Genomic DNA, 72,089 nt, shown 5'->3' on the forward strand with positions numbered 1-72,089 from the left:
AATTGAAGGGGCAATTTTTAAAAGATTTTATTTATTTATTTAATTTATTTATTTATTTTAGAGAGAGTGAGCGAGCACTGGGGGGAGGGGCAGAGAGTCTTAAGTAGACTCTGTGCTGAGCACAGATCCTGACGTGGGGTTTGATCTCACAACCCTGAGATCAGGACCCTGAGATTAGGACCTGAGCCAAAACCAAGAATTCGACACTTAACTGACTTAGCCACCCAGGTGCCCCAATCAAAGAAGCATTTAAGGAACATGTATTATATGCAGAGCATCATGTTAGGTGCCCAAAAAATCCCAAAAACCAAAACCCATGTTTTTGGGGCACCTGGGTAGCGCAGTCGTTAAGTGTCTGCCTTCAGCTCAGGGTGTGATACCGGCATTCTGGGATCAAGCCCCACATCGGGCTCCTCTGCTGGGAGCCTGCTTCTTCCTCTCCTACTCCCCCTGCTTGTGTTCCCTCTCTCGCTGGCTGTCTCTCTGTCAAATAAATAAATAAAATCTTTAAAAAAAAAAACAACCCATGTTTTAAGAAGAAACAGTCAAAGGAAAGTAAAGGGTAGGAAAGATAGATGAGCATGGTGGTCCCCAAATGGCTAACAGAGAGATCCCAGAAAGAGTAATAATCAATCAGCTGGTGGCTCAGGTATGGTGGAGGTGATATGGAGAACAGGTTGGGGTAAATGAAAAGCAGGGGCTGAGAAAAACTTGGAGTAGAAGTTTGGCCTCGAAAGGGAACTGGTAATTACTAATCAAGTACACGATTGGCAACTCCAGCCAAATTGTAGGTAAGTATAAGGCTGAAGTAGGGAGGGGGGTGAAGGGTCTGGAAGCAGCGGATGCTGCAGTCGAAGAATAGGGACAGACAGGATCATTGATAGTGGCACATTCTTTCCGAAGTCAAAACAGAGCTGGATCTGAAATCTGGTCCTGTCACCATCTAGTTGTATGACTTTAGGGAAACCACTTAACTCTTTGGAGCTCTAGTGCTTCCCTTTAAAAATAGCTATCTCCTAGTGTTATTGTAAAAAGTATATGAGATCGGGGCACCTGGGTGGCTCAGTTGGTTAGGAATCCAGCTTGTGATTTTGGCTCAGGTCGTGTGATCTCAGGGTCATGAGATAAGCCAGGAGTCTGCTTGAGATTCTCTCTCCCCCGCCCCTCCCCCTGCTTGCACACCTGCTCTCTCTCAAATAAATAAATAAATCTTTTTTTTTAAAAAAGTATATGAGATAAAGCCTGTAAAAGCAAGTGCCTGACATTCTCTAAGTACTTAATAAATCACCAGTACTATGAACATGAAGTCCAGAAACATGGGTGTGGGGGTACAAAACTGGATCACAACTGGACACCAAGTCACTGTGGTTCTGAGGGAAAGGAGTAAGGAAAAAGAATGAGGAAACCTCAGAGCTCAACTTTCAGTCAGACTCAGAGAAGGCTGGGAGATACTCTCTGATACTTTCTGAAAGATACCATCAGTAATGGGACACCTGGGTGGCTTGGTCAGTTAAGCGTCTGCCTTCAGCTCAGATCATGATCCCAGAGTCCTGGGATTGAGGCTGGCATCAGCATCAGGCTCTCTGCCCTGTGGGGAGCCTGCTTCTCCCCCTCCCTATGCCCCTCCCCCTGCTCATGCTTTCTCTCTCTCTCTCTCAAATAAATTAATAAAATCTTAAAAAAAAAAAGATTTTGGGACGCCTGTGTGGCTCAGTTGGTTACGTGTCTGCCTTCAGCTCAGGTCATGATCCCAGGGGCCTGAGATGGAGTCCCACATGAGGCTCCTTGCTCGTCAGGGAGCCTGCTTCTCCCTCTGTCTGCTGCTCACCTTACTTGTGCACTCTCTCTCTCTGACAAGTAGATAAATAAAATCTCTGAAAAAAACAAAAGATACCATTAGTAATGCTATCAAAGAGGACCCCCTACTCTTAGAGCAGTAGAATAGCATTTCAATTTTAACATACTTATTACGAAGCCAATATATATATGATCTATATATTAAAAATCTGCATAGAGGGGCGCCTGGGTGGCACAGCGGTTGGGCGTCTGCCTTCGGCTCAGGGCGTGATCCCGGCATTACGGGATCGAGCCCCACATCAGGCTCCTCTGCTGTGAGCCTGCTTCTTCCTCTCCCACCCTCAGCTTGTGTTCCCTCTCTCGCTGGCTGTCTCTATCTCTGTCAAATAAATAAATAAAATCTTTAAAAAAAAAAAAAACTTAAAAAAAAAAATAAAAAAAAAAATCTGCATAGAAAATCCAGAAAATACTAAAAGTGAGTTTAAAAAGTTGCATAATTCGATATGTGGGAGATGACCACTACGAAAATGGTAGGGCAATTCCTTTGTTTTGTTTTCTATATACATGTGCATATGGGGATAACAAATTGAATCCTACTTTTTTTCACTTTACATTATATCATAGTTTTTCTCCATACTTCATCTTATGGGTATACCATACTGCATTTATCAAATAGCTTACTATTGAACATTTTAGTGTTTCTAATTCTCTCTAATATAAGTACTCGAGTGATATTAATAACTTTGCATCATTTAAAACAGTGGCACGGTACTCTGTTGTGTTACTAAGCCTAATTTACTTACCATTGAATCCTCTCCTACTTGACATTTTAATTTTTTTCTTTCTTTTTGATATTTGTTACTGAAACAATATCATAATGAACACACCTGTACATATTTGTGTGTATTTTGAGATAAATTCCTTTTTAAAAAAACTTTAAAATAAACCCAAACCCTTGACATAGCCAGACAAATTCACCTCTAAAAGTTTGTGTCGATTTTCACCCAGCAGCAGAAACTGACAGTGCCCATTTCAACACATGCTCATCAATAATGAACAATGATTGTTTTAATAGATTTATTGCCAACTTGCTGGTCAAACCAATGGTTTTTGCTTTTTTTTCTTTGTTGTTTTATTAACAAGAGGTTGCATACATAAATTTTTATTGGCCATTTGTTTTTCATAGAATACTTCTTAAAACCCTTTTTGAGACAACATATGACAATCACAGAAGCCTATTTTTAAGTACCATTACTAGAACCTCAGAAATAATGTTTTTTTTGCAGAGTTTACAAAGGGCTTCGTTCTGTTTCCTTCAACTTTATAGATGGAAACAGAAGCATTTGGCTTCAACTCCCAGTAGCTCTTCATTATTTAAAGGATGAGATGGAAAACTCTAGAGGATATCTGAGACTATGTCAGTAACAGAGCCTTTGTTATCGTCTCCTGAGTGCTATTTCCTCGTCAGACTTCATCGTGGTGCATTGCAGGGCGAGGCTGAATAGACTCCATGTTGTATATTTTTCTGCCATGTATAATTAAGCTCCACCATTCTCTTCAAGTTGGACATAAGACATTGGCAATGGAAGTGTTGACTGGAATTGTCAAACGAGGCAGTGGGTATATTTCTTTTCTCGTGGCTAATGACGATAAGAGTAGGGAATTGCAGAAATTTCTAACAGAAACAATCTTATTTAATCTGATGGAGAAGACCACAAAGATGGCTACATTGAAATCTGATTGCCCAAATTTCTCTGATTCTGGGAACTCGTTCCTCCTCTTCTCACCCCTGAAGTTTATCTAAATGATCACCAACAGGTTGATTCTGCTGTGGACAACCGTCAGAAACTAGGCCACTCTCAACACTTGGGAACTGGAACATTGTCTCACCAGGTGGTTGGACCTGTAGACTACTAAAAATCTGGAACCTCATGGCAGGTAGTTTTTCTGCCATGTGGCTTGGGTAACAGAAAAAGTTGATCAGTGAGTGGAAAGAAGGTAATAGATGAGAAACAGTACAAAATATTTCCTTGGTTCATTAGATACTGCAGGCTCTAGTTCCAGTCCATGGGCATGTGTCCCTGCCTGTATCTTTGTAATAAATTCTCTCAGATTCATTCTAAGTCTATCTTCTTAGTGCCGGCTAGGGTTGGTTTCTACTGCTTGCAGACAAAAGAATTCTAAATGATACAACCACCCAAATCCCTTTTCCTATGACCTTACCTGTATGTAAAGAACATGCTGATTATTTTAAACTGATAAGGAAAGGACATATCTTCTCCCCTACTGCCTTTATCCCATGTGCTGCTTTTCTTTAGCAAAGCAAAATACTTGCAAACCATTTATGATTGTGTTCTTGCAAATGCAATCAACCTCATTGTAAATGTGATCAATTCAATTAGTAAATGTAATCAATCCAGTTGTAGGAAGACATTATTGTGTGATTGCCTTGAATATTCCTCTTACTCAAAAGAATTCTAAGTTATCTAAAGGGCATTCTAATTACTTATTTTTCTAAGCACAGTCTTATATAGTAAAGTAGGCATGTTTTGAGACATACTATTGAAAGACTTTCCTATTCACAAATATTTCCCACTTGGAATGATGAAAACGTTCTGGAATTAGATAGTGGTGATGTTGCAAAACCTGGTAAACATATTTTTAAAAACCACAGAATTGTACACTTTAAATGGCAAATTTTATGGCATGTAAATTATATCAAATAAAAGTAATAAAACTCAAACCAAACAACACCCACAAAAACCTGGCCATAGTAAGCAATACATATTTAAATTAGAATATGATGTAATAAAATTAAATTTATTGATGATATAATATAGAAAAAATAAATCTGTCACCAACAGCCATGACAAAATATCTGTAACTCTTATTACTGGAGAAATTGGTCCTTTAGTTAAAGCATTGCCACTCCTGGAAACTCCCATTAATGAGCAAATAGAATTTTCAAGGTTATATCAAAGCCCACTATTGGCCGTTCACTACTTTGGTTAACTTATCTGGTGAGCAGCAATCACTTATCAGGATGTGAAGAAAGAAAATATGATGGAAAAGTATAGGTTCCTTTCAATGTGGACAGTTGACATGGGAAGGCATGGTATGAGAAACAAGGCAGTGGTCAAAGAATGGACTATGTATCACGCTACGCCTGGACAGCCAGAAGATAGCATTTGAGTTTGGGGTCTATACAGAGTAGTAGGGAGACAGATTGTGGAGTGGGGAGCAAGAAGAGGAAAGAAGAGTGTCAAAAAGAACAAAAGTCCCGGGGGGGGGGGGCAGTCTCAGAAAGTACTTAAGCCACACTTGATCTCCCTTACAATTACCCCAGAGTGGATCCAGCCTATTATCCTCCTTCTAGAATCCCGAGCTTTCCATGGAAATTGAAAAAGACAAATTTTAGACTAAAACTAAATTATTAATGGTCCTTAAAACAAAATGGCCTTTTTATCTGACGACACACTTGTTCTCCTTTGCTTTCTAACTGCTGATCACGCAGCTTACATTTCTCTTTGTTCTCCAAGTGGTTCGTGAATGTCCTGAATTCTTGCCATATTACAGAACGACAGGATGCGGTTTCCTCAATGAAGTGTGATGAGTAAATCCAAGCTACACAGGGAGCCAAGGACTAAGTTTTCACTAAGTCTGTCCCTATTCCAAACAAAGACCCTTAAAAAACACAATGAAAATGAATTCTTTAGAAATAGTATTTACTAATCTTAAAAAAATAATAATGAAAATTGTATCAATGTTCCCATCCAAAATTAAAGTGAACTTACTGGAAGAGGAGTAAGTAATGACTTTGTAACCCAATAAGCACATAGAGAGTTTAGGTAATGTTACTTTCTCATCAAAATGTTTTGCGATGATTTTTACCTAGGCTTTATCTTTTTTTTTTAAGATTTTATTTATTTATCTGAGAGAAAGAGATAATGTGAGAGAGAGGGAGCACAAGCAACGGGAGCTGCAGAGGGAGAAGGAGAAGCAGACTCCCCGCTGAGCAGGGAGCTGGAATCAGAGTTCAGTCCCAGGACCCCGAGATCATGACCTGAGCTGAAGGCAGATGCCTAACCGACTGAGCCACCCAGGTGCCCCTGACCTAGCCTTTACCTTTGCCCATGTAAACAAATGCCTATGAACCATGGATAAGTAAATAGAATTAGCAACTGCTTGAGAGAAGACCAAGAAATGTAGTGGTTATGGTTGGGTAATAGGATAGAATTGTTCTAAACAGCCAAACTTTACTGAGTACTGACTATGTACCAGGATTTGTTCTATGCATTTTATACGTACTAACTCATTTAAAGTTTGTCGCAATCCTATATAGGTAATGTTAGCATCTCCATTTACAAAATGAGGAAATGAGGAAAAACTGAGAGCTTTTTCCCTAAAGTCAAGACCAGTTTGCCCACTGTCACCGCTTTTATTCAACATAGCACTGGAAGTCCTAGCCATAGCAATTAGACAAAAGCAACATAAGTCATCCAGGTTGGTAAGGAAGAAGTCAAACTTTCACTACTTGCAGATGACGTGATACTCTATAGAGAAAATCCCAAAGACTCCACCAAAAGCTGACTGGAACTGATAAATGAATTTAGTAAGGTCACAGGATACAAAACTAATATGCAGAACTCTGCTGCATTTCTGTACACTAATCATGAAGCAACAAATAGAGAAATTAGGAAAACAACCCCATTTATAATCAAATTGTACCCCAAATAATAAGATACCTAGGAATAAACTTAATCAAAAAGGTCAAAGACCTATTCTGAAAACTATAAAACATTGATGAAAGAAATTGAAAGACATTCCATGCTTATGGATCAGAAGAACAAATATTGTTAAAATGTCTATATTATCCAAAGCAATCTACAGATGCAATGCAATCCCTACCAAAATACCAACAGCATTTTTCACAGAGCTAGAACAAATTATCCTACAATTCATATGGAACCACAAAAGACCTCGAATAGCTAAAGCAACTTTTAAAAAAGAAAAGCAAAGTTGGAGACATCACAATTCCAGACTTCAAGTTACATTACAAAGCAGTAGTAATTAAAACAGTATGATCCTGGCACAAAAATAGACACATAGATTAATGGAATGGAATAGAAAACCCAGAAATAAACCCACAATTATATGGTTAATTAATCTTCAACAAAGCAAGAAAGAATATCCAATGGGAAAAAGTCTCTTCAATGAACAGTGCTGGGGAAACTGGACAGCTACATGCAAAAAAGAAACTGAACCACTTTCTTACAACATACACAAAAATAAACTCAAAATGGGTTAAAAATTTAATGTGAGATCTGAAACCATAAAAATCCTGGAAGAGAGCACAGGCAGTAATGTCTCTGACATTGGCCATAGCAACTTTTTTCTAGATAATTCTCTTCAGGCAAGGGAAGCAAAAGCAAAAGTAAACTATTAGGACTATGTCAAAAAAAAAAGCTTCTGCACAGTGAAGGAAACCGTCAACAATACTAAAAGACAACCCATGGAATGGGAGAAGATATTTGCAAATGACATGTCTGATAAAGAGCTAGTATCCAGGGGCGACTGGGTGGCGCAGCCGTTAAGCGTCTGCCTTCAGGTCAGGGCGTGATCCCGGTGCTCTGGGATCGAGCCCCGCATTGGGCTCCTCTGCTGGGAGCCTGCTTCTTCCTCTCCCACTCTCCCTGCTTGTGTCCCCTCTCTCACTGGCTGTCTCTCTGTCAAATAAATAAATGAAATCTTTAAAAAAAAAAAAAAAGAGCTAGTATCCAAAATAGATAAAGAATTTATAGAATTCAGCACCAAAATGAAGCAAATAAAATGGGGAGAAGACATGAACAGACATTTCTCCAAAGAAGACATCCAGGTGCCCAACAGACATCATCACTGATCAACAGGGACATGCAAATCAAAACTACAATTAGATATCACCTCACATCTGTCTAGAATTAGCAACAAAAGAAATAGGTGTTGGCAAGGACGTGGAGAAAAAGGAACCTTCTCACACTGTTGGTGGGAATGCAAGCTGGTGCAGCCACTCTGAAAACAGTGTGGAGTTTCCTCCAAAAGTCAAAAATAGAACTAGCTTACACTCCAGCAATCCCACCACTGGGTACTTATTCAGAGAATACAAAAGCACTAATGGGAAAGGATATATGCACCCCTATGTTTATTTCAACATTATTTACAATAGCCAAACAATGGAAGCAGTCCAAGTGTCCATTGATAGATAAATGGATAAAAAAGAGGTGGTATATATATACAACAGAATGTTATTCATCCATAAGAAAGAATGAAATCTTTTGCAACAACATGAAAAGATCTAGAGAATATCATGCTAAGTGAAATAAGTCAGAGAAAAACAAATACCAAATGATTTCATTAATATATGGACTTTAAGAAACAAAGCAAAGAAACAAAGAAAGGGACAAATGAAAAAACACTCTTAAATATAGAAAACAAACTGGTCATTGTCAGAGGGAAGGTGGGTATAGAGTTGGGTGAAATAAACGAAGGGGATTAGCAGTACATTTATCATAATGAGCACTGACTAATGTATAGAATGGTTGAATTATATTGTGAACTTGAATATTATAATTCTTTTTTTATTTTTTTAGATTTTATTTATTTGTTTGACAGAGAGACAGAGGGCGCACAAGCAGAAGGAGCAGCAGGCAGAGGGAGAAGCAGACTCCCCACTGAGCAGGTAGCCTAACGCGGGACTTGGGACTCGGATGCAGGACTCCATCCCAGGACTCTGGAATCACGACCTGAGCTGAAGGCAGATGCTTAACTGACTGAGCCACTCAGGCGGCCCTGTACACTTGAATCTAATATAACACTGTATGTTAATTTTACTTGAATTAAAAAAACAAGAAAAAAAAGAATGAAATCTTGCCATTTTCAATGACATGAACAGAGCTAGAGAGTACAATGCTAAGCCAAATAAGTCAGTCACAGAAAGACTTTACTCATATGATTTCACTCATATGTGGAATTTAAGAAACAAAACAAACAAGCAAATGGGGAAAAAAGGAGAGAGGGAGAGAGAGGCAATCCAAGAAACAGACTCTCAACTACAGAGAACAAACTGATGGTCACCAGAGGGGAGGTGGGTGGGGGGATGGGGGAAATAGGTGATGGGGGTGCAGGAGGGCACTTGCTGCGATGAGCACTGGGTGTTGCACAGAAGCGTCAAATCACTATATTGTGCACCTGAAACTAACATAACACAGTGTGTTAACTATACGGGAATTAAAATACATTTTTTTATTTTTTAAAGATTTAATTTATTTATTTGACACAGAGAGAGAGACGGCCAGCGAGAGATGGAACACAAGCAGGAGGAGTGGGAGAGGAAGAAGCAGGCTCCCAGCGGAGCAAGGAGCCCAATGCAGGGCTCAATCCCAGGACCCTGGGATCATGACCTGAGCCAAAGGCAGACGCTTAATGACCAAGCCACCCATGCACGCCAAAATACATTTTTTTTAAAAAAATAGGAAACAAAGGTACCAGCCTGGTGGTAACAGGAATAAAATAAATTGCAGGGAGATCCCAAATTTAAAGTAAAAATCAAGAAAGCAAGTGGGTTTGGTTAGTTCTCCCCTCTCCCTAGAAATTCTTCCAATGTTAAAATTCTGGGTGTTGTCTCATTATGTCAATTGAATGCCTTACCCAAATCCCCTAGGATTGTCACGATTCCATATGAAATCTGTGGGTATAGATCTAGAAACTCCCAGACTAAAGTGAAATTTGAAGCTTTGCTCTTGTTACCGAAAAGCCACAGTAAGGTCTTCTGACTTTATTCAGAGTGAGATGGCAAGCCATTTGAGCATTCTGAGCAGAGGAGTGTTATGATTTTATTTTCGTTTTTCACAGATCACTCTGGCTGGATGTGGAGAAAATAGATTGGGATGAGGACAAGGATTAAAACAGAGAAACTAATTAGAAAGCCATTGAAATAGTCCAGGTGAGAAGTAATTATGGTCTAAATTAGGGAGGGGGTGGGGAGGCAGTGGGAAATAGATTTTTAAATATAGTTTAAATGTAAAGCCAATAGGATTTGTTTATGGCTTAATCATGGGCTATCTCCAAGTTTATTGGCCTTAAAAATGGATTGAAAGGAGTCTTTCTGTTCAATAATACGGAGAAATCCAGGGAGAAGGATAGAAAATAAAGAATTCTCTTTTTGGATATTTTAAGCGTAAGATGCCCTTTAGACATTCAACTGACAGTGTTTAATAGGCTTTTAAATACATGAGTCTGTGCTGTAGAAGAGAGGTACCTTTGTTTTTTTCTTTCTCTTCCCACCATGTTCTCAAGCAAAGATCTAACTCATATCAAGCTACAAATTAAGATGGAAATTTTACATGTTCTCCTTTTAGACATAGTTTAATTTCAATAAGGGACAAAATGTTATGCCATTTTCTGGTGGCAAAATTTCAGACATTCATATTACTGCAATCTGGGGCAAATAGAAAGGGCATGTAAGTGCTGCCTGGGCCATACCACAGCAGTAGGGATTTACCATAGTTTATAGCCCTGCTCAGGATAATCTCAGTGTTCAAGAAGCGGACATCCTTACAGAAATGTCAATGAGTATCTTGACATTTCACCACTTTGCAAAAGAAATTTCCTGGATTAAATATGTTCTTAGATTAAACAGATAGGTGGTAAAATTGTGCTTAAAATAAATTCACTTCCTTTTGCTCACCAAATGGTTTTTAAATATGGATGAAGAGGGAGAGGTAGGTAATGTTTTCACAAGCTGAAATTTTGTCAGGAAATACATGAAGACACTAAAATCACAGTACCATATCAGAACCTGTGAAAAAAATACAGTATACATGAAATGTTTTAAAGTCAGACTTCTTTATATGCAAAAAAGACACCCATTTTCTTTAGAAAATACACTTAAAGTTCACTGCATTTCTCAATATCTAAATTTTATTTCTATAATTGGATTTATAGCTGGGGAAAAAAAAGGAACGTTCCCTAAAATAGTCCAACAGAAAACACTGCCAAAAACACTGTTATTTTATTTAATTTATTTATTTTAAAGATTTTATTCATTTGAGAGAGAGAGAAAGAAATAGAGAGCACGAACCTGAGGAGGAGCAGAGAGGGAAAGAATCTCAGGCAGAGAGGCTGAGTGTGGAGCCAGACACAGGGTTCCAGGCCATGACCCCCAAGATCATGACCTGAGCCGAAACCAAGAGTCGAACCCTTAACTGACTGAGCCACCCAGATGCCCCTTATTTTATTTTTATGTTATTGTTTGTTATTTCCAAATGGTCTTCAAAATGAAAACCCTTATCTTATTATATCTTGCACTAAATGTAGAGTGCAGTGGCTAACTAACATATCTAACACATGATATTTTACAAAATAAACATGCGTTGTATTTATCTGGTTGATCTGTACAACCATCTTTTGGAGTAAGTGTTATTAATATCCCCATTTTGCAAGCAAGAAAATCTGAGGCTCAGAAAAGGTTAAATGATATGCCTAAGATTATATAATCAATTGATGGTTTTAAACTAGGCTACAGTTTCGTTCTTCAGATCCCATATCCTGCTGCTGCTTTGCATTTCTCCTCCTCCCGACGTACAACATCCATTCACATTTCATCCATTTTCCTTTTCCTTGAGACTTTTCTATTAATAGAGGCTTTTTCAAGAAAATACACATTGTCCTTGCCAAGATACTTACCCTTGCTCAGAATGGAAGAACAACCAAATGTTTTCTGTGAGCCTGACAGAGGAAGGGAAGCGCTTGTCTGACTATGCCATTTGCCCTCTTTCTCCCTGACATCCTTCTTCTACCGTACAAATTCCATCCAGACCTAGGTTAACGGCTGCTTCAAAGTCCTTTTAATTCCAACATCTGAGTCATCTCATAGTTGACCCCTATGGATCGCCTTTCCCTTGAGAGTGACAGACATTTTTTCTGGTTCTTTGTATGTCAAGTTATTTTAGATTGTATCCTGGAGATTGTTGTAGAGACTCTGGATTTTACTCTATTTCTCTTAACAATGTTGCCAGTTTTGTTGTAGCAGGTAATGAATTTGGTGTGACTCAAACTGCAAACTTTGTCTCACCTGGGGTGGGTGGCAGCCCAAGTTTTAGTTCAGTTCTGTTCTTTTATCTTTAGCTGCACTGTTTGCAATCTGACACCTTGCATAGTTTGAGAGTCAGCCTGAGTCTTGGGCAAAATTTATACACAAAAGTTGGGACTCCCTTCTCTAGATCTTCCCTTTCTGGGATGCCTCCCTCATGCTCTGTGTGCCCCCTATTTGCCCCAAATTTATTCGTCATATCAGAAAGATGGCTAGCTTTCTATTGGTGTTTTAGCTGCTATGTGCCCTGAAATGACTGTGGCCCAAACTCAGGGAAAAGCTGCAAGTAAATAGGAAACTCACACTGACACAGTCTCTTCCTTCAAGTTTCAACTCTTATGCAAAAACCTACTGCTTTTGTCCACTCTTTACAGGTGGTTGTTTTTATATTTTTTCCAGAGTCTGTAATTGTCTGCAGGGGGTTTGATGTGTTGGTTTGCTATGCTATATCAGAAGCATAATTACCCATGTAGATCTTGATTTCAGTTATCTGTTGCACCAACCTAAAATTCGGCGGCTGAAAATAACAGCTATTTGCTCACAATTCTGCAACTTGGGCTGGACTTCACTGGGTGGTTCTTCTCCGTGCAGTGTTGGATGCAGCCATCTGGAGGCTTGAATGGGGCTGAAAATCCAAAATAGCTCCACTCACATGCCTGACACCTCAGATGGAATGGCTAGAACAGCTTGGGGGCTGATCAGATGGCTCTCTTTCTGCTTTCTTTCTAGCAAGATAGCTGGACCTCTTTATGTTGTGGCTTAATGTTTCAACTGGAAGTATTCCAAGAGCAGAAGCCCCAATATACAAATATTTATAAAGCCTCTGTTCGCATCACACTTGTTAATGTACCATTGGCCAAAACAAACCACGTATCTAAGCTGAGAGTCAATGTGGGAAGGGACTACACAAGAATGGTATGGCCCATTGAAGCCACCAATGTAATAGTCTAGTATAATCTCTCAGGCACCTTTCCTACTTTCAAGTTATAGGTTGCCTCCCCCCATTCTTTTTACCTCAAGGATCTTTCTCTATCATTTGTCCCTCCATTTCCCGTATCCTCAACCTCTCTCTATTGATTCTTTCCATCAGTATGTAGATGACCTCCATATCTTTCCCTTAAAATAACACAGAACTTGACTTTAACCTAGTATCCTATGTCTCTATTATGCCTCACAATCAAACTTCTTAAACCAGTTGTCCCATTCAACTTGTTTCCAAGTCTCCGTCTTGTGATTATTGCACATCATAAGTGATATGGCTTCACTCACACAACAACATTGGATTGCTCCGCCAAGGTCATTCACACTTCTGTTGCTAAATAGAATAGATATGGCTTGGTTCTTTGAATTAACTTTCAATAGCATTGAGCCATGTAGACCAATCCCTTCTTGAAACACTCTTAGGTGGACTCAGCTTACTTTATCTTATTCCCTTGACAGAACAGTTCCTTGCTGCTTCATTTATTCCATGTCTGTGTTTTAAGTGTTGTCATTCCAAAGGTTTTATCTTGTGCCCTTTTCTTTTTTCACTCTAAACATTCTTTCTTGCTATCTCATCCTTTTCAGTGCCTTTAGTTACCGTATATATACTGATACCTCCTGAATCTAACTCTTTGGCCCAGATCTCTCTCCCTTAGCTTCAGAAGTATACATCGAATTAACTACTCAACATTTCTGCTTCCTTATCCTGTAGGGAACCCAACATGAAGTCATCCCCACTCTCCTCAAAACTATTTCTTTTCTTGTGATCTCTTTTCATGACCGACACCATCAATGGCTCCAGTCAGATACCTGAGTATCCTTTTACTTCCCTTTTATCCACTCCCACCCCTATCCAGCCAATAGTGCTCCATCCCCAAGTTGATCAACCACCAATGACCTCATTTGAATTTCTGCCAGATTATCTGATTTCACTGAATACTGTCAGGCTTCCTGCCATACCCCATCCACATCCCACTCCCCCATGCACACATATACAAAAGCTGTTTATCACAGAAAATCCAGAATGATCTTTCTATATGAAATTTATTCACTTGTTTTAAATCTTCCAGCGGATCCCCAACACTTGTAGAATAAAACCTCAACTCCTTACTTCGGTGACAAGGTCCTTACTGACCTGGCACCTACTGCTCAAAGCTCCTTTTTTAGCTCTCTTCAACCTTAACTCAAATCTTCCCCCTTCACTCATTTTCCCTCCGCCGCTTTTCCAATGACACACACCCACCCTGGCACTGGAAACTCAACGTGCTATCTCTGAAGTTAGACTAACTGGCTATTCTGTCACTCACTTAGATGTGTGAACTTGAGCAATTCACGTGACCTGTCTGTGCTTCAGTTTCCTATCTGTAACATCAGAATAGGAATAGTATCTCCTTCAAAAAGTTTTTGTGAGAATAAACTGAGGTAATGCATGCAAACTCCTTGGCATGGTGTCCAGCATGGAACAAACACTCAATTAACACTATAGCTTTTATTCTTTCTCTAGCCACACTACTACTTTTAGTTCTTCAAACTGTCCATTCTTTCCCTTCCTCCTGAGCCATTTCTGGGCTGTTCCCTCAGCCTAGAACATTCTCCTTCCCCCCAACAATCTCCTCACAACGTCCCCCTCCACCACTGCATCCTCTAACTACCCTCTGCCTGGCCAGCCCTTACTCATACTTCAAGTGTTAGTTTGGATATCACTTTCCACTAGAAGAGTCCCTTCCAAACCACTTTATTTCTTTCAGTTATGGTATTTTTTTTAAGATTTTATTTATTTATTTTATATAGAGAGACAGCAAGAGAGAGAACACAAACAAAGGGAGTGTGAGAGGGAGAAGCAGGCTTCCTGAGGAGCAGGGAGCCCAATGCGGGGCTTGATCCCAGGACCCTGGGATCATGACCCAAGCCAAAGGCAGATGCTTAACGGCTGAGCCACCCAGATGCCCCATATTTCTTTCTGTTATAGTATTTATCACACTGAATCACCATTTCCTGTTTATTTCTTTGCATATCACTAGACTGGGAATTCTGTATTTCTCTTTCTCACTCTCTTCCTGTAATGGACTGAATCATGTGCCCCCCAAAATACCTATGTTGAAGTCCTTAACCACTGTGCCACCCAGGCGCCCCTTCTATGTTGAAGTCCTAACTCTCAATACCTCAGAATGTAGTTGTATTTGAAGATAAGTTCTTTTAAAAAAAGGTAATTGGGGGTGCCTGGGTGGCTCAGTCAGTCAAGCATCTGCCTTCAGCTCAGGTCATGATCTCAGGGTCCTGGGATGAAGCCCCGTGTCAGGCTCCCTGTTCAGTGGGGAGTCTGTTTCTCCCTCTCCCTCTGCCCCTCCCCCTGCTCGTGTTTTTCTCTCTCTCTATCTCTTTCCCTCAGTCAAATAAATAAAATACTTTTTTTTAAAAAAGGTAATTAACTCAATATAACTGGTGTCCTTATAAGAAGAGAAAATTTGGACACAGAGACGTAAGTGCACAGAAGAAAGATCATATGAGGAGAGGGGAGAAGATGGCCATCTAAGTCATCTACACTAAGGAGAAAGGCCTCAGAGATATCAACCCTGCCAACATCATGGATTTCTCCAGAACTGTGAGACAATAATTTTCTATTGTTTAAACCACCCAATCTGTGGTATTTTGTCAACAAACTAATATGCTTCCTCATGAAGCATCTAGCAACATGCCTTGCAAAAATAAGAGCCCAAAAATTTTTGTTTCATGAAAACAGATCATTCCATTTCCTCTAATCCTATTAGAAAATGCTCCCAGTGTGGAATAGTACTCAGCCATCAAAAAAATGAAATCTTGCCATTTACAACAATGTGGATGGAACTCAGGGGTACTAGACTAAGTGAAATAAGTCAACCTGAGAAAGACAATTATCATATAATTTCACTCCTATGTGGAATTGAAGAAACAAAACAGAGCATCTTGGGGGAAGAGAGGAGAAAACAAAACAAGACAAAATCAGAGAGGGAAACAAACCGTAAGAGACTCTTAACTACAGGAAACAGAGAGTTGCTGGAGGGGAGGGGGTGGGGATGGGGTAATTGGGTGATGGACATTAAAGAGGGCACATGATGCAATGAGCACCGGGGATAATATAAGACTGATGAGTCACTGCCCTCTACCTCTGAAACCAATACATTATATGTTAATTAATGAATTTAAATTAAAATAAAATAAGAAAAAGAAAATGCCCCCAATGAATTGGAGAAACAGTAATGAGCTAAGCCTTCTTTTCTAGACCAAAGATACTACAGAAATGCGAGATTAAACCAAAATCTAAATGTAAACACCAAATTTCAAACACTTGCAAATCACTTCCCTTTTCTTCCCCTTTCAGAAGCAGAAGGTAGGAAATCTCAAAAGTTGTTTATAAACAACTGAGGCAAAAGAGAATATTTACAATACCTACATTCCAAGTAACTTTGCTTTTGATTGAGTTCATCACTGTTATTTAGCTAATAGGGGTGTGTACTTGAAAAAGTCACCAAAAGTGCTAAGGTTGCCTGCAACAGTCACAGATACCCCCAAGTCCTTCAGGTACCCAGAAGTAGCATGAAAATAGTGGGGGAAAAGGAAATATTCTAGTAGATTCTCTTGCTAGGAAATAACTTTCTTTCCCTCCTTAACTTTCTCTTGATGGGCTAAGACAACCCAAAGCAGAGAATCAAATGATCCTCTATCTTTAGTCTGCCCTATGTTAGTATGTAAAGCTTATTTAATCTTTCTCTCAAGCAAAAAATGAGGATTTCTAAAATTTAGAGAGTACATTTGAATATATCTGCTGGAAAATTACAAGAATGAATGGGAGCTCAAAATCGGCAATGAAAGAGGTTTTTTTAAAGATTCTATTTATAAATTTATTCGAGAGAGAGAGAGAGATAGAGGGAGAGAGAGAAAGCAGAGGGAGGGGCAGAGGGAGAGGGAGAGGGCATGTGGAACACAGAGCCCCATGCAAGGCTTGATCTCATGACCCAGAGATCATGACCTGAGCTGAAACCAAGAGTCGGATGCTCAGCCCAGTGAACCACCCAAACGCCCCACAGTGAAACAGTTTTATATTGCTTTGCATTTAGTTTAAAATCCTCAATCATCTAAGATCTCTATAAAGGCAACGTGGAAGAAAATGGTTTTTAAAAAAAAGAATGTGCAACATTGATTTCTAGACAACACAGCAACCTTATTATTTCCTAATATTATAATTTTAAAATAACTTCAGAAAACTGAAAACATTTTCTCTCATTGCTTTCCCTTTGTTGTTGTTGTATGAGTATGTGTCCTGTGTGTGTTGTGAAAACCATGACTTTGGCGTCACATATACTTTAATTTATATTTTGATGTAGCTGTGTGACTTTGGTCAAGTCACCTGGCTTAACTGGGCCTTGGTTTCCTTTTCTGTAAAATGAACATACTTACCTCATAAGGTTATGAGGTTTAATGAGATAACGTTTATAAAATAGCAACATAATACCTTGTATATAGTGACCATTTAATAAATACTAATCTCCTTTCCCTGCTTTCCTTCTTTTTCTTTTCAAGATTTTATTTATTAATTTGACAGAGAAAGAGCACAAGCAGGGGAACGGCAGAGGGAGAGGCAGAGGGAGAAGCAGCCTCCCTGCTGAGCAAGGAGCCCAGTGTGGGGCTCAATCCCAGGACCCTGAGATCACGACCTGAACCAAAGGCAGACGCTTAACCCACTGAGCCACCCAGGTGCCCTCCCTGCTATTCTTCTTGAGAAAGGAGAATAAAGAAACCCAGAATGTCTCTTCCCAAACTCCCAGTCGAAGAAATTCAGTTACGTTCTCTGGCTTCGAGCTCCTGCAGCCTGCACGAAGGAGAGCGCATCAGACGGCAGCAGTTCAATGGAGTGAGAGTCCGGCCTTAGGGATGATGATGGTCACAGTCGAGGTGCGTGAGTCAAGTCTCACACGTTAGAATTCCATCTTCAGATATTCAGGAATGTCAACCTCCCACCACAATGCTTGGCGCATACTAAGTGCTATTCAAATAATACTTTACTCTTTTAGTATCCACTTAAGAGCCTCCTCATACATGTCACTAAAAGGAAATAAATATCTTTTTTTTAAAAGATTATTTATTGGAGAGAGAGAGCGCAGGTGTGAGAGGGACACAAGCAGGGGGAGCAGCAGGCAGAGGGAGAAGCAGACTCCCCGCTGAGCAGGGAGCCCGATGAGGGACTCAATCCTAGGAGCCTGGGGTCACGACCTGAACGGGAGTGAGAACCTTAACCGACTGAGCCACCCAGATGCCCCAAATACCTATCTTTAAGCACTTAGCCAGAAACACTTCAAGTGCTTAGGCAGTCCCATCTGATGAGGGAGGTTACGCCGAGTGCACGGTCTGCACCTTACAAATAGAGGCACAGTGCTGCTCTGTGGGCTGGTTGAGAACTGCACCTCTAAATGTCAGTGTGTTGGAATGCTCACAACCATTTTTTTAGCTATTATGAAGCAAGTCGGCTTCTTGAAGTTTCTGGGTAGTTTGCAGTCCTAAAAACATTGGGATGAACATATCATCCGGCCCAAACCTTATTGCTTGCTTCTACGGAGTAGCCCCAGAGCAGAGTAGGGGATGTGGTGTGGAGCGGAAGAGGAAGGAGGAAGGGGTGCTGAGATGGAGAAGGTTGCATACCACAGAATATATCCCCGGGAGAGCTCTAAGTTTATTTGGAAGAAGTTCTTTGATAAGCTACTTGGAGCGGAGGGTAGGGCATCAAGGTCCTGCTCAGGCAACAAAAGATGTAAGCTAAGTGGATAGGCATGAAGCAAGAAAAAATATTTTTTGCTCCTGAAAAGGAGGAAAAAATAGAAAGGAAGAAATGGACTGAGCCGGTAGGAGAGCAGAAGGCCCTACCTTCCCCAAATCCTCAGAAAATCCTATAGAATCCACAAGCACCTGGTGTAAATGGGTTTCCTGTAATGATCAGTGAAGACAGAAGGGCAAGGAGACCCCAGCTAACATCTGGGTTCCTTTTGAAAGTCGCATCTCTTCCTGACTTTGAAGGGGTGGGTGATGGGAACCAGATAAACCATTTCCTCAGGCTCTCTGACGAGCCCCGCCTTCTCAGTCTCTTGGCCTCTACGTGTAGTAATTACGTTATTGACCAGAAGGCAGGCCCTCGAATTCTAGACAGCGACCGTCCAATGGCAGAGAAAGAGAGTTGTGAGACAGGTGTGAGAATGGCCATCCCATCTCGGGGAGCAATGAAGGATCATTACGCAACTTGCCAAAACAACACTCTGGATTTATCATTGGTGCCATCTGAATTTCTGCCAAGGAAGCGCATCTCATCGGGGTGATAGCGTGAAGAGTTTCTCACCCGCTATGATGCTGCTAAACTTAATCAAAAAGCATTTATTAAATACTTAATTACATGCAGTGCTGTGCTGGATACCCACAGAGAGAACTCTGTGCCCCGGCCCCTCCTCTCCAGCAGTTTACGTATGGAGAATTGCGGGGAACAGGGAAGGAGATGGGAAGGAAGCGAAAATGTCACGAGTTCCTCATACGCGCCAAGTCCCACGTACAGATTCAACACGTGCTTTACTTGTAGATAAGAAAAATGAGGCTCAGAGGCATCCGTTGTAGAGCTGAAATTCAAACGGAGTTTTCAGGCTCTAGGCTCTCTCTCCACACCACATTGTCCGTGGGAGGAGGGCAGGCTGACATGGGAAAGTGTGCTCAGAATAAAACGACTCCTCGGGGCGCCTGGGTGGCTCAGTCCTTAAGCATCTGCCTTCAGCTCAGGTCATGATCCCAGGGTTCTGGGATCGAGCCCCACGTCTGCTCCCTACTAATTGGGTAGCCTGCTTCTCCCTCTCCCACTCCTCCTCTAGCTGTCTCGCTGTCAAATAAATAAAATCTTAAAAAAAAAAAAGACTCCTTAAAACAATAAGATGACTTTTAAGCATTGAGGGGTGTAGAGGAATCTATGTTGCCTGTAATTTGTGATCAAAGAAAATATGCCCTGTAGACACTGTTTCAGGCACTAAAATTTGAGATGAAAACATTTTGTTTGCCATCTCAAGCTTGAGGGGCACTGTAGGGCAGTGGTGTGAGAGATAGCTGCCCCTCTCTCTCCCATCCCTCACCGCCTGCCCCCAGGCTAGTTAGAGCTTCTGACAACACCTTTGGGGTTTAATGCTTATACTCTGGCTGGTGAATCTGCCCCAGATGCAGGGGCATTCTGGGAGTAGAGGTTATGGCAGGATCCACAGCAAACCTGCCCAAACGAGAAATTCACTGCTGTTGGTAGCCCAGCAATGTGCCAGGATGCCCACCCAAGGATCCCGCCACCCACATAGCCCTTTGCTTACCGCCTGGCATCAGTCTGCTGCTCACTGTCAGTGTGTAATATTCAAGTGTATGTTTGGGGGCCCCCTGCTCTGCCTCAGACACCCTACACTATTTACCTACCCGTTTTCCCCACCAGCCCTTTGGGTGTTTCACACAGAGCTTATTATCCGTATCTTGATCTAATTAATGGAGAGCACGGGTGACGCCCGGTTCAATGCCTTCCCATACCTCTTCTCCTCAATGCTATAGGTACCTCTTTCTGTCTTCTACTGGTCGCCTCATGTCTGCTCCTCCTTCCCACATCTCTCCTTCTAGCGCATCCTCCTTGCTCCACTTCTCCACTCCCTACATTCCTTTGGATTCCCTTTACACCTTGCCCCTTGTTTCTCCTTGAGGTCAATTCAGCCACCATTTATTGCATATTCAGTTCTGGGCTGGGTGTGATGGATTCTGCCTTAGGATGTCTGAGGCTTAGTAGGGGTTAGGGTGGGGGGAGTAAGGCATAACCATGAAACTTAGTGATTATAGGAAATAATTATTACTGGGAGTCAGACAAGAACACCTGACTATCTCAGTTGGTAGAGCATGTAATTCTTGATCTTGGGGTTGTGAGTTCAAGCCCCATGTTGGGCATAGAGATTGTTCAAAAAATAAATAAAATAGGGGCACTTCGGTGGCTCAGTCGGTTAAGCTTCCAACTTTTGGTTTTGGCTCATGTTATCATTTCAGGATCATGAGATCAAGTCCCAGGTTGGGATCCACTCTGGGTGTGAAGCCTGCTTAAGATTCTCTCTCCCTCTCCCCCTGGCAGTAGTCCCCATGCTTACATGTGCTAAATAAATAAATAAATAAAATATTGGGAGTCAGACAGAAAAATGGTATGTACTGGAATCTAAAGAGATGAGAAAGATATTTGTCTTTTTAGCCCTCTAAAGTCTGAATACCTGGCTTAAAATTTGTTCCTTTCTCACCCACTAAAAGATAAAGGTCAATTAAAAATATGAAAGGAAAGAAAATGATACTTTAAAAAAATTCAGGGTTATTACTTTCAAGTGGCTGGAGAAAGGTTGTGTTAGGGGGAAAAAAGGGGGAGTGGCATGTTACCACCTCTTGTGAGTATGTTGAGTGGATAGACATTATTTCTGATGAACCAGTGCAGTCCTGGAGTCAGCAGCCCTCCTCTGTGCTGATGAAACCCTTACTGTCAGCCTCCCCCTGGTATGCAGTCTGGGAGGACTCCTCCCCACATTTCTGTATATGTTTCCTTCCCTCCCTCCCTCTCTCTCTTCCTCCCTCCCTTCCTTCCCTCCCTCCCTTTCCTTTATTTCTTCAGTTATGATTCTCCAAGTTTGATTCAATATATAAAATTCAAGGGGCACCTTGGTGTCTTTGTCTGTTAGGCCTCAGACTCTTCGTTTCAGCTCAAGCCATGATCTCATGGGTCCTGAGATCCAGGCCCCTCCTCTACCCCCCACCTCCACAGGCTCCATACTCATCGGGGAGTCTTCTTGAAGATTCTCTCTCTGCCCCTCCCCCCACTCTCTCTCAAATAAATAAATCGTGTGTGTGTGTGTGTGTGTGTGTGTGTGTGTGTGTGTGTGTATACACACACAAAGAGACAGCTTCATCTTTTAAGTATATATTATATTTATATTGTTGGATATTTTGTCTAAAATAAATTTTTCTACTGATTTTTCAAAGCATGATTCTTTTCTAAACTATTTTTAATTGTAAAAATATCATACCTGTTCTAGAAATATGTGCCAAGAGGCACAGGTGTGCATAAAAAAAGGAAGTAGAAGAATGTTCATTTACAGCATTTTTTGAAATAACATAATTGAAAGCAAACTAAATATCCATTATTTAAGGACTGGTTAATAGACCATGGTATTCATAACTAAAACACTATTCAGTAATTTTTAAAAATGAATGTAGATCTATATATGTTATAAAAACAACAACAACTCAGTTCTACAATGTAGGAAAAAGTAGTTAAAATATAATTTTATTCCTGGAAAAAACATATGTGGTCTAGAAAAACCAAGTGTGTGTGGGGGGGGGTTGTTGTTGTTGTTTTGTTTTATTAAGTAGGTTCCACGAGTATGGAGTCCAACACTGGGCTTGAACTCACAACCTTGAGAGTAAGACCTGAGCTGAGGTCAGGAGTCAGAACCTTAACCAACTAAGCCATCCAGGTGCCCCCAAAAACAAGTGTTTTAATAAGTAAATATATGCTATAAAATTATACAGAAAAACATCTGGAGAAATATACACACAAAAATGCTCATGTGTAGGCATGAATTACCTGTTTAAAAATCCAGAACTTAGGGGTGCCTGGGTGGCTCAGTCATTTAGCGACTGCCTTCGGCTCAGGGCCTGATCCCAGGGTCCTGGGATTGAGCCCAGCATTGAGCCCCGCATTGGGCTCCCTGCTCTGCAGGGAGCCTGCTTCTTCTTCTCCCGCTCCCCCTGCTTGTATTCCCTCTCTCACTGTCTGTCTCTCTATCAAATAAATAAATAAAATCTTTTAAAAAATAAAAATAAAAATAAAAATTCAGAACTTAAGTTTTTGAAATGTCATACATAGTAAAAATTTCAGATGGCAGAAAAATTTAAACTGGAAACAAAACATTTCTCCACATCCTCAGTCCTACTCAATAGAGGTAACCCCGAATGATTCTTGTATGTTCTTACAGAACATTTTCAAAAGTACACAAAGGCAAATATATGAATAGCTATTTTGCCTTCAATGGAAATATGTATATATAATTGCAGATTGATGTTTTTTAGTGTATCATTCTGCAGCACATATTTATCAATGTATATGGATCCACCCCTGTACTTTCTAATGGCAAGTTTCATCAGTACGGTAATTTACTTAACTAGTCCTCTACTGATGGATATTTAGATGGTTACTGTTTTTAATAGAGAAAGTTTCAGAAACAATGTGGCAACAAACGACCATAAACAAAGATCTTTCCAATTTTTTTCTAGCATAACCACAGGAAAGGCTTAACTATAGTCAAAGGATAAATGTTCATTTTATTTTTAATTTTTTTTAGGATAAATGTTTAAAACTCGGAAAAATGTTGATTTGGTAAATTCGACATAGGACTGGTTGAATTGCTGTGCAACCTGTGTGAGGACCTGCTTTCAACTTCCTTGGCTATACACCTAGGAGTGAAATTCTCTTATAGTAACTTAATGTTTAGCATCTCAAAGAACTGCCAGACTGTTTTGGCTGCATCACTTAATTTCCATCAGCAACATACAAGAGTTCTAATTTTTCTGCCTCATCAGCAACATTTGTTATCTTCCATTTTTCTCTAAGTATAGTCATTTTAGCAGGTGTGAAGTACTATCTCATGGAAGTTGGACTTACATTTCCTTAATGACTAATGATGTTGAGCATATTTTCATGTGTTTATTGGCCATTTAAAGATCTTATTTGGAAAAAATGCCCGTTCAAGTTCTTTGACCTTTTTTTTAATTGGGTAGTTTGTTTTTGTTATTATTGTTGGTGCTGGTGTTGTTACTGCTTTTGAGTTGTAGGAGTTCTTTCTATATTCTGGATATTAAACCCTTCTCAGATATAGGGTTCACAAATATTTTCTCATTCTGTGGATTGTCGTTTCACTTTCTTGATAGTATCTTTTGATACACAAAAGTTTTTAATTTAAATGGACTCCAGTTGACCTATTTTTACTTTTGGTGTCATATTTTATAAACCATTGCTAAATTCAACCAAGGTTATACAAATTTGCCTTTATATTTTAACAGTTTTAAGCATTAGCTCTTAAATTTATATCTTTTTAAAAATTTTTATTTATATATTTATTTATTTGAGAGAGAGAGCATGAGTGGGGTGAAGAGCAGAGGGAGAAGCAGGCTCTCTGCTGAGCAGGGAGCCCAGTGTGGGGCTCAATCCTGACTCCAGGATCATGACCTGAGCCAAAGGCAGACACTTAACTGACTGAGCCACTCCGATGCCCCTTACATTTATATCTTTAATCCATTTTGTGTAATTTTGTACATGGTGTGCATATTCAGTTTTTCCATAATGTGTTGAAGCGACCATTTTTTCCCCCTTGAATGATCTTGGAATATGTGTATTCTTTTTTCATTAAAAAATATAGCATGACTGTTATTTTGCAACATACTTTTATGACTACTATATTACAGACTCTCTTTTTGCCAACATATATAGATCTACCTCTTTTTAAAAATTGTTGGATGATACCAAAGGGGCACCTGTACCCCAATGTTTATAGTAGCAATGTTCACAATAGCCAAACTATGGAAAGGGCCGAGATATCCATCGACAGATGAACAGATAAAAAAGATGTGGTAAATATATACAATGGAATATTACTCAGCCATCAAAAAAATGAAATCTTGCCATTTGCAAGGATTTGTATGGAACTAGAAGGTATTATGCTAAGTGAAATAAGTCAATCAGAGAAAGATAATTGTATGATCTCACTCATAGGTGGAATTTAAGAAACAAAACAAAAGATCATAGGGGAAGGGAAGGAAAAATAAATCAAGACGAAATCAGAGAGGGAGACAAACCATAAGAGACTCTTTAGTATAGGAAACAAACTGAGTGTTGCTGGAGAGTAGGGGGGTGAGGATGGGTTAAATAGGTGACGGGGATGAAGGAGGGCACTTGTGATGAGCACCAGGTGTTGTATGGAAGTGTCGAATCACTGCATTGTACACCTGAAACTGATATTACACTGTACGTTAACTAACTGGAACTTGAATAAAAATTTGAAAAAATAAAAATAAAAATTGTTGGATAACATTCTAAATATTTTATTTATTTATTTGACAGAGACAGCCAGCGAGACAGGGAACACAAGCAGGGGGAGTGGGGGAGGAAGAAGCAGGCTCCTAGCAGAGGAGCCTGATGTGGGGCTCGATCCCATAACGCCGGGATCACGCCCTGAGCCGAAGGCAGACGCTTAACTGCTGTGCCACCCAGGCGCCCCATGGATAACATTCTAAGTATGGATACATAGTTTACTTAACTATTCCACAAACAATAAATATTTGGGTTGTTTCCAGGTACCTGGCATTTGGCATTTATATTTTAATGTTAAGTTGCCTTCTCCTTTCCCATACAGAAGTTTAAAACTTTTTATGTAGTCAAATTTATTGCACTTTTTTCCTTTAGTGCTTCTGTGTTTGGGGTAATGCATGGAAAGTCTTTCTTTTAGGCTATGTTACAACATGTTTTTCCCTAGAACTTTTGTTAATTTATTTTTATCCTTAAATCTTTGAACTATTAGGAATTATTTTGGCTTAAGAAATATGGGAGTGATCCAGCTTTATTTTCTTCCTAATGGCTAGCTGCTTTCCCCAACATCATTCACTAAATAATCCATCAAGTGGGGAGTACTTATACAAGAAATATAAAGTTCAAGTTGAAAAAGGAGTAGGACAGGGGCACCAGGGTGGCCCATTGGGTTAAGTGTCTGCCTACTGCTCAGGTCATGATCCCAGGGTCTTGGGATGGAGGCCCCCATTGGGCTCCCTGCTTAGTGGGGAGCCTGCTTCTCCCTCTGCCCTCCCCCCCAACTCATGCCCTCTTTCTCTCTCTCAAATAGATAAATAAAATCTTAATAAAAAAATGAAAAAAAGAAAAAGGTGTAGGACTTTTTTACACCAACAAGGGTTATATGGGCAAAGAGAGACTGAGAATAAGTCTCCTAAAACAGAGTGACGACTACATATCTTTCAGAACTGAATCAGAGCCAGATTAGGGAGGGAGCTACCTCTCAGCTCGATGTGCAAGACTATAGCTTCTAATTTGAGTTCTTTACTCATGCCCTTCGGTCCAAGTATCCCTCCTTTTCTAGTTTTCTCTGTGAAACCCAACTCAGTTGCCACTTCATCCATAAAGAAATTATTTCCTCATTCTCCAAAAGTTTGTTTTTGCTCCTGCTGCACTTCAAACACACATCAGAATGTCCAGGAATCCCTTTCAACTGTCGGGGTCTAAGAATAGAAAGATGAAAATGGGAAAGGGCTGACAGGAGATACCAGAGAATTGGGCTGACGCTGGAGACCAGAACATAGTAATAGAGCATAGTTAGGAGAAAGCTGAGCCCCAGTGGGAACTTGTGAGTATAATTTACCCAGTCTGTGTGGAGGTTCGTTCCAAAAACAAGAGGCTAGGCAAATCCAAGATCAGCATTTACAAAGACTAGCCAGGAAGCAAGGAATAGAAAAAGGAAACATAGAACCTACTGATTTTTTTTTTTAGTTTCCTACAGGGCCCACCAGGGTCCCGTATTGGAGGACTTAGTAATAAGTATTTATTGATGGATGAATAAATGAATAAGGGAATACCAAACATAAGGTCAAACTCCAATTTTCTCTATTATTAACAAGTGACCTTGGGCAAGTCATCTAAATTCTCTTACCGATTTTCTCAACTGTAAAATGCAAGTAATAATATTATACAACCTCAGCTCTGAGGACAGTCAGAAGGACCAAAACAGTATGTTGTTTTCAATGTAAATTTGAAAATTTTTGTAAAATTTTGTAAATTGTCATACCCACGTAAACACTGCACCTGGGATCCTTCTTAAGGAAAGGCAGGGCATACACAGACCCATGTACAAATTTACATATTTTTTTGTTTTTGTCTCTTGTTTTGTCTCCTTTTTAACACTCTAAGTAACTTAATTTTCATTTACTTTAAAGAATAAATCCATGTCTTATATTAACAAAGGTGTTTTAAACAACATATCATTGCATATCCTCGCTTATTTCACCTTGGTTCAAACAACTTCAGAGACTTAGAAGTTATGAGGTTTTCTAAATATTGGAAAAATCAACATAATTATTTTATAAGTTATTGGGGGATACTTTCAAATGTGCTTCAAACTTCAGCACACAGAATTATGAATTGTGTTTTAAAATAAAAATTTTACTTCTTACATGTCTAGAAGTTAATTAAATGAGACATCACCACAAATAGCTTAAAGCCTCATCTTCTAGTTATTCTGAAATAAGGAAATCCTCCCATGAAGGTGCTGAAAACTACCTTGGCTGGATTATAGAACCTGGCACTTAGCATTAGAGTCGAGTCAGAAGGGAGCAGAGATCAGATGAGATTAGCTCTGGAATTACTAAGTAGTAGCCTTGATTTTCATGAAGGTCACACAATTCATTTTCATCCTAAGTTTCTGTAAATGTTTTTCTAAAACTTTATTTTTTAAAAGATTTTATTTATTTATTTGAAAGAGAGAGCAAGAGAGCACAGTGTGGGAGAGGGGCAAAGAGAGAGGGAGAAGCAGACTTCCCGCTGAGCAGGGAGCCGGAATCAGGGCTCAATCCCAGGACCCCGAGATCATGACCTGAGCTGAAGGCAGACGCTTAACTGACTGAGTCACCCAGATGCCCCTGTTTTTCTAAAACTTAAAAAAAAAAACAATTTTTTTTGGTCCAAAACTTCACATATTTGGTATCTATCCAAAGATAAATTATTTTTGGAAGTTTTAGCAAATTTGTTCTCCCACTCCCGAATTAGTCAGTGAAACTAAAATAATTTTTCTGCCTTCAGAAACAAGTGTGTTTTTAAATGTCAGCACAAGAACTTTAGGAGAATACAAACCAATAATGTGGGAGGAGGCGATGGGTAACAAGTCTGAAATTTCATAGGTTCTGAGGACCACTAACACAACTTTTTCATCCAAATTTGAAGTGTTTTGTTACAACTGGATTCTATTTGGGGGACCTGGTGTTCTTAAAGGCCCAAATATTTATGGAACAAATAAATGGAAACTGCAGAATATTTCTGATTGCTCACAATATTCTTAAATTTCTTTCTAGAAAAAAAAATTCTAGGAAAAGTATATAAGCCAAAAATAATTTGATACACTAAAATAACCATTGACAAGTCTGTTCATTGAAAGGGAAATTGTCAGCAGCATCTCTCTGAGTATCTAAGAGAGACTAAGGTAGAAAGCATTATCCAAAGCCAGAGTTCGGGATAAGGGCATTCCTGACAGAGGTACAGGGAAGCTTAAGAGAATTGTAGAAAAGTCTAGCTAGGGGCACCTGGGTGTTGCAGTCGTTAAGCTTCTGCCTTCGGCTCAGGGCATGATCCCTGCGTTCTGGGATCGAGCCCCACATCAGGCTCCTCCGCTAGGAGCCTGCTTCTTCCTCTCCCACTCCCCCTACTTGTGTTCCCTCTCTCGCTGGCTGTCTCTCTCTCTCTGTCAAATAAATAAATAAAATCTTTAAAAAAAAAGGAAAGTCTAGCTAGGATTGACTCAATCTAAGATTTGATTAAGAAGCCAAGTTAAAATCAGTATTAGTAGCTGAGATCTCACCTTAAAATCAATAATAAATATTAATTAAGCATCTCTTTTTACATGATACGTGATACTATGGTGGGATGAATAATGGAATACATGAACTGTGGTACAATGGAATTGTATTAGCAACATTATAAAATTAATTAAGGACACATTTTATACTGATGTAAAAAAAACACAAGATATTATTAACACTAATATCTGTGATCGGGCTAAGCACTGTGCTCGAAATAATGTTGATGGTAATAACACTTATAGAAAAGATAGTGCTTCAGACCCAAATCTAAAGGTGAACTGTTTGGCAGAAAAACGGGTTCTCTCTGTCTTCTTACTCTTCAAGGTAAACAAATGCAAGAAATTTCACTAAAAATCATGCAATCATTGAATCATGTTCAATCATGCAACAATAAAATGTCACATACCTTTATAAATATAATTTCTTTACATGGCTTTGCTTATTTAAATTGCTTTGACCACCACTAGAACATTATACGGACATGTTAATAATCTTTCCTGATGATGACTAAGTTTTCATTCCCCATACATATCATTTGTAGCTGAGTGCTATAAAAAAATCCTTTCGGAATTTTTGGAGAGAGTTCCACAGAACTGGATTCCTGCACCTAACCCATTGTTTCTGTTTATAGTCCCTGAGTATGAGTATTGATGACTTTTAGTGGCAATCATCTAGTTTTTTTTATTTCTAACTTTTGACCTGGACGTAGTAAGCATAATTATGCTTGCATGGCTAGGCCTAAAGAAAATGCTGAGGCAAAGACAAATCTTCCTTCTAAGCAGTTACCCTTGCCTTTCCATAGACCATCCTTTTCTCCCGCGCTCTCTAATCCCTGGAAGCCGCAGCCTCCTGCTGAAGCATAGCTTCTAGCCTGACAACCTCTCTCCTTTACCAGCCCACTCCTATAAAGTCTTGCAATGTTTGGAATTCTATTTCCTGACACCATTGCTCCCTTCTGGTTTATAAAGGATAATCACAGATTATTCCTACCCTAAAAGCCTTTTAGCCGACCAAGTGCACCATCATCTTTCCCCCCACCACTATTTTTATTTTGAAAAATTTCAACCTCCAGAAAAAAAGACTTACTGAACTATTTGAACAGTGTAATATTTTAATGTACTATTAAAACAGTGACTATATATTTTAATAATGCTTCAATAAACCTGACTTACACAAAAAAGTGACTAACATTTTGAGTGCTTAGAGACAACACTATACCAAGAGAATTATATGCATTATTTCATTTAATCAAAAATCCCCCCAAAATTGGATCTAGTAACAGTTCCATTTTTACAGATGAGGAAACTGACTCCTAGGGAATTTAAGTAAGGTGCCCAAGATCATACCCCTAGTAAGATGCAGAATTCAAATCTTCGTGACTAATTCCAGAGCCTTGGTCTTAAACAGTATGATGTACTTATTAAAGTATACCTTTTGACATAATAACTAAATGCAATGTGTGAACCTTGACTGAATTTTGGAAGATGAAAAAGAACAACCAAAAAAGATATTTTGAGGAGCGCCTGTGTGGCTCAGTTGGTTGAGCTTCCGACTCTTGATTTCGGCTCAGGTCATGATCTCCACCTCCTGAGATGAAGCCACAGGAGAAGCAGGGGAGTGTCCTTGAGATTCTCTCCCTCTCTCTTCCTCTGCCCCCTCCCCTGCTTGTGTTTTCTCTCTCTCTCTTTCTAAAATAAAAAGTCTTTCAAAAAGATTTAAAAATTTAAAAAAATACTTTGGGGGAGATTTTGGAAAATGTTTACCATGGACTGGTTATTAGCAAACATGGAACTACTATTGGTTTCTTAGTTGTGATACTGTTCTTAAGTAGAAAATGTCCTCCTTTTCAGTCAGTAAAGTATTTGGAATGAAGTTTCATAATGTCCTCTACTATTATCAACTGGTTTGCTTAAAAAAAAAGTGTGTGAACACTTGTGTAGAGGTGCACACGCACACACAGCAACTGTGGCATAATATGAACTGATGAATCCCTGTGAGGCTCACGTGGTTGTTCACCGGACTAGTCTTTCAACCTTTTCCCAGGTTTGAAAATTTTCAAGATAAAATGTTGAAGGAAAATGGACACCTAGAAAAGGCTCTTGAAAAATAATTTATAGAAAGATCATGTGGAGTCTTTATATCAACTTTTCCTTGGCTGATACTTTAATAATTTTACTTCACCAATGGCATAAACAGGATTACACCATACACGATGCACAAATAAGCATTAGAAAGTATGAAAGTGTGCATATCCTCACTAGTAGCAGGGTTAGATCAGGAAACTGATTTTAACAAAATTTTTTATTTTCTTTACATTTTTACAACGATCATGGATTTTCAGAAAAAAATTTTTCTGAAAAAAATGTTTTATTTTATCCCATTAAAAAGAAATAAAAGCCCTAAAAATTCCTAATTGCTTCATTTCCCATTTGTGAAATCTGTAAATATGTCATGTAAATTAGAATCTTTATGCTGTTCGTGGCACTCTACGGGTGGAGTTTCGAGCTATAAATGGCAGCGGCAGGATTCTATAGCTGGTTTTATTTATGCATGGAGCTGTCCGCCTGCAAACAAAAACTAAGGTAGACCGAAAAAGATTAATGTTTTAAAAAGAAGCAAGTGGAGGCAAAAATAGTTAAATTCTTGGATTCGAACGCAACCTTCAATGCCCAAGGCTCTGGCCAATAGCGGACCCCGGGCGGAGATTGCTGGAATCCCCGGAAACCAGGGGGTCCGTGCGGCTGAAGCGGCTCACAGACCGGGGTTTCGGGGCGGAACACGCCCCCACGCCTTGGCCAATCGGGAGTGAGGAGGCGGGGCTCGGGGGACAGCCGGAGGCGGAGCGGGAGCAGGAGGGGTGTGTCTGAAGTGGGGGAGGCTAAGTCCTAGAAGGTGGCAATTTTCCTGGGCCGGCGGCGCGGGGCGCAGGTGGAGAGGCCCGGCTGGCCCGGGCTTCGGCCTCAGGCTTCTGGAAATGGCTTCGAGGGGCAGGATGGAGGACGTGAGTGCGCGGAAGTGGAGGGAGGCTGGCCCGGAACCCCTTTTCTTCCCTTGTGGACGCGCTGGGCGGAGACTGCCGGGGGAAGCCACCCTTAACCGGTGCGACCGCGGCCGGAGGCGGCGCTTCCTGCGCAGGGCTGGCCCTGGGCGCGGGTCCTGGGGCCAGACACCCAGGAGGCGTGGGGTCCGCGACGCGCCGGCTCTGGGCTTATTTTCCCGGGTGGAGGGCGGGTGGGCTGCCTGGCGGTGGGTGCGCGGATGCGGGGGTCCCTGGCGGGCGCCCAGCTCACATGCAGCGCGCGTCTTTGATCCCGGAACTGGGAGCTTCACGTGATGCGCATCTGGCCTGACAGCCCTCACTAGGCGCGCTTCTCTGAGCCCGGCCGCTTGGCTAGACTCACAAGTCTTGGGGAGCAGGGGACCAGTCTCCCTCGTCGTGGTTTCTCTGCGTTGGCTTTAGAGGGCTGTGGACCTGGAGCGGCTGCGACACGCATTCGGGCCGCCGGCTGTCATTGCCCAGAAACCCGCATTGGAGAAAAACAGTGCCGTGGTATTTTGAATGTAAGCGTGATAGGCATGGAAGGATTTTTAAGTCGCTTTACTTAATGGATCCAAACCAGATTACTAAAAAACAAAGTCCTAGCTTACAGTCTAGTACAGAGTGAAATCTTTGCTTAAGTATATAGAAACATTTTTAGGGGAAACATGTAATTGTGCCCAGAATTAATTGGTTTGCCTCATTGATAGGTAATAAAATTTATCCTTGAGAAATGCAAAGTTGACAGTTACGTTAAAGCGCTAATTTGGATAAATACATAAATAGGAATATTACTGTGATCCTGTTACTGAGTTAGGGGCATCAAGCAAGACACATAACAGTCCCACTCCTATAAGAGCTTAGATTCTGGTGTAAGTAGCAACCGCAGTTCAAGTATCTTAACTAAGAACCAAACAATTTCTAATGATAAGACTAAAACTTTCCATTTTTTTTCAGTTGAGAAAATGGAAAACTAAGACATGAAAGTAGATTTGACATTCATACACATTTGAAGGAAAAAAATCATCGTTTCTGAATTTTTAAGGGTGAGATTCATAAGCTGAAATGTATGGGGAAAAATCTGAGGAAAATGAAAGACTCTTAGAAAAATGTGCAGTAAATGCTTCTTGGTTGATAATAAGTTGCCCCAGATTCTTGAATCTGTAGCTTTTAGCTTTAGGATGAGTACAATTCTAGAAATCTGTTCCACCAAACAAATGGAGGTTAATGTCTCACCAACAGTTACGTACCTAAATACTTTAGATATGAGCAAGTTGCCTGGTTTGGGTACTTTGTGGATATGATTTCTACCATTCAGTAAAAAGCTAAAAATATGGTGTATGCTGTAGGCCTAGACACTTAAAAGAGTTAACAGAGGCAAAGGCTTTTCAGTTAAGGTTCATTGTTTGCAAGCTGTGAAACCAACTCTGGCTGATTTAAGGAAGAAAGGAATTTCTTTGAAATGATACAGGGTGGGTGGACATCTAGGCCTCTGAAAGGGCTCCAAACAAGGGCTGCTCAACGGATCTAAGTGACAGGGGTCCTTTCAGAGTCTGCCCTGGAATGAATCTGTCCCGCCACGGTCTCCCTTTGGTTTGTTGCTCACAGAACGAATTGAATTGCCCAGCCCCCTTAGGTTCCATCAGAGGCCAGAGGTTCCACCTTGGCAGAGGAGAGTGAAAAGTATTGAAGGATGTTCCATTGAGACTTAATTAGAGGCAGACAGTGAGTCTCCAGAGGAGATGGAGTTGTTGTCACAAAAGAAGAGGAAAGAGATCCATGTGGGCAGAACAATAGATATCTTGTACAGGTCATGATGTAGTTATTAACAGTGTAAGTGAAGAAATTACTTGGATTCAGGAGTTGTCTTCCTTTTACCTTTCACATGGAGCTGGTGAGTTGCCATCTGAGAGTGATGAGGCATTGTTGGTATGGTTGTACTACATTTCCTGTGGAATCTGCTGGACAGTGTATTCGATATAGCCACCAAATACATTGTATTTACTGAACATCTAATAAGTGACTTAGAGAAGAAACCGTACTATAGTCTGCAACCCCTTCAGTGTAGTCAGGAGAAACAAAAGGTATATACATTAAAAAAGGAAAAATAGAAGATAGCATAAGAAATATTCTAAATTAGGGGTGGCTCAGTGGGTTAAGTGTCTGCCTTTGGCTCTGGTCATGATCCTGGGGTCCTAGGATCGAGCACTGCATGGGACTCCCTACTCAGCCAGGGAGTCTGCTTCTCCCTCTCCCTTTGCCCCTCCACCCCTGCTCATGCTGTCTTGGTCACTCTTGCTCACTCTTGTTTGCTCTCTCAAGTAAATAAATAAAATCTTAAAAAAAAAATTCCAAATTAATATTTAATGAGCAGTACATTTTATAGCAGTTTTAAAGTAGAAAGAAAACGGTAGGACAAGTAATTTTTTTTTTTTTTTTTTTTTTTTTTTTTTTTTTTTTTTTTTTTTTTAAAGATTTTATTTATTCGACAGAGATAGAGACAGCCAGCGAGAGAGGGAACACAAGCAGGGGGAGTGGGAGAGGAAGAAGCAGGCTCACAGCGGAAGAGCCTGATGTGGGGCTCGATCCCATAACACCGGGATCACGCCCTGAGCCGAAGGCAGACGCTTAACCGCTGTGCCACCCAGGCGCCCCTGTTTTTGTTTTTGTTTTAGAGAGGGTGGGGGAGAGAGAAAATCTTAAGCTGGCTCCACACCCAGCATAGAGCTGACTGGGTCTCCATCTCGACCCTGAGATCATGACCTGAGGCGAAATCAAGAGTCTGAGGCTTAACCAACTGAATCACCCAGGCGTCCGGCAGAACAAGTTTTATAGAGAACTTAAGGCTTGTGTGGATTCTGAAAAAAAAAAAAAAAAAGGATATTTGTGGGGCACTCCAGAAAGGTCATTTAGGCTAGGGGAGGAGGTGCATGAAAGGGAGGAAGATGGGAAATAAATCGACAGCAGTCTTACAGTTAAGGTTTCAAGGCCAGCTTTGTTTAAATTCTCAGGCCGCAAGTATTCAAGAAGTTGGGCAATCTTTCATTCACTCCACACACACATTGAGCACCTACTCTGTGTTAGGAGCTGAAATACAAAGAATATGCAATACAGAGTCTCCGTCCTTGTGAAGCACACTCTTCCGACAACTTTGGTATCTGTGGTTAGTATTGTAAGTTGTCATAGAGACGCGTGAGGGTGCAGTAGGGACTACTGTTCCAGCCAGCACAGTGTAACAGGGACTGGATTCATCCTTCTGCCTGAAGTAACCAAAAAACTATGTACAATACATGAAATGACACTTTTTGAGCTATTGCACATCGGGCAGTGAAGGACCATCCTTTCCGAGGGAAGGGAAGCAGAGTGAGTCACACGATTGCCCCAGCTGAGTCTGCAGGCTGTGACAGGAAAGGGCTCCCTGGCAGAGGTCAGCAGGCTCCCTGAGTTGAGAAGATGGAGCTGAGAGTTCGGGGAGACGGAGGCAGCTGGGGTTCACATGGCAGTACCTGGAGTGGAGAGAGCGTCACAGAGGGAGAACTGAAATGTGCAGAGTCCCCCTCAGGGATTCCGCAGAGTCCTGCTCTATATGGGCCTGTGAGGACGTTGTCCATGGCCTGGAAAAAGAACCACCTGAAACGATTAGAGGAAGCGGTACTTAGCGCTCACACAGGGCCAGACATAGTGCCCATTCCACCAGTCTGACTGGAAACCCCATAATTCACAGGGTACTAGGTGCTCACAAAGGTCTTACCTTCATAGTGGGAAAGGTTAGCCTTGGACTAAACATGGCTATGGTCCCACCTAATAAGAAGTCTTAAAAAGCAAGACCAAAAAGATCAAACTGTTTCCAAGTAACTTAACCTCATTCCAGGAAGAAAGCTCAAGAATATAAATATGTGACATGGTGAAGGTGTTAGCTAATGCTTCAGTGTGAATCATTTTGCAATGTGTAAGTGTATCAGATCAACTCGTGGTGCAATTTAAACGTACACAAAGCTATGTGTCAACTATATCTTAATAAAGTTGAAAAAAATTATCAAGCATGGCAAAAGGCAGGAAAATATGACATATAAGTCAGATGAAACTGATTCAGAAATGGCATGCTAGAAATAGCAAACAGGAACATTAAAAATTATTATAACTTTTCTGTATGTTCAAAAGGGTAAAAAGACATACGGAACACATAAAATAGATTGAAGTCAAACTTGGGGACATGAAAAGTACAATGTTGGGTGAAAAGGGCGGTAGGAACAGTGTTGAGGCATCAGAAAAGCCAGTGTTTCTGCTAAGACAAGCATTGACATGTGGGCCGAAGTAAGTAAAGGCACAGGGACTGAAAAGAGTTTTGCACGAGACGGGACCATGAGCAGTCAGCATCAGGAAGGAGGGAAAAAAAACGAGAGGAAAGTCCCAAAAAGTAGCTTGGGAATGGATTTTAAAACAGCCAGACTAAGAATTTGGACTTTGTCCTGAGGATAACAGGGAGGGACTCGAGTTTTGGGGGAGAGAAACGTGAACGAACATTCACGTAGAAGATGTCCAACTGCAGCAAGAGTTTGCTGCGGTCTGGAGACTGGAGGGCAAAGGCCATGGGGCGCCTGGGTGGCACAGCGGTTAAGCGTCTGCCTTCGGCTCAGGGTGTGATCCCGGCGTTGTGGGATCGAGCCCCACATCAGGCTCCTCCACTATGAGCCTGCTGCTTCCCCTCCCACTCCCCCTGCTTGTGTTCCCTCTCTTGCTGGCTGTCTCTATCTCTGTTGAATAAATGAATAAAATCTAAAAAAAAAAAAAAAAAAGCCATGAGAAAGGATGGCGCCTGGGCTGAATGGTGAGAATTGAGAGGCAAGAACAGATTCAGGAGACAGAACGGTAAGGCATTTATGTGGGGAGCAAGGGCAGAGCAAGTGTTAGAGACAATAATGGCTAATACTTACTGACTGCCATTCTGCACCAGGCAGTGTTCTGGCACTTTTATGAGTAGTAACTCATTTGATCTTCGCACCAAAGCTATGACACAGGGGCTATTAAAACTGTTTCCTGAGATGAGGAAACAGGCATAGAGATGAAGGAACTTGCTCACTGCTAGGAAGCAGAACTTGTATCTGAACCAGGCAGTTGGCCCTAGGAGCTGGCCTGTTAACCACAGTACTTACTGCCTTTGCGTTGGGTCAGAGCTGATTCTCCCCCACAGCTCCTGGTAGTTTATCCTGATTAGCCCAGGTCTTTGATGAAGCCCTGAGTTCGGAGCACTGCCGAGAGAGGTTTGGAACAGTTGTTCATTCCTCATCTGTTCCATGGGTGCTAACCCTGAGTCACTGTTGGGTGCTAGGATTACAAAGACAAATAAGTGATGGGGAGTTCGTGGGTCTCATGAAATCTAGTGGGGGAGATAGGTGAGAAATAAGACCATCACAGGGTAGTATGATAGAGGAGGAGAGCAGCAAATGTGTGGGAAGGCATGGAGGTGTGGCATGATCCGGATGTTTGGATGCCCAGGGAGGCTGCCTATAGGAATTGACCAAGCGGGGCCTGGAAGGAGGCACAGATGGTAGCCAAGGGAAGCGCTGTGGAAAGTGGGACATCTGCTGACGGAGAGAGAGCTAAAGGCAGAGGACTCTTGGAAAGAACAGAGATAATCAGAATCATGCTGTAAGTTACGCCAAACTAAACAGGAAGCTATGTAGGCATTGAATGAAAAAAAAATTGCAGAGCACCATTGAATGCCTGAGTTTGGAGATTGAGAAGCCAGCCCCAGATCTGAGTTAGTCTCCAGATTATTATTTTTATCTTTGTGATCTGGTACCCAGAAACAATCCCTATACCATTTGTCTCACTCTACCGCTTCCAAAGAGCCCTTACCTCTGTTTCCAAATGCTATTCTCAGGCTTCCCTTTTTCCGATGAAATCTTCATTTCCATCTTATTTTCGTCCAATTAGCTCAATTATTATTTCATCCTGTATGCCTTTATTCCTAGCCTCCTCAATGAAAATATAATCTTTTGGACAGGGACTGTGTTTTATTTTTTTTTAAATCTTACAGTGCCTTATATAGGATAGTTTTCAGCAAGGGTCTGAGATTAAGAGGTGGTTATACACACCAGAGACCTGATAGTACTGTTCCTGCCGAGACAATACCTTTAAATAAGACAAACTGAAGTTTTAGGTTGCAGCTCAACCCCATCAGCTACTTCAGTGACTTTGCAACTGGTTGTCTTCATTGAGAATCTGATATCTGTAAATGGAAGTCTCCTTGAAGCTCTATCAGGGTGATCTGTTTCCGTCTCTAAAACATTTGTATCATAACTGAAAGTTTAATGAAGACTCCACCAACTTTCCAAAATTTTGTGGAACATCAAGATGTAGTTTAAGAATTGCAACTATATGTAATTATTTCATCAATAATCTAAGTAATGTTAGATAAATCAATATCTAAGTTTTGAGGACTTAAAGAAAAAATTGTTTGCTTTAATCTCATTCTGTATTACCTCATTTGAAGATAACTGAAGTAAGATTTCCTCTACCCATTTTAATACTTGTTTTCACCAATTTGTATACAGTGGTTACCTGGGAGTTTATGATATTTTTAAATTGGCTCTAGGTAGGGAGTGTATTTTTCTTGCTTCTAACTTGTGTAATGGTTTTTAATGCTTTAGAGTTTAGTAGATTTATCTTAGAAGCAATCTAGAAAAGTGGTGATTATAGTTTGCTTCTGTTTGTCTGTACCTCAGGGCTCCTTGGATCTCACCCAAAGTATTGAAGATGACCCCCTTCTGGACACCCAGCATCTCCCACACCATTCATTATATGCTCACTTCAGACCCAGATTCCATCCTCTTCCTACGGTCATCATAGCAAATTTTCTCTTATTAATACATGTAAGTTGGCTGGGACAAAGTTCTCCAAACAGAGGTGATGTTCTTAAAAATATATATAAACTTGGGATGCCTGGGTGGTTCAGTTGGTTAAATGTCTGCCTTGGGCTCAGGTCATGATCCCAGCATCCTGGGATTGAGCCCCATGACAGCTCCCTTCTCCCTCTGCCTCTGCCTGCCGCTCCCCCTGCTGTGCTGTCTCTCTCTCTCTCTCTAATAAATAAAATCTTTTTAAAAATAAATAAAATCTTTTTTAAAATTACTATATATATATATATATATATATATATATGCTTTTCAGAGGGCAGTTGGCTACATCTACCAATATTTAAAATGTACATACTTTTTTACTTATCTCTCTACTTCAGAGAATTCATTGTAGATATATTTGCACATGTCTAAGGATATTGTTAATAATAGTAATGTTGTCTGTAATATCAAGATATTGCAACTACCACCATTCAGAGGACACTTTGTAGTTCCCATCCATAGGAAGGAATGCTCTGCAATTGTTGAAAACGAAACAGCATGGATGTGTACATATTAATTAGACTAGTCTTCACACTTACATTGTTGAGTGTTTACAACATAGGTTTACATTCAGGTTTGCACAGAAGGTTCCTATTTGCACATATTAGAAGGTAATTGAGAGGGCTGGTGTGCTTGTGTATTCCCATATATAAACAGAAAATTTCTACAAGCATTCACAAGATCCTTTAACACTAGTTGCCACTGCAGTAGAAAGCACACCTGATATATTTTAGTATTTGCCTTTTGAACTATTTGAAATTTCTTTTTGCCATATGCATGTATTTTTCAGTTACTAAAACAAAAAAAGATGTGGATAAATCTATACATGTTGACACAGAAATTTATCAATTTATCTACACTTAGGAAGTAATGTTAAGCAGAGACTTTAAGTTGCAGCAGAACAGTAAGTAGTGTTGCACCATATTTTCAACAATGGTAAAATTACAAATGTCTGGGGACTTTTTTTTTTTAAGTTAGAGAGTGTGAGTTGCGGGGTGGGGAGGCAGAGGGACAGGGAGAGAGAGAATACTAAGCGGGCTCCATCCTCAGTGTGTAGCCCAACACAGGGCTTGGTCCCATGACCCTGAGGCCATGACCCAAGTTGAAATCAAGAGTTGGATGCCCATTGGGGAGGGGATGTGTTCGTGGGGAGCACTGTGTGTTGTGTGAGACTGATGAACCACAGAGCTGTACCTCTGAAACAAATAATACATTATATGTAAATAGATAGATAAATAGATAATAGTGGGGAAAATTTTTTAAAAAAGAGTTGGGTGCCCAACTGACTGAGCCACCCAGGCAACCCAAATGTCTGGGGCTTTCTAAAGACACATGTGTTGCAGCTAGTAGATAAGTAAGTCCTGGTGAGGGCAACCCTGCCAGGACCCCTCTCACTCCTGAGAACTTTTTCTGCATCCTTGTTTAATAAACTTCTAGTGCTTTAAAAAAAATTTTTTTTAGAAGTCCTGGAGATCAAATGCATAGCATAGTGACTACAGTCAACCATATTGTATGTATCATAAACTCAAATTTGCCAAGAGATTAGATATATTAATTGTTCTCACCACAAAATGGAAGCGGTAATTATGTGAAGTGACAGAGGTGGTAGGTAACGCCAGGAAGGTAGTTATATTGCAATATATAAGTGTATCAAATCAGCAACTTGTAGGTGCACCTGGCTGGCTCAGTTGGAGGAGAGTGTGACTCTTGTTCTGGGGGTCGTGGGCTGAGCCCTACATTGGGTGTAGAAATTACCAAAAATAAGATAAAAAGTTAAACAAACAAAAGGCCAAGTTGTACTCCTTAAACTTACACAATATATATCAGTCATATCAGTAAACTTACACAATATATATCAGTCATATCAGTAAAAATAAGTAAGTAAATAAAGTAATAAAGTAAATAAATTCAACATCACAGAGGCACCTGGATGGCTCAACTCATGTCCCAGGGTCCTGGGATCGAGCCCCGAATTGGGCTCCCTGCTCGGCAGGAAGCCTGCTTCTCCCTCTCACACTCCCCTTGCTTGTGTTCCCTCTCTCACTGTCTCTCTCTGTCAAATAAATAAATAAAAATCTTAAAAAAAATTTTTTTTCAACATCACATACACACAAAAAGAAACCCCTAATGGAAAAACAAACAAAAAACCTTTATGTATAAATGGTCTTGGTGTAGGCTTATTGATGGCTCTGCATCTAGCCTGTTCATCATCTCCATTTTGGTTATTGAGATCTGAAGCACTAGGGGATGTAGTTATTCTTGGCTACAATATGAAAAATCAAGAGGGCTAATTCTTAGCAATCCCAAGTGTTTATGAGGAGAATGAATGTGGTTCATTGACTCGTTCAGCTGCTGCTCCAGTGACACACATTGTATAGACTTAAGTTCAGAACTGAATACCCTGAGGAGAGAGGTGCATCCTTTTTCCTTGTGAGGATGTAGACAGTGTGGCCTGGTCTGCCATGGCTTCCTGATCCCTAGATTATCAGCTGAAGAGGTGGCCTCCTGGTCCCTGGATTATGGCCTGTTTTTCTTCATACTTGTTTTATAACATACTCTTTAATTCATGTAACACACTCTCTATGTATTTATACCCCCCACATACACACAAATATACACACATATGACTTTGAAAAACCTTTTTATATTAAATTGCCTGCCTACGATACTATAGGATCGATTGGCCTAATTTTAGGACTAAGAAAACCTTGTGTTAAAAAACAAGAAAAATACCAGCATTACCCTAATACCCAAACCAGATAAAGACACCACAAAAAAGAACTACAGGCCAATATCTGATGAACATAGATAACAAAAATCCTCAACAAAATGCTAGCAAACCAAATCCAACAATACATTTAAAAAATCATTCACCATGATCAAGTGGGATTTATTCCTGGGTTGCAGAGGTGGTTCAATACTCATAAATCAATCAACATGATTCTAACATTAATTTTTTTAAAAAGGATAAGAATCATATAATCATTTCAATAGATACAGAAAAAACATTTGACGGAGTACAGCATCCATTCATGATAAAAACCCTCAACAAAATAGGTTTAGAGGAAACAGACCTTGACACAATAAAGGCCATCTATGAAAAACTCACAGCTAACATCATCCTACATGGGAAAAAACTGAGCTTTTTCTCTACAGCCAAAAACAAGACAAGAATGTCCACTCACCACTTTTATTCAACATGGTAGTAGAAGTCATAGCCTCAGCAATCAGACAAGAAAAAGAAATAAAAGGCATCCAAGTCATCAAGGAAGAAGTAAAACTTTCATATTTGCACATGACATAATACTATATATAGAAAACCTGAAAGACTCCACCAAAAAACTGCTAGAACTAATACACGAATTCAGTAAAGTCACAGGATACAAAATCAGTGTGCAGAAATCTGTTGCATTTCTATACACCAATTATGAAGCAGCGGAAAGAGAAACCAAGGAATCAGTCCCACTTACAAATGCACCAAAACCTAAGATACCTAGGAATAAACCTAACCAAAGAGGTGAAGACCTATACTCTGAAAACTATAAAACACTGATGAAAAATTGGAAGATGACATAAATAGAAAGACATTCCACACCTATGGATTGGAAGAACAAATACTGTTAAAATATCTATACTACGCAAAGCACTCTACACATTAAATGCAATCCCCATCAAAATACCACCAGCATTTTTCACAGAGCTAGAACAATCCTAAAATTTGTATGGAGCCACAAAAGACCCCTAATAGCCAGAGCAACCTTGAAAAAGAAAAACAAAGCTGCAGACATCACAATTCCAGACTTCAAGGTATATTACAAAGCTGTAGTGATCAAGACAGTATGGTACTGGCACAAAAATAGATCCGTGGAACAGAACAGAAAACCCAGAAAAGAACCCGCAATTGTATGGTCAATTAAATCTTCAACAAAGCAGGAAAGAATATTGAATGGGAAAAGACAGTTTCTTCAACAAATGGTGTTGAGAAAACCGGACCGCAACGTGCAGAAGAATGAAACTGCACCATTCTCTTTCACCATACACAAAAATAAACTAAAAATGGATGAAAGATCTAAATGTGTGACCTGAAACCATAAAACTCCTTGAAGAAAGCACAGGCAGTAATTTCTGTGCCATTGGTCATAGCAACTTTTTCCCAGGAAGTCTTCTGAGGCAAGAGAAACGAAAGTTAAACTATTGGGGCTACATCAAAATAAAACATTTCTGCACAGCGAAGGAAACAAACAACAACACTAAAAGGCAACCTACAAAATGGGAGAAGATATTTGCCAGTGACATATCTAATAAAGGGTTAGTATCCAAAATATGTGAAGAACTTATAAAACTCAACACCCAAAAAACAATCCAATTAAAAAATGGGCAGAAGACATGAACAGACATTTCTCCAAAGAAGACATCCAGTTGGCCAACAGACACATGGAAATATGCCTAACATCACTTATCATCAAGGACATGCAAATCAAAACCACAATGAGATATCACGTCACACCTGTCAGAATAGCTAAAATCAACAACACAAGAAACAATGGGTGTTGGCAAGGATGTGGAGAAAAAGGAACCCACCTGCACTGTTGGTGGGAATGCAAACTGGTGCGGCCACTCTGGAAAACAGTATGGAGTGTCCTCAAAAAAAAACAAAACAAAACAGAACTACCCTATGACCCAGCAATTGCAGTACTGGGTATTTACCCAAAGGGTACAAAAACATTAATTCAAAGGGATACATGCACCCTGATGTTTATAGCAGCATTATTTACTATAACCAAATACGAAAACAGCCCAAGTGTCCATCAACTCATGAATGGATAAAGAAGAGGTGATATATATATATATATCACCTCTTTTATATATATATATATATATATATATATATATATACAATGGAATATTATTCAGCCATAAAAAAGAATGAAATCTTGTCATTTTCAATGACGTGGATGGAGCTAGAGAGTATTATGCTAAGCAAAATAGAGAAAGACAAATGCCATGTGATTTCATTCATGTGGAATTTAAGAAAGAAAACAAATGAGCAAAGGGGAAAAAGAGAGGCAAATCAAGAAAGACACTCTTCACTATAGAGAACAAANGTAGTGATCAAGACAGTATGGTACTGGCACAAAAATAGATCCGTGGAACAGAACAGAAAACCCAGAAAAGAACCCGCAATTGTATGGTCAATTAAATCTTCAACAAAGCAGGAAAGAATATTGAATGGGAAAAGACAGTTTCTTCAACAAATGGTGTTGAGAAAACCGGACCGCAACGTGCAGAAGAATGAAACTGCACCATTCTCTTTCACCATACACAAAAATAAACTAAAAATGGATGAAAGATCTAAATGTGTGACCTGAAACCATAAAACTCCTTGAAGAAAGCACAGGCAGTAATTTCTGTGCCATTGGTCATAGCAACTTTTTCCCAGGAAGTCTTCTGAGGCAAGAGAAACGAAAGTTAAACTATTGGGGCTACATCAAAATAAAACATTTCTGCACAGCGAAGGAAACAAACAACAACACTAAAAGGCAACCTACAAAATGGGAGAAGATATTTGCCAGTGACATATCTAATAAAGGGTTAGTATCCAAAATATGTGAAGAACTTATAAAACTCAACACCCAAAAAACAATCCAATTAAAAAATGGGCAGAAGACATGAACAGACATTTCTCCAAAGAAGACATCCAGTTGGCCAACAGACACATGGAAATATGCCTAACATCACTTATCATCAAGGACATGCAAATCAAAACCACAATGAGATATCACGTCACACCTGTCAGAATAGCTAAAATCAACAACACAAGAAACAATGGGTGTTGGCAAGGATGTGGAGAAAAAGGAACCCACCTGCACTGTTGGTGGGAATGCAAACTGGTGCGGCCACTCTGGAAAACAGTATGGAGTGTCCTCAAAAAAAAACAAAACAAAACAGAACTACCCTATGACCCAGCAATTGCAGTACTGGGTATTTACCCAAAGGGTACAAAAACATTAATTCAAAGGGATACATGCACCCTGATGTTTATAGCAGCATTATTTACTATAACCAAATACGAAAACAGCCCAAGTGTCCATCAACTCATGAANAACAAACTGATGGGGCGCCTGGGTGGCACAGCGGTTAAGCGTCTGCCTTCGGCTCAGGGCGTGATCCCAGCGTTATGGGATCGAACCCCACATCAGGCTCCTCCGCTGTGAGCCTGCTTCTTCCTCTCCCACTCCCCCTGCTTGTGTTCCCTCTCTCGCTGACTGTCTCTATCTCTGTCGAATAAATAAATAAAATCTTTAAAAAAAAAAAGAGAACAAACTGATGGTTACCAGAGGGAGGGGGGTGGGGGGATGGGTGAAATAGGTGATGGGGATTAAGGAGTGCACTTGTCGTGATGGGCACTGGGTGGTGTATGGAATTGTTGAATTACTAGATTGTATACCTGGAACTAATATTATAGTGTATGTTAACTAACTGAAATTTAAGTAAAAACTTAAGAAAAATGTCTATATGCTGCTTTATATAAACTGGATCAGTTTTGTTCAATGTACAGTGTTTTACACTATACGGAATATGATGACCTTTCAGTTTTTTCCTTTATGGTAATAGGCATCTTAAGTTGCCATAGCAAATATGACTGCTCTTGACAAATCACTTAGACAAATCACATATATTTTAAATAGATTTATTATAGGCTAGGATTGCCTGCTATTGGGTGTTTGGTGATGAATACTAATTATATATTTTTCTTTACTTGATTTTTAAAATTATAAAATAACTTCCGTATTGTAACAAGTAAAACATTACCAAAGTGTACAAAGATATCTTCCCTTTTCTCTGTTTCAGCCCTTCTCACTGAGTTATTTAAATGGGTGTATCTCAGTACCTTTCTTTTAACTCCTACAAATATATACAAAAAGAGGGGTGCCTGTGTGGCTCAGTCAGTTAAGTGACCAACTGTTGATCTCAGCTCAGGTCTTGATCTCAGGATCCTGAGTTCGGCTCCATGTTGGGCTCTGCGCTGGGTATGGAGCCTACTTAAAATACGCACACATACACACACACACACACATATACATATATACACACACACAAAAAGATAAGTACATATATAAAAGGATTTCCCCCATATCTTCCTCACACTCCCCAACTGGATAATACTGTATTTTTTACTCCGCAGAGGTGTTTCTCAAACTTCAACATGCGACAGACTCCCTGGCAGGCTTATTAAACTAGATAGCTTGGTGACACCCCCAGAGATTTTTGATTCTGCTGATTTGGGGAGGGATCTGAGAATTTAACTTTCTAACTACTTCCCTTGTGATGCTGATTGTGCTGGTCTGTAAACCACACTTTGAACTACTACTCTCTAGCTTCTTTTAATCTTAACATAACACATCCTTCCAAATGTCTGTTTGTCTGTATTTTGGTACCAGTCCTTTAAATTTTTGTCAATCTAATTGGATAGTTATTTTTGTTCTGTTAAAACTGAAACTAGAAATAAAGTTTTTTAACACATGATTTTTATTAGTTACCTCTAAGGCACTAAATTAACTGTTTTTACTCTTTTCAATAAAAGGGAAGTGGGCAAGAAATTGTTTAACATTAAGTACTCATCTCTGTTAGATGCGATTTGGGGTGACTTTTCTCATTTGTGATTTGTTTCCAAATTTTCTGCAAATTTTTCTCCAAATTTTCTGTTGGAAATGTTCATAAAATGGCAAAAAAAAAAGTTGTTTTTAAATTCAGTTATAAAAATAGGATAGTAAAAGTCATAGGTATGAGTATGTGCTGGGATGGTGATTATCATTTCTTAATTCCAAATACTGAATATTAATCCTACTGCTTTCCTTTCTACCAGGTTGTATTTGTCATTTTAGCATTTTTAACAGGTGTGCTTTGTTCTTACCCTAATCCAACTGAGGACAAGTGCCCAGGAAACTATACCAACCCACTGAAAGTTCAGACAGTCATAATCCTGGGAAAAGTTATTTTGTGGATTCTGCATTTCCTTCTCGAACGCTACATCCAGTATCACCACAACAAAGTAAGAAACCGAGGCTACAGCACGATATACCTATCCACGAGGCATCTTAAAGGACTTGCACTGATGATACACTCAACCGGTGAGTCTGGCTCAGCTTGTCTGTGGCTTGCTTGAGTGGCAGAAATGCGAGCAGAAAGAAAATGTGAAGTTTGACTTTATAATCAAATATATTCTCTCGTGTTTGTGAGAGTGATTTGTTTGTGGCCACTAAAACTCAGATCACCTTAATGTCTTGAAGCTTTTTTAAATAATACAGTCTTAATTTCCTTTTCTTTTTTTTAAAGACTTTATTTATTTATTTGACAGAAAGAACACAAGCAGGGGGAGGGGCAGAGGGAGAGTGAGAAGCAGGCTCCCCACTGAGCAGAGAGCCCAACATGGGGCTCGATCCCAGCACCTTGGGATCATTACTTGAGTCGAAGGCAGATGCTTAACTGACTGACCCACCCTCGCGCCCTGATATTGTCTTAATTTTCCTTTGACATCTGTGTTTGTTATCATGGGGGAGGGGGGAAAGATTTCCCTCTGCCCTTCTAGGTAGATTTTTGGCTGAGACCCCCCTGTAATAAAAGACAGGTTAACAAGAGGAAAATAAACAGTTTAATAATAAGCATATCTCCTGTGTCCATGGGAGAGACCCAAGAAAACTGAGTAACTCTCCAAAATGGGCCAAGCCATCACCTTAAATACAATCTCTAGCCAAAGAGACCAGAGATGACGTGGTGAGGTGGTTGGAGGAATTATGGGAGGTTACCAGGAAAAGCTCTGTAAACAATGGTAAGATTGTTACGTGGATTTAAGTCTGTGCCTTCTTTGTGGATAATAGTTTCTAGAAATGTAAAGTCTTCCTTCTCTTCCTGGTACAGAGAGGAGGACATGCGTACAAACTGTAGTTTTCCCTTGTAACTGTCCTTAAAAAAGGGTACCCTCTACTCAGCTTTCAGAGTTCACCTGTGTCTGCTGTTTCTTAAAAGTAATCAGACTGAAATAATCCTTATGCCAAAAAAGCATATTTGGGGGTGCCATTTTCTGTCCCCCCATCATTGTGAACATGGTGTCCACCTATCTCCCTGTGTGTGACGTAGACTTTTCCCTCTTTTGGGTATGAGCCATCTTAATCATCTCAAAATGATACAAATGCTGTTGCTATTTGATACTTGTAGGATAAGAGGAAGGAATTGGCTTTACTTTAAATGAAGTTCAGTGTTTTTCTTTCAGTGAGAGATTGTGATATAATAAAATGCATTATCCAAAATGGAAAACTTGAAAAACAGTTTATGAAGGCAAGATCAGAAAGTCTATACAGGACTTAGCTGCATTAGTATCTGCTTTGTTTATTGTTGCAAACATTTTAAAGGCTGAATGGAATTAAATTGAACTTCTTTAGGTCTTTTTGCCTTGGTGTTCAAAGTTCCTACGTTTTTAAAAGACCCTCTTTTTCAATTTGAGTCCAGAATAAATACTTAGACATTTTGAAACCAGATTAACCAGATTTGAAATGAATTTTTTCCCTAGAAAAATAGCTCTACACAATTTAATTTTTATTTTTCTTCTATGTACTGTTAATACATTTTCTTAAAGGGCAAGCTGCGAGTTCACCCCTCAGTGAAGCTGCAGGGCCATGCAATAGCAGAGAAGCATTTTATAGCGTAGCTGATTTTGACTCATCCTGAAGGGGGCGACATTTTTACTGCTCCCTAAGGAAGAGCTTGGTTTATATGTTCAGCGCCTGGTGTGTAGTACTTGCTTTTGGACAGAAGATGTCACTATAACCTTTCCTCCCACCCACAAAGCTAAAAGCCAAAGCCCATTTTTAACTTAAAGACCTTATATGCATTATGACCAAAATAATGTTCAGTCTCTCAAGTGAGCGGTCTGGACATACATAGTATTTTTGAGGCCCACCAAGAGATTGTCTGATCTTTACCTTTCTGCTCACTGTCAAATTCTTGCTAACATATGACCCTTAATGTTTCTGAGCATTTGGACCCTTACTTTAGTCACAGATGGCATCACTTTTATGTTGCTCACTTAAGGACCCAGAAAATCAAAGATATTGGGGCAGGTATTTACCTTGTTTCTACTTTCTTTAAGTATTTTTTTTCTTATATGAAGAATAAAAAGGTAAATCCATGAGGATATAGATCGTCCAGCTAATCAGATGAGTGTAACCAGTGTTTTTATGGCAGGTGATAGTATTGTTCGATAGTGATTAGCTTCATCCTGACACCTTTTTTCTTAAAAATTGGGGAAATAATATTTCTCAGACAAACTCTGTTGCAGGAGGAAGTGAACTAATAGTACTTAGTAGGAATTCAATAAATGTAGGTATCATCAGCATTATTATAATAATTCTGGTTTCGGGATGCCTGGGTGGCTCGGTCAGTTAAGCATCTGCCTTCAGCTCAGCTCATGATCCCAGGGTCCTGGGATCGAGCCCCACATCAGGCTCCCTGCTCAGCGGGGAGTCTGCTTCTCTCTCTGTCTGCTGCTCCCCCTGCTTGTGCGCTCTTTCTCTCTCTCTCTGACAAATAAATGAATAAAATCTTTAAAATAATAATAATAATAATAATTTTGGTTTCGTGTAATCTTTCACAGTCCCAGGCACACTGCCATACAACCCTTCCTCTAAGCAGGTGCCTGTCGCAGACTCACAGTCATAGCCTACATGATGGCAAGACCCAGCCTCTTTGCTCCAGAATTTTATTTTTCTTCCATGTTGTATTTTTCAAAATAAAAGTACTGAACAAGGCTAAAAGTCTTCAAAACCAAATAAGAGATACGCTACGTGTGTGTGTCGGGAGGGACAGTTCATATTTATCAAATACTTGCCAAGCACCATTCTAAATATTTTCCACGTATTAACTCATTTATTCCTCACAACAGCACTGTGAGGAAGGTGCTGTCATTCTCCTTTTCAGACGAGGAAGTTGTGGAGCAGAGGTGTGAGGTCATTTGTTCATGGTCAGCAGCGTGTCCCAGTTGTCCACCTAGGCAGTCCCCATAACTGCAACATTCCTAACCTCCGTGCAGTTCTCTGTTGTTACATTATGTGACCAGAATGGGCCATGAGGGTCCTCAAGTACCTCTGGATTCTGAGGAACTGGGATAATGCAAATTTCTAAAAACTCCCTATTTATTTAAGAGCGGGGAGGGGTGGGGAGCAGAGGGAGAGGGACAAGCAAACTCCATGTTGAGCCCAACAAAGGGCTCAATCCCACCACCCTGAGATCATGACCTGAGCCAAAATCAAGAGTTGGACACTTAACCCACTGAGCCACCCAGGCGCCCCTGCATCCCATTTTAAATGCACATGGGATTCCACGCAATGCCATTGTTAATAATTTTATAGAGCAAAAAATCGTTTCTTAGTTTTTAAGAAAATCCAGATTCTTATGTAATTTTATTAAGGGGCATCATTGATTCTTAGATGTGTTGGGGTTTTTTCCTCAAGAGAGCAGCAGTTTGGAGTTTTTACCTTAGTTTCCTTCACTGCTCAGTGTAAAAGGGCCTGGGTGCGCACCTGCAGTGTGGGCCCCCCGGGGCTCTGCTAACCCCGTGCCTCTTTCTCCTCTTCAGGCAGCACGGCTCTCCTCCTTGTGCTGTGCGTGCAGCACTCCTTTCCGGAGCCCGGCAGGTTGTATCTGGACCTCATCCTGGCCATCCTGGCCCTGGAACTGATCTGTTCCCTGACGTGTCTGCTCATTTACACAGGTGAGAATTACAACTACACTCTTGGACTAAAGACCTTTAACTGCTTGTTTCATCCCTGATAATGGGAAGCTTGGCCATTATCTTCGAGGCAAGGTTTTCTAGCAACCGAGAGCCTGTTTAGCACCTGTACCTTTCATTGCTGACCACATCCAAACTTCCTCAGTTTCAAACCAACAGCAACGTACCAGTGAGTCATACTTCTAAATTTGTGTCATCAACTAATTTTTGTCAAGTCAAGTGATACCTTATCATTAAAGAAACAAACACAAAAAAGTTACACGTGGCATCTCCTTAGGCCTACAGAGTATTTAGAATACGAATGGGGTGACTAGTTTGTAAATGTGAATGTCACATTACTGATTGATCTTTATAAGTTTTTCTATAGTTATCAGATAACAATGAGCCAAATTATGGAGAGAATTGCATCTTGTACTCACTTTAAACAAATATATTATATACCACCCACTTAACTTCCTAGAAAAGAATGAGACTAGTTTTAAAGTAAGGTTAGTTTTTCAGTGTGTAAGAAAGAGCTTGCTATCTCAGTCAAGTGACCCATATGACAAATGAATATTGAGTTACCTTGTTGACTGAGATCAGTTCCAATCTACAACATGTCCGTCAAATGCTGTAAATGAGGTGATAGTTTAGAATATAGAATTCACTTAGCATGTTATTTTACAGTACTCTACAACTTTTATTTGCTACAGGGGGTGCAAGCCTTCTTGTAGTCAAGTATTTTCTGTAATACCTATAGAATGCTCTGTGACATAGAGGGAGGTAACAACAGTTTTCCAAAGATCATGTGAATGTCATCATGTGAGTAAGGGGAAATCAGTACTGTTAAAATGTAGTCCAAGATTTATTTCCCTAGGACTTTACTATTTTTAAAGGATTTGCTGTAGCAGTTATAATTAATTATAAATAAGACAGGTAATGTTGGGGCGCCTGGGTGGCACAGCGGTTAAGCGTCTGCCTTCGGCTCAGGGCGTGATCCCGGTGTTATGGGATCGAGCCCCACATCAGGCTCCTCCACTATGAGCCTGCTTCTTCCTCTCCCACTCCCCCTGTTTGTGTTCCCTCTCTCGCTGGCTGTCTCTATCTCTGTCGAATAAATAAAATCTTTAAAAAAATAAAAAAATAAAAAAAAATAAGACGGGTAATGTTAAAAAGAGAAAGACCTTAGAATGTCTAAGAGGCAAAGGAAACAGATATTCCAAGAGTCCTGACAGGAACATTTTTACAGTTGGACACAAATAGTTACGTGACACCTAAACTTAAACAAAAGGATTTTCTTTTATTTTATTCTTTTCCACTTATTTTAATATGTTGTCTTCCTAATTAAAAAGAACTGCTTTATTCTATACTCAAAGACTTAGTAGCATATTTCATCCTTATTTGCATTAATTAATTTTTAATCTGAATAAAAACACCATTAAAAACTGTTTGGTAGGGGCACCTGGGTGGCTCAGTCAATTGGGTGTCTGCCTTAGGCTCAGGTCATGATCCCAGGGTCCTGGGATCGAGTCCCACATCAGGCTCCCTGCTAAGTGGGGGCCCGCTTCTCCCTCTCTCTGCTGCTCCCCCTGCAGTTGCTCTCTCTCTCTCTCTCTATCAAATAAATAAATAAAAATCCTAAAAAAAAAACCAAAAAAACAAAAAAACAAAAACCCAAAACTATCTTGTTAAATTTCAAACGAATATGCTTCCTACTGTAAGAAAACCTGGTAATTGGTAATTCGGATTCACAAAGTAAAGAGATGGTTTACATAGGAGAGGTTTATGATAATCATAATTATAAACTTAGGGTTTCTGCAAGTATTGAATTTCTTTAAAAGATTGAAGTATGACTGTTTTATCTCCACATCCTCAAGAGTAAGCCTAACTTACTAAATTATAATGTTCCTTTAAATGTATTGTAGGTTCTGACAGGAGAGATTTAGGAAGTAGCCTCTAGAGATAGATACTGCTTTTGTTCAGTGTCATAGAAAAGTTAAGGTTCCTTCGCTGATGTATGGATTTTTCTTGTTTCTCTATACTGAAATGATTTTAAAAGACAGTGGGTTTGATACCATTGATAGTGACTCTTGAGGACATGATTCTTTGATGTACTAATTCTAACCTAACTAGTTTATTTGTATTTTAAGTAGTTAATCTCTAGAAACCAAGATGGGCCCTTCTCATGGAGCACTAATTTACTTTACTACCTCTTAGGGGGAAAACTAGGAAAATAAAGCTTGCAACAGTTTTGAGATACTGAATTTGATTAGCTCTCTGTTCATTTAAAAATAAGCAAAAGATTCAGCTAATGCCACTCATTTATTAGCCTTCCAGCAGCCGGTATCACTGCTCTGAAGTTCAGTAAGAGGTTCAGTATAGAAAGAAAGAAAATGTAAGTGGTGAAAAGTCCACCTATCTTTTTTAGTATTTTGATGTTTTAGTATGCCACCTGCTTTCCTTGGCTTATGATGGAAAGAGTGGCTTGAATTGGTGTTACCGCCTAACTTGTGATCTATAAAATGCTGAATGCGTTCAATTTAATCTATTTGAAAGACCACAAAGACCTTTTTATTTTGTCAGACTGTGGTGTGTCTTTTATTTCTGTCCCCTTTTACTTTAATACTGTATAGCTGCTATTTCCTGTCCCCCAGTTCAAGAAACTTACACTTGTTCCAAGCTTCTTCCTTTATTCAGGAATTATCTTGGGGAAGATAGCATTTTAGAGAATTAAGATGTGAACACTGAACAAGTCAGATTCACTGGCAGCTATCATGTAACCACAGTCGATTCTTGCCCTTCATCTTTACTGGATGACATTGGACACAGTTTACCTCCTGGCAGTGTACCCCCCACTTGCCCAGGCCTCTGGCTTTCCTGGTTTCCTGCCTGCCTCACTGGGGCCCCATAGTCTCCTTTGTCTGGCACTCCCCCTGACCTGTTGGAGGGGGCCCCGGGGCTCAGTCTGTCTTCTCTGACACGCGAGCTGCAGCACCTCAAGTTTTGTGCCTGTGCCTTCAAAGCCGTAGGGGCTTCTCATTTTCAACTTGCTTGCCATGCCTGAAAGTCAAGGGCACCTAAGTACAGGGCACGCTTGGTTCTTTTGGCATCATACTGTCTGCTTCCTCCTGGTCCTTCCTGGTGGACCCTCTGCACATCTCCCAACTTTCTCACTTTTTACCTCTTCTCTTCAACTTCTTGAGCCTAGTTCTCAGCTGAGAGTGCACGTTAGATTCGTACGTGGAGCCTGGCAGTTCCACAAAAGGAGAAACAATGTCACGTGACTCCGCACATCTCTCCAAGACCTCACTATGAAAACGTACACGATTGTTCAAGGAAGCGCTGTTTATAATAGCCCAAAGGGGAAACCAGCTAACTGATGTCAGGGTAAACTGATGAGTAGGTAAACCAAATGTGTTCGATCTGCACACTAGAATGTTATTCAGTCCTAAAAAGGAGTGAATACATGGACTGATGTACTCATATGTGCTACAGTGTGGATGAACCTGGAAAACATTGTGCTAAGGGGAAGCAGCCATTCACAGAAGACCATGGATGTGAAATGCCCAGAACAGCAAGTGCATAGAGAGAGGAAATAGATTAGCCGTTGCCTAGAGCTGGGGGGCAGGGGGCAAATGGAGAATGACTGCTAATGGATACCTGCTTTCTTTTCCGGGTGATGAACATGTTCGAAAATTGACTGTGGAGGTGGCTGCACCAGTCTCTAAAACACTGACTATCGAGTTGTATACTTCAAATGGGTGAATGTGTGCTACGTGAATTATATCTGAAAAGTTGCTCTAAAAACGGGAAGAATGGCATGTGGAGCTTTTAAAAAGGGTAGTGCCGGGGTCTAACCTGTTTCCCCTCCCCCTACCCACATGGCAGACACTCTCATTCAGGCGGCGCCGCACATCCAGTTCTCCTGTGCAGTCCGGGTTGACAATGACCGCCTCCCGCCCTGGCTTTCTCCCCCCGTGTAGCCATCGCTGGTGGAGACTGCTGGTCCCAGTCTGGTCCCAGAGTTACTATTCAGACAGGGCAGAGCCTCAGCCCAGTTAACTGTTATCCAGAGGTGCGAACTGTCCGGGGCTCTTGTCACCCCCTGGAAGTGGGGAACAGGGGCCCTCACCACGTCTGCTTCTCCACCTCTTTGCCACTGACTCCCCCGACTTGCAGTCGTCTGCTGCGGCCACTGTAGAACAGTCCCTGGATTGGCTGACTAAAACCACACAGATTAGTTTTCTCCCAGCTTTGGGGGCTGCCAGTCCAAGGTCGAGGTGTAGACAGGCTTGGTTTCTCCTGAGGCCTCTCTTCTTGAGCTGCTTTCTGTTGGTGTCTGCACCTGGCCTTGTGCTCTATGCAAGCACATCCTGCTATCCCTTCTGTCAGATCAGGGCCCCACCCTTATTACTTCATTTAATGCTAATTACCTCACTGAAGGCTTGTCTCCAAAGACAGCCACATGGGGGGTGAGGGCTTCAACATGTCAATTTTCCGGGGAACACGGTTGAGTCCATAACATCACTTTTCCCCACAAACTGCCAAGTTCATCGGTGGCCTCCGAACTGCGGTATCCCCTGGGTCCTCTCCGTGTCTTCACCTTTCTGGCAGTGAACACTGACAGCTCTTTCCTGGTTCTCCTCCTTCCTCTCTGGTGACTCAGCTTCATTCCCTTTTAACAGATTTTCCCCCACCTCTTTAATATTGGCGGGTTTCAGCGTTCCCGTGTCCTTTTTCTCTACATACTAAAAGTTACCATCTATACACTCGTGGGCATCCCTCAGATGAGCAGAGCCACCCAAACCTTTATATTCTCCTGCTTAGTGATCATTTCCATCCAGGTGTTGCAGTGCGCCAAGACAGAAGTGACCTGGTCATCTTCCTCTTCCAGACCTTCCCCCGTCCTGTCCCTCCTCCCCTCTCTCAGCTAACAGTGCCAGCCCTCAGCTCTTGCTCAATCCGAAACCTTTTGGTCACCCTGGATTCTTCCTTCCACCTTATTCTCCCCTTCCTCAATCATCAGCCCTGTTCAGTCCGCTTGCCTCCCAGATCTGTCTCTCCTCATCACTGCCACTGCCTCGACTAGACACTCATCACATCCTGAGTGGGTAATTTCAGTAGGCACGCTACTGGTCTCCCTTCTTCTGTCTTCTTAATTTGTATTCCTTCCTCCTGCCAATGTAATTGTATTCAGAGGTAACTCTGATCATTTAACAGCTTCCCTGTACAGAGTTTACTTCAAGGCTGAAGGAAGAAAATCTGAAATCTTGGTGTGGCATAAAAGGCCCTCCATGAGCTGGCCCTACTCATCCCTGCCCTTCAGGGATGGTGGTGAGCTCCTTTCAGTGACTCCTATTTACTCTCAGGACAAAATCTAAATGCCTTGGCATGGCAACACCAGTCTCATGTCTTCCATGTCTGCCTTTCCACCCCCTCATACACACACACACACACACACACACACACACACACACACACACACCCCTTCTCAAGGTCCTAAGTATTTGTTCAGGCTCTTCACACACCTAAAACACCCTTCTTCTCTCCTCCCCTAGTCTCCGCAATTAGTTCTCATGTTTTGCTCAAGGCTGGACCCACGCCCTACCATCCTCCTTCCCCCTGATCCTCCCTCCCGTCCCACTCCCGCTGAGTCAAGGGGCTGCTTTCCGGGCTGTTACTGCTCCTTGTGCAAGCTTTGATTTTGGTTCTTTTCATACTGTCTTGGAATGTGCACTTATCATCTGTATTTTTCCCTGGACTAGTAGCTCTTTTTATAGGGTAGTATCAACAGTGGAGGCTTCAAAGTCATGATTGCTGGATTAGAAACCTGGCTACTTATTTAACTTCCCAGGGCTTCACTTTATTGTAGAAAGTAGGAGTAAGAAGGGCATCTACTTCCGGGGGTGGTTCTGAGAACTGGATGAGGCCATCCATTCACAATAGTTCACTTGTGCCTTCTGTGTTTTAAACTCACAAAAAGATCATAGCTGTTATTATTATCAACAGTAATGATACTCTCTGTATTCCCAGTGTTTAGTTCAGGCCTGGCACACAGGCTTTCAAAGGCCTGAGTACATCAATAAACAAACCTGTTCATTCACTTTATGAAGCATTTTTATCCATAGTAACTTACTTGAAAAGCATAGCCAATTAATGTAATTTGAATGAATGGAAGTAAAGATTCTTTTTATAATTAGATGACCTGTCAATAATGACTTTATTATTCTAGTGAAAATTCGAAAATTTAATAAAGCCAAACCACAGCCTGATGTACTTGAAGAAGAAAAACTCTATGCTTACCCCAGCAACATTACCTCGGAGACTGGATTCAGGTAAGCTTTGGGTGGGGAATGAAAGACTAGAGAAAGAGAATTATAAGGGTCCCCCCACCCCCGGTAATCTAAAAAACATTCTAATGCTTGGAGTTCATGATTATGCATATGTGCCTTTAGAATTAAGTTTGATTTGCTTACACCCAGCCAACTGGATAAAACCAAATCTAATGAAAGAATCTCATTTTGGAATCTTACCTTGGCTTACATCTTAAGAAAAAGTCACAAATACAATATGCTGTACTGCAAACTGGGAGGGACCCATTTGCAAAGAGACGAATGAGTACTGGTGTATATGTGGATTCTTTGCAGGACTAGTTCAAGCCTAGAAGACATCGTGGAAAAGCAAGGAGACATAATCGCCTACCTGAAGCGACACAATGCCCTGCTGAGTAAGCGCTTGTTGACTTTCACTTCCTCTGACCTCGACTCTCCACCCAGTCGCGTGTGAGAGGCTCAAGGTCAGGTCAGCGGTTGCGGAGGAATGAAGACTGATTGGCAACCTGACAAGCTGTCCTCGGGAATGGCAGTTTTTGCCAGATAACATCTGACAATTTTTGTTGGAAACTTGAATTTCACTCTCACCTGTGTGGCTGTTTAGGAGGTGGGACTTGTGGGTCACTTGGAAGGTACTTCGTAGAGCCCAGATAACTCAAGGAGAACGTCTGTGTTTGCACATCTTGAAGTTGAACTGTCTGGTTTGTCCTAGGATCAAAGGTATAGTTGAAACATCGTCTTGCCCAGTGCTTCTTCCACAGGACATTAGAACCCAGTAATAATTTGGCTATTTATATGGAGGAAATCTGTCACAATGATCTAGTTGAAACAAGGGTTTGATCAAATAAGTTCTTCCCACTCTTAAACTGATGAGAGCAGTCATTATTTTCTGTGGCTGAGGTGGTTTTCCCCTGCAGAGCCTCCTCACGCACTGGACACGCGTGTGCGGTATGGGATGACAGCTCGGCCCGCATAGCTCTGAGAGAGAATTTCCTCCATGGAGGACCAGTCTCACTAGGTGATTTACTATGCAAACTCCTACAGTTTTCCGTTCTCCGGGAATAAGACAATCAAGATTACTTGGACTAGCGTCAGACTGACCGGTGTTGCTCGTTACATCAGCAGCACCTTCCACTGGCAAGAGCTAAAATACTTCAGAGAAAACTTGAGAACGTTCCCTTTATTTTAATCCTTCTTCAAGAAATTGCCACGCCTTTCAGTATTGACTATACCTTGATTAGATCCAGAAAGGTATGTTCTGTGGCTTTAAGGTGGTCTAAGAAGAACCTTTTTTAGCCTTGAGTTACGCTTTCTTAAGTTTTATTTATTTAAGTAATCTCTACACCCAGTGTGGGGCTCGAATTCATGACCCAGAGATCAAGAGTCACACGTTCTTCCATCTGAGCCAGCCAGGCCCCTCCTTGGATTATACTTTTAAATTATAAGAATAAGATGTCATATAAACTTATATAGAGATATTAATCATATCTAACTCTCCAGGTGAAATGAAGTATTTTTATGAGTGAAGGGCAGTATTTCCCCCATTTTCCTAGTTTGCCCCTTTAATTTATCCATTTGCATTAGCACCTTTATATACTGCCCCAGAAAGCTTAATATGAGGGGAGGGGACATTGCAATTATGTGTGTCGGTCATCAGCTGAACAATAAGACCTCATTTGAAAACCCTTAAGCTATACACAACTGTTTGGCAGGGGGTATACTGATTTGGTCACATCGAGGTACTTAGGAGGGTACCAGTTTCCTTTAGATCTAGCCATTGCTGGGACATTCTAGAAGTTTTCTACCAAGGTCAGAGTGATGGTGTGTCACCCGTAGGCAATCCTCTTGAGGCCCCAAAATGACAACCTTCACAAACTAAAGCCAAAATTGTATTTTTAAAATTCAGATTATATCCAAGTTTCCTGATTTATCCTCTCTCCCTTCTTTTTTTTTTTCCTTCCTTCCTTTTTAATAAGTATATCTCAAAGCCATTGCCTTCTCTAGGAGTCTGTCTCTGTGTTCTGGAAGAAGCTATGAACTGCCTTTGTTGGTCTGCAGCCTCCTCAGGAGCTTCCTGGGTATAATCTGAAACTGGCCCTTGTACGTGGAGGGTTGGGAGAGACCAAAGAAAGAGGCAGACCCTTCCAGACTGGTAGGTAGCAGGTGTAATAAACGAGGGAACTGACTTGTTACAAGGTTTGTCTTGGGTGCCTACAAGGTGAGCAGATCCCTGCATCCATGGGCCAGAATCTTGAAAGTTTATGAAGAAGCGTTCACTGGGTTCAGTCACATATACCATCCAGAGCTCTCCACAGCACACTACTCTCTCACAGCTGTGTCCTTGGACCAGCTCCCACTGTGCGAACAGTGGGCAGAACATACATTCCAAGGACAGGGGAGAGGCTGAGCAGCCTCTGATGGCCCAAGTCCAGCTCGTGGATGAACTGGCAGTCATGTCCTCTCGATGACCTCCTCCCAATGGCCTTCAGCTGTTTTCCTTTTCAAAAGGAAAACACCAGTGGGAGATGATTCATATTTAGTTTTAAATTTAATTGGGATCTATAGTCAGTTTCTACGGTTTATAGGATGAACTTTGGCTTACAGAGAAAGATATAGTTAAAAAGTTAGGATACTCAGATTCTGATGTATGTCTGTAGAACCACAAAGACTTTTCTGAACTCAATAATGAACAACAAAGTATCGGAACTAGGAAAACAGGGTAATGAACAAAGCACTTTAAATTAAGCATTCTGTTCACCAGGCAGTGGTGGCTGGCACAGGAGATACAAAAATTAAGAGGGCCCTGGTTTGTAAGGAGGAAGGGGACGAGGATTTCTAGGCTCTGTGCTAAATGAATTAATGGCTGTAAGCCTAAGGAACTGTAGCAACATAGTGGGGACGGGGCTGTAGGAATTCCAGGCAAATTAATGAGTAAAGCCAGGCAGCTACAAAGGTACAAGCACGATGTGCCAAGTTTGAACCAAAAGTGTGAGGGAGGACGCGGGAGGAGAGCTGGACAGCGTCAGATCCGGGAGGGTGCCCTGATGCCGTCTATGTGATGGATTCCCTGGAATGGGATCCACTGAAGAGTTTCAAGCAAGGAATGACAGAGTTGGCTTTATTTTCAGGAGCATCAGATCACAGTGCAATGAGGAGCGAAGCTAGGTGGCAGGAAGATTGGGTGCTGAACTCGGGCAGGCATAGTAACATTTTGTTGAAAGTCTGTATGTATACATGTGTAATATGTATTTCTATAATCTGGGGATTTTATTTCAGATGACAATAGCTTCATGACTTAGAAGCTAAAAGCTCATTTTTTGGAAGAGCAATATTGAAAAATATGAGGAAATGCGGCGCCTGGGTGGCTCAGTCATTGGGCATCTGCCTTTGGCTCAGGGCGTGATCCCGGAGTCCTGGGATCGAGCCTCGCATCGGGCTCCTCCACTGGGAGCCTGCTTCTTCCTCTCTCACTCCCCCTGCCTGTGCTCCCTCTCTCACTGGCTGTCTTTCTCTCTGTCAAATAAATAAATAAAATCTTAAAAAAAAAAAGAAGAAAAGAAAAATATGAGGAAAAAAATCATTTGAAATCCCAGTGCCAAGGAATTGTAGCAATGCTGCTTGCCGTCCCTGCTCTCACCTATTGTGGGTGTTACCAGTCTGTTTCATTCCAGCCCATCTGATGAATTAAAACAAATACATCATCGTTTCACATTGCATTTCCTTGCATACTAATGAAGTTGAGCATTTCCCTCCATATTCTTTGGCCTTTTATCAGTGTTTTGTGATGTGTATAGATCAAGTTTTTTGCTTATTTTTCTCCTGGGATATTCTTTTTCTTGACAAACATAATATTCCTTTATATGTAAGGATAGTCGTCAGTTTCTATTTGTTGGAAATACTCCATTGTTTGGTGTTCTTCTGCCATGCTCTCTTCAGACCCTGCAGCCTAGATTTTATCTGCTGCAGCACTGGTGACAAAGGTCACACAAATGAGTCCCTAAAAGCCCATCAAATGTATTCCTGTGTGAGAGCCATTAGTGTCTTGAGGGAATTTGAATAGACCCATGCTGCTGCTGGAAGCCCTTTTCTTCTTGCAGGGACTCAAATCCAAGTCTTACATGAATCAAGCTAATTCTTTCTTCTCTTTCCTCTAAGGCAGCATTCCCCAACCTTGGCCCTACTGACATTTCAGGCTGGATTATCTTTGTTGTGAGGGGCTATCCTGTGAATTGTAGGATGTTTATTAGTATTTCTGGCTCAGGATGCCCCTGTGTACCCCCATTTGTTACAGCCAAAGATGTCTCCATAACATGCATTTCATTTCATTTAACACTTAGCATTTAATTGAAAACTGACCATGTGCAGGAGTGTATCAATTTCAGAAATAGCAAAGATTTAGAAGAAAAAAATAAAATCATTATCCTGCATAAATTTTCCTTTGAAAGGAACACAACAGAAAACAAAGTAGGAAATATCAGACATGTATGGAGTAACATCAGAAATAGGACAAGAACAACCACACTTACTCTTCTGGACGTTCTAACAAAATATGTATATAAGAAAAAGGATATGGAGGGGCGCCTGGGTGGCACAGCAGTTAAGCGTCTGCCTTCGGCTCAGGGCGTGATCCCGGCGTTCTGGGATCGAGCCCCCACGTCAGGCTCCTCTGCTATGAGCCTGCTTCTTCCTCTCCCTCTCCCCCTGCTTGTGTTCCCTCTCTCGCTGGCTGTCTCTATCTCTTTCGAATATATAAAAAATTAAAAAAATCTTAAAAAAAAAAAAGGATATGGAGCTATATAATTTGAAAAGGAAGTGATAAAATTACCATTATTTGCAGATATTATGATTGAAGATGCAGAAATCTCCAAAGAATCTACTGGGAAAACTTAAAAAAATACAGGAATAAGGGAATTCAGTAAGGTGGCTGTGAGCAAAGTTAGTATGTAAAAATCTATTGTTTTATATAAGCCACTACCAACTAGAAGATGCAATTCAAAAAAGGCCCTGTTTACAACAACAACAACAAAAGATGAAATACGCAGATCTTTTTGAAGAAAACTTAAAAACATGACTGAAAGATGTAAGACATGATGAAAAGTCATGGCACGGGGGGGCCTGGGTGGTTCAATCTATGAGGACTAGGGCTAAGATCTTGGCCATATTGTAATAATAATAATTAGAACAATGAGATACTGTCCACAAATAATCAGATCAGTGTACCAAAAAAGGAAATGTAGAAACAGATTAAAGCGTATATGGGAATTTAGGATATAAAGGTGACACTTCAAATCACCACCAAAAAGTTGGGTCATTCAGTAAATGGTGTTGAGACAACTAGGTAAACCATCAAGGGAAAAAACAGGTTTGTGAAAGGATTTCCGTCTAAAATGGAACTGGAGGGTATGAAATGAACCTCACATGTGCCTTTGGAAGCATGGAACTTAAGAACTGAGGCTGATTCCCATAAATGCCTGATTTACAGAAGATAGACTTATCTTCTGACCAAGAATCTCTCCCCAGCCTCAAGCCAGTGAACTTACTGTATGAACTCTAGCTGGTTATCCCCCCACCACCCCTGTACTACTTGCCCATAAATACAGCCTGCCCCAAATCCTTACCAAACTCGCCAGTAGCTTGCTAGACCATGCATCCCCTGAACTGCAGTTCCTCTGCTATTCCCAGACGAGCTCAATTTCGGTCATTTGAGCTTGCTTCAGTTTAGGGTTAGGTTATTTAGGTTAACAGATTATTGTATCTCTACTTTAGAGGTCATATCTAATAAATTCTAGCTGATTCAAAGGTTTCACTGTTTAAAATGAAGGTACTATAAATAATGGGAGAGGTTTTTAAAATGGCTTCGGAGTAAGATAACTTTTTCTAAGACTGGCCTAGAAGCCATAAATGAAAAACCTGATATATTTAACTACATAAAAATTTAAATCTTCCCTTGGCAAAAACTTTTATGAGATGAATAAACTAAAAGAAGACAAAAACTGGATAAAAAAATATTTACAGGGACACCTGGGTGGCTCGGTCAGTTAAGTGTCTACCTTCAGCTCAGGTCTTGATCTCAGGGTCCTCGCATTGAGTCCGCATCAGGCTCCTTGCTCAGCGGGAGTCTGTTTCTCCCTCTGCCACTCGTTCTGCTTGTGCACCTTCTCTCTCTCTCTCTCTCTGACAAAATAAATAAAATCTTTAAATATATATATTTGCAATTAATGTCACAGACTGCGATTTATGATTTATAAAAGGGAAATATGTATTTGGCATAGAGCTCCTAAAACCCTTGAAATTTCCTAAGAGCACTAGGAACATCTTTTGTTGTAATAGTTGGTCTTTCAGCGGGTTTCTGAATAGTTTCAGAGCCATAAAAGTGAAAGGAGTGTCTTGTTATTCATAAAAAGCCCCTTCAACCACACCTGAGTTTATGTTATTGAGGTGACTTTTGGAAATCCCCGAAGGATAGGGGCTGGTTGCCTGGAAGACCAATCACATGACTTTAAGAGTTGGAACTTTTTTTTTTTTTTTTAAAGATTTTATTTATTTGACCNTTGTTTGTGAGGGGGGAGGGGGGGGGGGGGGGGGGGGGGGGGGGGGGGGGGGGGGGGGGGGCAGAGAGAGAGGCAGAGGGAGAAGCAGCCCCCCCACCGAGCAGGGGGCCCAATGCAGGGCTCGATCCCAGGATCCTGAGATCATGACCTGAGCCGAAGGCAGTCGCTTAACCAACTGAGTCACCCAGGCACCAGGAGAGTTGGAACTTACACTCCACCTCGGCCAACCTGTGGTGGGGGAAACTGCGTAGCTAGGAGATGAGTGGGAGTGAGACTTCTTTGTATAGCCGTTTCTACCTTTTGAATTTTGAAACTTTTGATTTTCATACCTATTCAAATATTACATTTAAGATTTTTTTAAAAGATTATTTATCAGGAGAGAGAGACAGTGGGATAAGGTGCAGAGGGAGAGGGACAAGCAGACTCCACGCTCAGCGTGGGAAGGGGAGCGGGGGAGGGGGCAAAATGGGGGGAGGGTGGACACTGATCCCACGACACTGAGATGACGACCTGAGCCAAAACCAAGACTCCATCGCTTAACCAAACTGAGCCCCCAGGTGCTCCTACATTTAAGATTTTAAAAAGCAAAGCAAAGAACATGCAGTTCACAGATCAAACATAGTGGCCAAAAATCCTGTGAAAAAATGTTCCACCTTACTACCTATCTGGGAAATAGAAGTTACACAGGGTATATTGACAATGAGGGAGACAAACCATAAGAAACTCTTAACTAGAGGTTCATATATGTTGATGGCATTGGATTCAGCTGCCTCCCCTTTCATAACTCCCCTGTATGTTCCCCAATTGACCAATATTGACCCATAGGTAGGGAAATCTCTATACCCCTATTCATCAGGAAGACACTACAGATGAAACCTTCCACTTTCACAACCTTAAAGATTTAAGGGTCAAAATTGTTCAGGGAAGAACAATGAGGGAGCAGAAGTCTAGCTGCAACCTTCCCCCCCACTGCGGGACATGTGTCACATTCTTCCAGAATCTCCCAACTATCTTAATGTTAATACCTTGCCAGAGGGGAAAACAACCTTAAATTGACAATAGCAAGGCCTCTGGTATCTTGTAGGTCCTCTAGCCTATAAAAATGTTCTTTTGAAAACCTCCCTTTTTCTTCCCCCAACTCCCAAGTATATAATGACCACTCCTCAAGACCCCAGTGCAGCTGCTCTTACTGCCCCCAGGTCCTATCCCGGTGCTTTAATAAACCACCATTTTGCACCCAAAAAACACTCTTAACTATAGGAAACAAACTGAGGGTTGCTGGAGTGGAGGGGGTGGGGGTAACTGGGTGATGGACATTAAGGAGGGCACATGATGTAATGAGCACTGGGTATTATGTACAACTGATGAATCACTGACCTCTACCTCTGAAACTAATAATACATTATATGTTAATTAATTGAATGTAAGTTAAAAAAATAGAGTAGCAAGAATGAGATTAGTCATACCCAATTTTGGCAGGAGTGTGCACAAATGGATATATCAATAATGGTCAAATAAGTGGAAAATCATTCTTAGTGGTAACTTGACCTAATAATTTTGACTCCAACCATCTTTCCCACAAAAGTATTCATGTGTGAAAAGTTATATGAGTGAAGGTTTACTTCATTATTGTCTTTTTACAGATTTTATGTATTTATTTGGGAGAAAGAGCATGGAGGGGGGAGTAGAGGGAAAGGGAGAAGCAGACCCCCCAGCTCAGTGGGGAGCCTGATGCATGGCTCAGTCCCAGGACCCTGGGATCATGACCTGAGCCACAGGCAGATGCTTAACCGACTGAGCCACCCAGGTGCCCTTACTTCATTATTTTCATACTGAGTATATGAAATAACATAGATTCAGTAGGTGAGTCCTTAAAGAAGTTATGATAGATTCATGGCATGAAACATTCAGCAACAGTTAAAAAAATATATGTGTATACACATATAAACATGAAATAATGCCTCTAATATATTGTTGTGAAAAAAGCATGTTGTTCAACATATTTGTATAATGTTGTGACATTCCACTTACGTTAAAAATTGTGTGTGTGTGTGTGTGTGAGAGAGAGAGAGAGAGAGAGAGTCAAGACAGAAATAGGTCCAGAAGGATATAAAACAAACTTAATAGTTCGCACTGTAAAGAGTGTGTAACTATGGAATGGGACAATGAAAGGTAGAAGGGTTGAGGGAGAATAAAAGTAAAGGATTTTTGCCTTTTTATTCTATTTTTGTATTATTCAAAAGTTTTATAGTGACTATTATTTTCTAATTAATAAAGAAATGTTCAACATATAGTAAATTAAAAAATGTTAAGTTACAACTCGGTATATTTAGCACAACTGCTTTTTAAGTAATAGTGCATGCTATACATACAAAGAAAACCTGGTACTTGAAAGAAAAGGTGGTGGGGACTACACAAATTTCCTACTGTTTCCTCCCCACTAAAATGACAGTGAAGAATTTGTTAAACATAAACTCAGAACGACTGAAGAATAGGAGAGGAAACAATTTTTTTATTTAAACATAAAGCAGCAAAACACTTCTGGAGTGTTGCCGGTTCTGCTCCAAGTGTGGTTTCTGGTCTGGTGCTGGCAAGGGCAACAAGTCCATGAGAAGGGAAGGCTGGAGAGCCAGTAGGTAAATCAACTCTGTCACTAAGCATTAAGATCAGGGGACTTTTCTTTCCATAGCAAGATTTCTGAACACAGGGGCGCCTGGGTGGCACACCGGTTGAGCGTCTGCCTTCGGCTCAGGGCATGATCCTGGCGTTATGGGATCGAGCCCCACATCAGGCTCTTCTGCTATGAGCCTGCTTCTTCCTCTCCCACTCCCCCTGCTTGTGTTCACTCTCTCACTGGCTGCCTCTATCTCTGTCAAATAAATAAAATCTTAAAAAAAAAAAAAGATTTCTGAACACAGGAAGCAGTGAGTTGGTTTAAATTCCAGTGTGTACTCCTTATCTCCTAGAGGACCAGTAACTATCTGTTAGTGATTAAAGGACTGGCTACTTAAGTGGCACTGGTCTTCGTTAACTGTCTTTACTTCTCCACTTTTCTCTTGAACCCACACTTCTGTCTGGCTTTTGCTTCCACTGCTCCCCAGAAACTACTGTTGTCAAGTAGTTGACTAGATGCTTCCAGGTTGCTCGATCAGTACTCCTCACCGTCCTGGATCTCGGTAACATCAGAGTTCATCATGGCCTCCCTGATACACTTTCTTTACTCAGCTTCCAGGACACCACAAACTTTTGGTTTCTTCTCACCTTACTGGCAATTTCTTCTCAGGCTCCTTTGCTGTGTCCTGGTTTGTAGACCCAGTTTTAACATTTATATACAGCAAAATTCACTGTTGGTGAGAAGTTCTGTGACTTTTGAAAAAAGTACAGATAAAGTTGTATGACCAATACCACAATAGTAATAGGTTGAAACTCTGGGGAGGTTGAGATGAGGAGAAGCCGGGGGTGGGGGTGGGGGCCGGGATTTGGTTTCTCTTTGTTGTTCTTTTAAATTTGTAAGTAAACTCTGTGCCCAATGTGGGGCTTAAACTCAAGACCCCGAGATCAAGAGTCACATGCTCTGCCGACTGAGCCAGCTAGACACCCCTAAGTGAATGTGTTTTGCATGTGGGACACATGGGCATCTTTGGGGGCAGAGAGTGAACTGTGGTGGGCAAGATAACGGCCCCTCTCCAAAGATGTTCGTGTCTTAATTCCAAGAACCTGTATGTTAACTGACATGCAATTTGCAGGTGTAATGAAATTAAGTATCATGAATGATGGAGAGGTTATCTCAAAGCACTTATGTTGGTCCAGGGTGATCACAAGGGTCCTTATAAGGGAAAGAGGAGAGCAGGAGAGTAAGAGTCAGTGAAGATGTGACAAGGGAAGCAGAAGCCAGAGATGTGAGGGTGCTACACTGCTGGCCTTGCAGATGGAGAATGGGCCACGAGCCGATGATGGCAGGCGGCCTCAGGAAGCTGGAAAAGGCAAGGAGGGAATTCTTTCCTAGAACCTCCAGAAGGAATGCAGTCCTGCCAACACCTTGGTTTTGGAACTACTGACCTCCAAACTGGAAGACAATTTGTGTTGTTTTAAGCCACAGAGGTGTGATTCGTGTGACAGCAGCAATAGAAACTATTACAACAACCCAGAAAAATAACTTCATTAGCCCTTTCCCCCAAAATACCGAAATCTATATTCCCTTTGTAATTAAACCCTCCCCTATTACCCACTGACAAGGATTGACCTGTTTTTTCTATCTATAGTTTTGTCATTTCCAGAATGTCATATAAATGGAATCCCATGATATGTAGCCTCTTAGGTCTGTCTCCTTTCACTTAGCTAATACATTTGAGACCATCCATGTTATGATTATCAATAGTTCACTCCTTCTTACTGCTGAACAGTATTCGACGAGCATACCAGTGTATCCTTTCCTCAGTTGAGGCATTTGGGTTGCTCCCGCTTTAAAGCTCCTATGAGTAAATCTGCTATAAACATTTGCATTAATGTTTTTGTGTGAATTTCACGTAAGTGATGTTTTCATTTCATTTGGGTCAATACCTATGAATGGGCTTGCCGAGCAATATGGTAGGTATACCTTTAACTTTATAAGAAATTGTCAAACTATTTTCCAAAATAACTGTACCATCTTGCATTCCTAGCAGCACCATAATAAAAATTCCAGCTTCTCTGCACACTTGCCAGTGCCTGACATTATCACTTTTGAAAAATTTCAGCTATTCTAATAGGTGTGTAGTAGTATCTTACTGTGTTCTTTATTTTCATTTAACCACTGGTCACAATCCTGAGCATCTTTTCGTGTGCTTATTTGCCCTCTCTTTGGGTTCTTCGATAAAATGTCTGTTCTAATCATTTATCCATTTCTTACTAGATTGCTTGCTTTCTTAGTGTTGATTTTTAACTGCTTTTATATTTGATCTGCCCCTTGCGTGAGCCACTCAGGAGTCACCTGGGACTTCTTAGGGGTTTACAGTGTAGTGCATTTCTCAAAGCATTTGCTTTGCTTCTTTGGGTTGTTCCCTTATGCTCAGCTATGGGGCGAGCCTGGAAATAGTCACAGAAAGGGAATTCCCTTCTCCTTTCTCCTCCTCTCCTCCCCACTTTTTTTTTTTTTTAAGATTTTATTTATTTGACAGGGAGAGACATGGCGAGAGAGGGAACACAAGCAGGGGGAGTGGGAGAGAGAGAAGCAGACTTCCCGCTGAGCAGGGAGCCCAATGCGATGCAGCTTGATCCCAGGACTCTGGGATCATGACCTGAGTGGAAGGCAGACGCTTAACAACTGAGCCATCCAGGCGCCCCTCCTCCCCACTCTCTTGACTCGCTTTTCCAATTACCTGTGGCCAGATAGATGGGGCTTTTTTGCAAATTTAACTTCTGTGCAATTGCGCCATTCCGCACAAATGGGCCTGCACTCTGGACAAGGCAAGAAAATAACAGGGGGCTCCTCCACCACTCCTTTCAAGTGGGGGTCCCCTTGCCTGGTTCCCATTGCCTGGGAGTGCAGATCCCCAACTGGAGTTAGGTCTGGCTTCTGGGCAGAACTAGAAGAGAAAGAAAAAACAACAAAAAAAGAAATCACATTCCCAGGGACCTTTTTTGTGGTCCTCTCACAAGACGGATTGCTCTCTTGAGTTTTTGCATCTTGATTCATTATCTCACTCAGATCAAAGCTGGGAGATAAAAAGGGAAAAGCCCCAGGAAAGTCACTACCACCTTACAGGTTGCTCTTCAAGTGTGTCCACGAACCCAGTCTGTCTGCTATTATTTACTTCTCAGAGTCCTCAGATAATTGCTTTAATATTTTGTCCAGGTTTTTAGTTGAAATTAGGGGAGAGATACACTATAGCAGGAAACTTGGTTGACATCCCTGGATTTTCAAGGTTGGAGTGCCCAAGGGTTCAGTCCTGGGCCCTCTTCTCATCTCTGTCTACACACACTCCCTTTCTGATTTCATCCAGTATTATTGCCTAAATGATTCCCCAGATTTATATTGCCAGTCTTTCTCCTGGGCTCCAGAACTGCTGGTCCAATTGTATGGTTAACACTTGGATATCTTATAAATATTTCAAAATTAATATTTTCAAAACTGAACTCCTGATCTCCCCTACCCCAAACCTGCTCCACCCATCTTCCCCATTTTAGTAAACAGCAAGACCATCCTTGCCTTTGTTCAGGGCAAAAAAAAGTTCATGTCATCCTTAATGTTTGAGAGACATACAGAATTGGCAGTGTGAAAGTGCATTAACAAGTAGTAATAAATAATACATAGAACACTAAGCTCAAAGGGAAGAAGATTAACTTGAGAAAAAATAACGTGAGTAACTTAAACAGTAATTATTAAGTTAACAAAAATTATAATAAAAGGAAATGGAGATTTGGAAGAAGACTGCATGTGTGTGGTTGGGATGGAGAGGTAGTTTGGTAGACAGTGGCTAAGCCTGAAAAAACAAGTAGCCACAGAAGAATGTTATTAAGAAATATGAAGATAAGGATAAAATAAATAAATAAATATAAATAAATACCAAAAGATACTCTGAAGAGCTGAAAGTAGTTATCTCTGAGAGAGGAGTCAGGGACACTAGAGATTGGGGTTTTTAATAAGTTGTGGAGGACTTTTTGGCTTTGAAGTATATGCATGTATAACTTCCATAAAATGAAAATGGTGGAGAATACATACCAAATTCTGTTAGATGATAACAAGGGTTCTTTTGTGAACTTAGTCTTTCATTTACTAAGTTATATATTCCTACAATACTTGAATTTTTTTAAGGAGCATATATTTATTGTTCTATTTTAAAAAGCATAAAATATCTTAGGAAGAGAGAAACAGATATCTTCTGTTATACAGATCTAGTATCTAACAGAAGATAGGTATCTTCTGTTTCTCTTGAGAGAGAGAGAGAAAAAAAATATATATATATATAAACCATATGTATTATGAGGAACTGGCATGGCAGCTGACAAACAGAAACCTAGAGAAGCCAGTTGTGTGATTCAGTCTGAATCCAAGGGTAGATGAGAGGTGTGGCAGTTCAAGTAGGCAGAAAAAAAAGGAGTGAATTCCTCCTTCCTCTGCCTTTGTTATTCTATTCAAGCCCTCAACAGATTGGATGATGTTCACCCACATAGGGGAGGGCAATCTTCTAGTATCCACTGATTCAAATGCTAACTCCTCTGGAAACACCCTCACAGTCACACCCAGAAATGTTTAATCTGGGCACCCCATGTCTAATCAAGTTGACATTTAAAATTAACCTTAATATAAGGATGTAAGAAAATATTGGATACCAAAATTTACAATCTTGGTATAGGCATAACTTTCTAAGCATGACCTGAAACCAGAACCCACAAAATTTTAAATGTCTTATAGTAATTCATACCAAGAAAAAGATTTGTAAATAAATATGTAGATGAAAATGTAAATATGTAGAGTAAAAAAAAAGAGCCTATCAGATGGGAAATCCCTCAAACTCTGTAATGAACGTAATAGACCCAAATCTCATCCCATCTATACAGGCCGCTTTAGGCAAACAGGCTTGAGTGATGGACTGGAGAAAGGTCCTACAGCGACCCCCTGGCTGACTACTGACAGGCCCATCAGGTGACCCACCTCAAAATAGCCATAGGCGCTAAGTGACCAATAAGCTACTTACAACTAGGCAGTTACCAAAAAAGGTATGATTCCATTCGTCCCCCTACTTCTCCACCTTCCCCCTTGAAATAAACAGCCCCACGCACTGCCTGATTGCAGACGCCTCTGCTCTGCGGTCCTGCCCACAGCTCCCTAGAGGTGTATTCAATCAGCTTCTCCTTTGTCCTGCTTCAAGTGAATTCTTTCTCCTCCCTCCACCAAGTTTCACCTGATCATTGCCCCACATTTGGGGGTCCCCATCTGATGGAGAGACATCCCATTTAGACACCACACAATCCACCCTCCACCCTCTTTACCTTCTAAACTTTAAGGTTCTTGTTTTTTGTCCTCAGGACCCCTCTACACTTCTAGGGGAGGAAAATTAATCTTCCATCTATCTTCCTAGTCCTTGCTTCTCAGTCTTCTGATGGCTTCTCAGCCAGTCCTATGAATTTTCTCATTGTCAATCTGTATCGTTTCTCCAAGTTTTATCTACTCCCAGTGCTTCAGTTTCTAAACATTTACTGAGGACTCCTGAATTTTATCTCCAGCTCACACCACTCATCTGAATGTCAGAGCGATACAGCCAGTGAGACAGAAATCTGCGTTCGGTTCCCTACTTCTACCCCCTCAGTGGCTTGCCATTGTGCTTAAATCCTAATATACTTGCAAGGCTCCTCACAGGTCTGATTTCTTCCAATCTTTCTCTCCCTAATACTGGCCTTATTACAAATTAATTCACATAAAAAGGACTTTATACTAATTTATGTATGCCAAGAAATCACTAGTTATATACAAAAATGTTAGCACTGTTACCGTGTGTGTGCCTATATCATTGAGAGAGAAAGGGAGGTTACAACAATAATTTCTATATGCCTATTTTCTTTTTTTACTGGTGTAACCATGTTATATTACCAAGGAATTTGCCAAAAAGTTGTCCAGGGGTGCCTGGGTCACTCAATCTGTTGAGTCCTACTCTTAATTTGGCTCAGGTCACGATCTCAGGGTTGAGAGATCAAGCACCACACTGGGTGTGGAGCCTGCTTAAGATTTTCTCTCCCAGGGCGCCTGGGTGGCATAGCAGTTAAGCGTCTGCCTTCGGCTCAGGGCGTGATCCCGGCGTTATGGGATCGAGCCCCACATCAGCCTCCTCTGCTGTGAGTCTGCTTCTTCCTCTCCCACTCCCCCTGCTTGTGTTCCCTCTCTCGCTGGCTGTCTCTATCTCTGTCGAATAAATAAATAAAATCTAAAAAGAAAA

The 72,089-nt window shown here is 40.8% G+C and overlaps 1 protein-coding gene across 2 annotated transcripts; it reads left to right on the plus strand.

The window, feature by feature from the left end:
* Window positions 1–31,431: 31,431 nt before the first annotated feature.
* On the plus strand, window positions 31,432–58,531 carry TMEM192 (transmembrane protein 192). Of its 2 annotated transcripts, XM_002927285.4 has the most exons (6): window positions 31,434–31,592; window positions 38,357–38,503; window positions 46,398–46,662; window positions 50,163–50,297; window positions 56,527–56,629; window positions 56,942–58,531. In XM_002927285.4, exons 1-6 carry the CDS (start codon window positions 31,566–31,568, stop codon window positions 57,078–57,080), a joined length of 816 nt encoding a protein of 271 aa, XP_002927331.1. In that variant the 5' UTR covers window positions 31,434–31,565; the 3' UTR covers window positions 57,081–58,531. The 2 variants fall into 2 exon arrangements, with proteins under 2 accessions (XP_019663536.1, XP_002927331.1); XM_019807977.2 differs by lacking the exon at window positions 38,357–38,503 and having other exon boundaries at window positions 31,432–31,592.
* The last annotated feature ends 13,558 nt before the right edge of the window (window positions 58,532–72,089 follow it).

The sequence above is a fragment of the Ailuropoda melanoleuca genome, chromosome 5, assembly GCF_002007445.2.
Source record: "Ailuropoda melanoleuca isolate Jingjing chromosome 5, ASM200744v2, whole genome shotgun sequence".
Lineage (NCBI taxonomy): Eukaryota > Metazoa > Chordata > Mammalia > Carnivora > Ursidae > Ailuropoda > Ailuropoda melanoleuca.

Coding starts and splice junctions, on each gene's coding strand:
- TMEM192 (XM_002927285.4), top strand. CDS start 31,566: ATGGCTTCGAGGGGCAGGATGGAGGAC. Junction 38,504..46,397: donor ATTTTCTCTTATTAATACAT/GTAAGTTGGCTG, acceptor CCTTTCTACCAG/GTTGTATTTGTCATTTTAGC. Junction 46,663..50,162: donor ACTGATGATACACTCAACCG/GTGAGTCTGGCT, acceptor TCTCCTCTTCAG/GCAGCACGGCTCTCCTCCTT.